Here is a 72,089-nt window from a genome sequence, read left to right on the forward strand (position 1 = left end):
GGAATCGAATGGAATGGAATGGAATAGAATGGAATCAACCCCAGTAGAACGGAAGGGAACGGAACGGAACGGAACGGAACGGAACGGAACGGAATGGAAGGGAATAGAATGGAATCAACCCGATTAGAACGGAATGGAATGGAATGGAATGGAATGGAACGGAATGGAATAGAATGGAATGGAACAGAACGGAACGGAAAGGAATGGAATGGAATGAACCCGAGTAGAACGGAATGGAATGGAATGGAATGGAATGGAATGGAATGGATTCGAATGGAATGGAATGGAATACAATGGAATCAACCCGAGTAGAATGGAATGGAATGGAATGGAATGGAATGGAATGGAATGGAACGGAACGGAACGGAACAGAACGGAACGGAATGGAACGCAATTCAAAGGAATGGAACGGAATTCAATGAAATGGAACGGAAAGGAACGGAATGGAACGGAATGGAACGGAATGGAATGGAATGGAATGGAATTCAATGGAATCGAATGGAATGGAATGGAGTGGAATGGAATTCAATGGAATCGAATTGAATGGAATGGAATGGAATTAAATGGAATGGAATTCAATGGAATTCAATGGAATGGAATGGAATGGAATGGAATGGAATGGAATGGAATGGAATGGAATTCAATGGAATGGAATGGAATGGAATTGAATGGAATCGAATGGAATCGAATGGAATGGAATGGAATGGAATGGAATATAATGGAATCAACCCGAGTAGAACGGAACGGAATGCAACGGAACAGAACGGAACAGAACGGAACGGAATGGAATGGAACGGAATTCAATGGAATGGAATGGAATGGAATGGAATGGAATGGAATGGAATTCAATGGAATGGAATGGAATGGAATCGAATGGAATCGAATGGAATCGAATGGAATCGAATGGAATCGAATGGAATGGAATGGAATAGAATGGAATCAACCCGAGTAGAACGGAACGGAACGCAACGGAAGGGAACGGAACGGAACGGAATGGAATGGAACGGAATTCTATGGAATGGAATGGAATGGAATGGAATGGAATGGAATGGAATGGAATCGAATGGAATGGAATGGAATCGAATGGAATCGAATGGAATCGAACGGAATGGAATGGAATAGAATGGAATCAACCCCAGTAGAACGGAAGGGAACGGAACGGAACGGAACGGAACGGAACGGATCGGAACGGAATGGAATGGAATAGAATGGTATCAACCCGATTAGAACGGAATGGAATGGAATGGAATGGAATGGAACGGAATGGAACAGAATGGAATGGAACGGAACGGAACGGAAAGGAATGGAATGGAATGAACCCGAGTAGAACGGAATGGAATGGAATGGAATGCAATGGAATGGATTCGAATGTAATGGAATGGAATACAATGGAATCAACCCGAGTAGAATGGAATGGAATGGAATGGAATGGAATGGAATGGAATGGAACGGAACGGAACGGAATGGAACGGAACGGAACGGAATGGAACGGAATTCAAAGGAATGGAACGGAATTCAATGGAATGGAAAGGAATGGAACGGAATAGAACGGAATGGAACGGAACGGAATGGAATGGAATGGAACGGATTTCAATGGAATGGAATGGAAAGGAATCGAATGGAATGGAATGGAATGGAATGGAATGGAATGGAATGGAATAGAATGGAATCAACCCGAGTAGAACGGAACGGAATGCAACGGAACGGAACGGAACGGAACGGAACGGAACGGAATGGAATGGAATGGAACGGAATTCAATGGAATGGAATGGAATGAAATGGAATTCAATGGAATGGAATGGAATGGAATGGAATGGAATTCTATGGAATGGAATGGAATGGAATGGAATGGAATGGAATCGAATGGAATCGAATGGAATCGAATGGAATGGAATGGAATGGAATGGAATAGAATGGAATCAACCCGAGTAGAACGGAAAGGAATGCATCGGAACGGAACGGAACGGAACGGAACGGAACGGAATGGAATGGAACGGAAGTCAATGGAATGGAATGGAATGAAATGGAATTCAATGGAATGGAATGGAATGGAATGGAATGGAATGGAATTCAATGGAATGGAAAGGAATGGAATCGAATGGAATCGAATGGAATCGAATGGAATCGATTGGAATGGAATGGAATGGAATGCAATCGAATGGAATGGAATGGAATAGAATGGAATCAACCCGAGTAGAACGGAACGGCACGCAACGGAACGGAACGGAACGGAACGGAATGGAATGGAATGGAATGGAACGGAATTCAATGGAATGGAATGGAATGGAATGGAATTCTATGGAATGGAATGGAATGGAATGGAATGGAATGGAATGGAATTCCATGGAATGGAATGGAATGGAATGGAATTCAATGGAATGGAATGGAATGGAATGGAATAGAATGGAATCGAATGGAATCGAAAGGAATCGAATGGGATCAGTGGAATGGAATGGAATGGAATGGAATGGAATGGAATGGAACGGAATTCTATGGAATGGAATGGAATGGAATTCATTGGAACGGAATGGAACGGAATGGAATGGAATGGAATGGAATTCAATGGAAAGGAATTCAATGGAATTCAATGGAATGGAATGGAATGGAATGGCATGGAATTCAATGGAATTGAATGGAATGGAATGGAATGGAATCGAATGGAATGGAATGGAAACGAATGGAATCGAATGGAATCGAATGGAATCGAATGGAATGGAATGGAATTGAATGGAATCAACCCAAGTGGAACGGAACAGAACGGAACGGAACGGAACGGAACGGAACGGAATGGAGTGGAACAGAATGGAATCAAACCGAGTAGAATGGAATGGAATGGAATGGAATGGAATTGAATGGAACGGAATGGAACAGAACGGAATGGAACGGAACGGAACGGAACGGAATGGAATGGAATGAACCCGAGTAGAACGGAATGGAATGGAAAGGAATGGAATGGAATGGAATGGAATCGAATGGAATGGAATGGAATAGAATGGAGTCAACCTGAGTAGAACGGAATGGAACGGAATGGAACGGAATGGAACGGAATGGAACGGAATTCAATGGAATCGAACGGAATGGAATGGATTTCAATGGAATGGAACGGAATTCAATGGAGTGGAACGGAATGGAATGGAACGGAACGGAACGGAATGGAACGGAACGGAACGGAATGGAATTCAATGGAATGGAATGGAATGGAATGGAATGGAATGGAATGGAATGGAATCGAATGGAATCGAATGGAATCGAATGGAATCGAATGGAATCGAATGTTATCGAATGGAATGGAATGGAATAGAATGGAATCAACCCCAGTAGAACGGAAGGGAACGGAACGGAACGGAACGGAACGGAACGGAATGGAAGGGAATAGAATGGAATCAACCCGATTAGAACGGAATGGAATGGAATGGAATGGAATGGAACGGAATGGAACAGAATGGAATGGAACGGAACGGAACGGAAAGGAATGGAATGGAATGAACCCGAGTAGAACGGAATGGAATGGAATGGATTGGAATGGATTCGAATGGAATGGAATGGAATACAATGGAATCAACCCAAGTAGAATGGAATGGAATGGAATGGAATGGAATGGAATGGAATGGAATGGAATGGAACGGAACGGAACGGAATGGAACGTAACGGAACGGAATGGAATGGAATTCAAAGGAATGGAAAGGAATTCAATGGAATGGAACGGAAAGGAACGGAATGGAACGGAATGGAACGGAATGGAATGGAATGGAATGGAATTCAATGGAATCGAATGGAATGGAATGGAGTGGAATGGAATTCAATGGAATCGAACTGAATGGAATGGAATGGAATTAAATGGAGTGGAATTCAATGGAATTCAATGGAATGGAATGGAATGGAATGGAATGGAATGGAATGGAATTCAATGGAATGGAATCGAATGGAATCGAATGGAATCGAATGGAATCGAATGGAATCGAATGGAATGGAATGGAATAGAATGGAATCAACCCGAGTAGAACGGAACGGAATGCAACGGAACGGAACGGAACGGAACGGAACGGAACGGAATGAAATGGAATGGAACGGAATTCAATGGAATGGAATGGAATGAAATGGAATTCAACGGAACGGAATGGAATGGAATGGAATGGAATGGAATGGAATGGAATGGAATTCAATGGAATGGAATTGAATTCAATGGAATGGAATGGAATGGAATGGAATGGAATGGAATGGAATGCAATGGAATCGAATAGAGTCGAATGGAATCGAATGGAATCGAATGGAATCGAATGGAATGGAATGGAATAGAATGGAATCAACCCCAGTAGAACGGAAGGGAACGGAACGGAACGGAACGGAACGGAACGGAACGGAACGGAATGGAAGGGAATAGAATGGAATCAACCTGATTAGAACGGAATGGAATGGAATGGAATGGAATGGAACGGAATGGAACAGAATGGAATGGAACGGAACGGAACGGAAAGGAATGGAATGGAATGAACCCGAGTAGAACGGAATGGAATGGAATGGAATGGAATGGAATGGAATGGAATGGATTCGAATGGAATGGAATGGAATACAATGGAATCAACCCGAGTAGAATGGAATGGAATGGAATGGAATGGAATGGAATGGAATGGAATGGAACGGAACGGAACGGAACAGAACGGAACGGAATGGAACGCAATTCAAAGGAATGGAACGGAATTCAATGAAATGGAACGGAAACGAACGGAATGGAATGGAATGGAATGGAATTCAATGGAATCGAATGGAATGGAATGGAGTGGAATGGAATTCAATGGAATCGAATTGAATGGAATGGAATGGAATTAAATGGAATGGAATTCAATGGAATTCAATGGAATGGAATGGAATGGAATGGAATGGAATGGAATGGAATGGAATGGAATGGAATTCAATGGAATGGAATGGAATGGAATCGAATGGAATCGAATGGAATCAAATGGAATGGAATGGAATAGAATGGAATCAACCCGAGTAGAATGGAACGGAATGCAACGGAACAGAACGGAACAGAACGGAACGGAATGGAATGGAATGGAACGGAATTCAGTGGAATGGAATGGAATGGAATCGAATGGAATCGAGTGGAATCGAATGGAATCGAATGGAATCGAATGGAATCGAATGGAATGGAATGGAATAGAATGGAATCAACCCGAGTAGAACGGAACGGAACGCAACGGAACGGAACGGAACGGAACGGAACGGAACGGAATGGAACGGAATTCAATGGAATGGAATGGAATGGAATGGAATGGAATCGAATGGAATCGAATGGAATCGAATGGAATCGAATGGAATCAACCCGAGTAGAACGGAACGGAACGCAACGGAACGGAACGGAACGCAATGGAATGGAACGGAATTCAATGGAATGGAATGGAATGGAATGGAATGGAATGGAATGGAATCGAATGGAATCGAATGGAATCGAATGGCATCGAATGGAATGGAATGGAATAGAATGGAATCAACCCCAGTAGAACGCAAGGGAACGGAACGGAACGGAACGGAACGGAATGGAATGGAATAGAATGGAATCAACCTGATTAGAACGGAATGGAATGGAATGGAATGGAATGGAATGGAATAGAACGGAATGGAACAGAATGGAATGGAACGGAACGGAACGGAAAGGAATGGAATGGAATGAACCCGAGTAGAACGGAATGGAATGGAATGGAATGGAATGGAATGGATTCGAATGGAATGGAATGGAATACAATGGAATCAACCCGAGTAGAATGGAATGGAATGGAATGGAATGGAATGGAATGGAATGGAACGGAAAGGAACGGAACAGAACGGAACGGAATGGAACGCAATTCAAAGGAATGGAACGGAATTCAATGAAATGGAACGGAAACGAACGGAATGGAACGGAATGGAACGGAATGGAATGGAATGGAATGGAATTCAATGGAATCGAATGGAATGGAATGGAGTGGAATGGAATTCAATGGAATCGAATTGAATGGAATGGAATGGAATTAAATGGAATGGAATTCAATGGAATTCAATGGAATGGAATGGAATGGAATGGAATGGAATGGAATGGAATGGAATGGAATGGAATTCAATGGAATGGAATGGAATCGAATCGAATGGAATCGACTGGAATCGAATGGAATCGAATGGAATGGAATGGAATAGAATGGAATCAACCCGAGTAGAACGGAACGGAATGCAACGGAACAGAACGGAACAGAACGGAACGGAATGGAATGGAATGGAACGGAATTCAATGGAATGGAATGGAATGGAATCGAATGGAATCGAGTGGAATCGAATGGAATCGAATGGAATCCAATGGAATCGAATGGAATGGAATGGAATAGAATGGAATCAACCCGAGTAGAACGGAACGGAACGCAACGGAACGGAACGGAACGGAACGGAACGGAACGGAACGGAATGGAACGGAATTCAATGGAATGGAATGGAATGGAATGGAATGGAATGGAATCGAATGGAATCGAATGGAATCGAATGGAATCGAATGGAATCAACCCGAGTAGAACGGAACGGAACGCAACGGAACGGAACGAAACGGAATGGAATGGAACGGAATTCAATGGAATGGAATGGAATGGAATGGAATGGAATGGAATCGAATGGAATCGAATGGAATCGAATGGAATCGAATGGAATGGAATGGAATAGAATGGAATCAACCCCAGTAGAACGCAAGGGAACGGACCGGAACGGAACGGAACGGAATGGAATGGAATAGAATGGAATCAACCTGTATAGAACGGAATGGAATGGAATGGAATGGAATGGAATAGAACGGAATGGAACAGAATGGAATGGAACGGAACGGAACGGAAAGGAATGGAATGGAATGAACCCGAGTAGAACGGAATGGAATGGAGTGGAATGGAATGGATTCGAATGGAATGGAATGGAATACAATGGAATCAACCCGAGTAGAATGGAATGGAATGGAATGGAATGGAATGGAATGGAATGGAATGGAATGGAATGGAATGGAACGGAACGGAACGGAATGGAACGGAACGGAACGGAATGGAACGGAATTCAAAGGAATGGAACAGAATTCAATGGAATGGAAAGGAATGGAACGGAATGGAACGGAATGGAACGGAATGGAATGGAATGGAATGGAACGGAATTCAATGGAATGGAATGGAATGGAATGGAATTCAATGGAATCGAATCTATGCAATGGAATGGAACGGAATGGAATTCTATGGAATGGAATGGAATGGAATGGAATTGAATGGAATGGAATTCCATGGAATGGAATGGAATGGAATGGAATGGAATGGAATGGAATGGAATGGAATTCAATGGAATGTAATGGAATGGAATGGAATAGAATGGAATCGAATGGAATCGAAAGGAATCGAATGGGATCTAATGGAATGGAATGGAATGGAATGGAATGGAATGGAACGGAATTCTATGGAATGGAATGGAATGGAATTCAATGGAATGGAATGGAATGGAATGGAATGGAATGGAATGGAATGGAATGGAATTCAATGGAAAGGAATTCAATGGAATTCAGTGGAATGGAATTGAATGGAATGGAATGGCATGGAATTCAATGGAATTGAATGGAATGGAATGGAATGGAATCGAATGGAATGGAATGGAAACGAATGGAATCGAATGGAATCGAATGGAATGGAATGGAATGGAATGGAATTGAATGCAATCAACCCAAGTGGAACGGAACAGAACGGAACGGAACGGAACGGAACGGAACGGAATGGAGTGGAACAGAATGGAATCAAACCGAGTAGAACGGAATGGAATGGAATGGAATTGAATGGAACGGAATGGAACAGAACGGAATGGAACGGAACGGAACGGAACGGAATGGAATGGAATGAACCCGAGTAGAACGGAATGGAATGGAATGGAATGAAATGGAATGGAATGGAATCGAATGGAATGGAATGGAATAGAATGGAGTCAACCTGAGTAGAACGGAATGGAATGGAATGGAATGGAATGGGATGGAATGGAATGGAACGGAATTGAACGGAATGGAACGGAATTCAATGGAATCGAACGGAATGGAATGGATTTCAGTGGAATGGAACGGAATTCAATGGAGTGGAACGGAATGGAATGGAACGGAACGGAACGGAATGGAACGGAACGGAACGGAATGGAATTCAATGGAATGGAATGGAATGGAATGGAATGGAATGGAATGGAATCGAATGGAATCGAATGGAATCGAATGGAATCGAATGGAATCGAATGTTATCGAATGGAATGGAATGGAATAGAATGGAATCAACCCCAGTAGAACGGAAGGGAACGGAACGGAACGGAACGGAACGGAACGGAATGGAAGGGAATAGAATGGAATCAACCTCATTAGAACGGAATGGAATGGAATGGAATGGAATGGAACGGAATGGAACAGAATGGAATGGAACGTAACGGAACGGAAAGGAATGGAATGGAATGAACCCGAGTAGAACGGAATGGAATGGAATGGAATGGAATGGAATGGATTCGAATGGAATGGAATGGAATACAATGGAATCAACCCGAGTAGAATGGAATGGAATGGAATGGAATGGAATGGAATGGAATGGAATGGAATGGAATGGAATGGAACGGAACGGAACGGAATGGAACGGAACGGAATGGAACGGAATTCAAAGGAATGGAAAGGAATGCAATGGAATGGAACGGAAAGGAACGGAATGGAACGGAATGGAACGGAATGGAATGGAATGGAATGTAATTCAATGGAATCGAATGGAATGGAATGGAGTGGAATGGAATTCAATGGAATCGAACTGAATGGAATGGAATGGAATTAAATGGAATGGAATTCAATGGAATGGAATGGAATGGAATGGAATGGAATGGAATGGAATGGAATGGAATGGAATTCAATGGAATGGAATCGAATGGAATCGAATGGAATCGAATGGAATCGAATGGAATCGAATGGAATCGAATGGAATGGAATGGAATAGAATGGAATCAACCCGAGTAGAACGGAACGGAATGCAACGGAACGGAACGGAACGGAACGGAACGGAATGGAATGGAACGGAATTCAATGGAATGGAATGGAATGGAATGGAATGGAATGGAATGGAATCGAATGGAATCGAATGGAATCGAATGGAATCGAATGGAATCAACCCGAGTAGAACGGAACGGAACGCAACGGAACGGAACGGAACGGAATGGAATGGAATGGAATTCAATGGAATGGAATGGAATGGAATGGAATGGAATGGAATGGAATCGAATGGAATCGAATGGAATCGAATGGAATCGAATGGAATGGAATGGAATAGAATGGAATCAACCCCAGTAGAACGCAAGGGAACGGAACGGAACGGAACGGAACGGAATGGAATGGAATAGAATGGAATCAACCTGATTAGAACGGAATGGAATGGAATGGAATGGAATGGAATAGAACGGAATGGAACAGAATGGAATGGAACGGAACGGAACGGAAAGGAATGGAATGGAATGAACCCGAGTAGAACGGAATGGAATGGAATGGAATGGAATGGATTCGAATGGAATGGAATGGAATACAATGGAATCAACCCGAGTAGAATGGAATGGAATGGAATGGAATGGAATGGAATGGAATGGAAGGGAATGGAACGGAACGGAACGGAATGGAACGGAACGGAACGGAATGGAACGGAATTCAAAGGAATGGAACGGAATTCAATGGAATGGAAAGGAATGGAACGCAATGGAACGGAATGGAACGGAATGGAATGGAATGGAATGGAACCGAATTCAATGGTATGGAATGGAATGGAATGGAATTCAATGGAATCGAATGGAATGGAATGGAGTGGAATGGAATTCAATGGAATGGAATGGAATGGAATTGAATGGAATGGAATTCAATGGAATTCAATGGAATGGAATGGAATGGAATTAAATGGAATGGAATGGAATGGAATGGAATGGATTTCAATGGAATGGAATGGAATGGAATCGAATGGAATCGAATGGAATCGAATGGAATCGATTGGAATGGAATGGAATGGAATGGAATCGAATGGAATGGAATGGAATAGAATGGAATCAACCCGAGTAGAACGGAATGGAATGGAATGGAATGGAATGGAATGGAATGGAATGGATTGGAATTCAATGGAATGGAATGGAATGGAATCGAATGGAATCGAATGGAATCGAATGGAATCGAATGGAATGGAATGGAATAGAATGGAATCAACCCGAGTAGAACGGAACGGAATGCAACGGAACAGAACAGAACGGAACGGAACGGAACGGAACGGAATGGAATGGAATGGAACGGAATTCAATGGAATGGAATGGAATGAAATGGAATTCAATGGAATGGAATGGAATGGAGTGGAATGGAATTCTATGGAATCGAATTGAATGGAATGGAATGGAATTAAATGGAATGGAATTCAATGGAATTCAATGGAATGGAATGGAATGGAATGGAATGGAATGGAATTCAATGGAATGGAATGGAATGGAATCGAATGGAATCGAATGGAATCGAATGGAATCGAATGGAATGGAATGGAATAGAATGGAATCAACCCGAGTAGAACGGAACGGAATGCAACGGAACGGAACAGAACGGAACAGAACGGAACGGAACGGAATGGAATGGAATGGAACGGAATTCAATGGAATGGAATGGAATGAAATGGAATTCAATGGAATGGAATGGAATGGAATGGAATGGAATGGAATGGAATGGAATGGAATGGAATTCAATGGAATGGAACGGAATTCAATGGAATGGAACGGAATGGAATGGAACGGAACGGAACGGAATGGAACGGAACGGAACGGAACGGAATGGAATGGAATGAACCCGAGTAGAACGGAATGGAATGGAATGGAATGGAATGGAATGGAATGGAACGGAACGGAACGGAAAGGAATGGAATGGAATGAACCCGAGTAGAACGGAATGGAATGGAGTGGAATGGAATGGATTCGAATGGAATGGAATGGAATACAATGGAATCAACCCGAGTAGAATGGAATGGAATGGAATGGAATGGAATGGAATGGAATGGAATGGAATGGAATGGAACGGAACGGAACGGAATGGAACGGAACGGAACGGAATGGAACGGAATTCAAAGGAATGGAACAGAATTCAGTGGAATGGAAAGGAATGGAACGGAATGGAACGGAATGGAACGGAATGGAATGGAATGGAATGGAATGGAACGGAACGGAACGGAATGGAATGGAATGAACCCGAGTAGAACGGAATGGAATGGAATGGAATGGAATGGAATGGAATGGAACGGAACGGAACGGAAAGGAATGGAATGGAATGAACCCGAGTAGAACGGAATGGAATGGAGTGGAATGGAATGGATTCGAATGGAATGGAATGGAATACAATGGAATCAACCCGAGTAGAATGGAATGGAATGGAATGGAATGGAATGGAATGGAATGGAATGGAATGGAATGGAATGGAACGGAACGGAACGGAATGGAACGGAACGGAACGGAATGGAACGGAATTCAAAGGAATGGAACAGAATTCAGTGGAATGGAAAGGAATGGAACGGAATGGAACGGAATGGAACGGAATGGAATGGAATGGAATGGAACGGAATTCAATGGAATGGAATGGAATGGAATGGAATTCAATGGAATCGAATGGAATGGAAAGGAGTGGAATGGAATTCAATGGAATCGAATGGAATGGAATGGAATGGAATTAAATGGAATGGAATTCAATGGAATTCAATGGAATGGAATGGAATGGAATGGAATGGAATGGAATCGAATGGAATCGAATGGAATCGAATGGAATCGAATGGAATGGAATGGAATAGAATGGAATCAACCCGAGTAGAATGGAATGGAATGGAATGGAATGGAATGGAATGGAATGGAACGGAACGGAACGGAACAGAACGGAACGGAATGGAACGCAATTCAAAGGAATGGAACGGAATTCAATGAAATGGAACGGAAAGGAACGGAATGGAACGGAATGGAACGGAATGGAATGGAATGGAATGGAATTCAATGGAATCGAATGGAATGGAATGGAGTGGAATGGAATTCAATGGAATCGAATTGAATGGAATGGAATGGAATTAAATGGAATGGAATTCAATGGAATTCAATGGAATGGAATGGAATGGAATGGAATGGAATGGAATGGAATGGAATGGAATTCAATGGAATGGAATGGAATGGAATCGAATGGAATCGAATGGAATCGAATGGAATGGAATGGAATGGAATGGAATAGAATGGAATCAACCCGAGTAGAACGGAACGGAATGCAACGGAACAGAACGGAACAGAACGGAACGGAATGGAATGGAATGGAACGGAATTCAGTGGAATGGAATGGAATGGAATCGAATGGAATCGAGTGGAATCGAATGGAATCGAATGGAATCGAATGGAATCGAATGGAATCGAATGGAATGGAATGGAATAGAATGGAATCAACCCGAGTAGAACGGAACGGAACGGAATGGAACGGAACGGAACGGAATGGAATGGAATTCAATGGAATGGAATGGAATGGAATGGAATGGAATCGAATGGAATCAAATGGAATCGAATGGAATCGAATGGAATCAACCCGAGTAGAACGGAACGGAACGCAACGGAACGGAACGGAACGCAATGGAATGGAATGGAATTCAATGGAATGGAATGGAATGGAATGGAATGGAATCGAATGGAATCGAATGGAATCGAATGGAATCGAATGGAATGGAATGGAATAGAATGGAATCAACCCCAGTAGAACGCAAGGGAATGGAACGGAACGGAACGGAACGGAATGGAATGGAATAGAATGGAATGGAATGGAACGGAACGGAACGGAATGGAACGGAACGGAACGGAATGGAACGGAATTCAAAGGAATGGAACAGAATTCAGTGGAATGGAAAGGAATGGAACGGAATGGAACGGAATGGAACGGAATGGAATGGAATGGAATGGAACGGAATTCAATGGAATGGAATGGAATGGAATGGAATTCAATGGAATCGAATGGAATGGAAAGGAGTGGAATGGAATTCAATGGAATCGAATGGAATGGAATGGAATGGAATTAAATGGAATGGAATTCAATGGAATTCAATGGAATGGAATGGAATGGAATGGAATGGAATGGAATCGAATGGAATCGAATGGAATCGAATGGAATCGAATGGAATGGAATGGAATAGAATGGAATCAACCCGAGTAGAATGGAATGGAATGGAATGGAATGGAATGGAATGGAATGGAATGGAACGGAACGGAACGGAACAGAACGGAACGGAATGGAACGCAATTCAAAGGAATGGAACGGAATTCAATGAAATGGAACGGAAAGGAACGGAATGGAACGGAATGGAACGGAATGGAATGGAATGGAATGGAATTCAATGGAATCGAATGGAATGGAATGGAGTGGAATGGAATTCAATGGAATCGAATTGAATGGAATGGAATGGAATTAAATGGAATGGAATTCAATGGAATTCAATGGAATGGAATGGAATGGAATGGAATGGAATGGAATGGAATGGAATGGAATTCAATGGAATGGAATGGAATGGAATCGAATGGAATCGAATGGAATCGAATGGAATGGAATGGAATGGAATGGAATAGAATGGAATCAACCCGAGTAGAACGGAACGGAATGCAACGGAACAGAACGGAACAGAACGGAACGGAATGGAATGGAATGGAACGGAATTCAGTGGAATGGAATGGAATGGAATCGAATGGAATCGAGTGGAATCGAATGGAATCGAATGGAATCGAATGGAATCGAATGGAATGGAATGGAATAGAATGGAATCAACCCGAGTAGAACGGAACGGAACGGAATGGAACGGAACGGAACGGAATGGAATGGAATTCAATGGAATGGAATGGAATGGAATGGAATGGAATCGAATGGAATCAAATGGAATCGAATGGAATCGAATGGAATCAACCCGAGTAGAACGGAACGGAACGCAACGGAACGGAACGGAACGCAATGGAATGGAATGGAATTCAATGGAATGGAATGGAATGGAATGGAATGGAATCGAATGGAATCGAATGGAATCGAATGGAATCGAATGGAATGGAATGGAATAGAATGGAATCAACCCCAGTAGAACGCAAGGGAATGGAACGGAACGGAACGGAACGGAATGGAATGGAATAGAATGGAATGGAATGGAACGGAACGGAACGGAATGGAACGGAACGGAACGGAATGGAACGGAATTCAAAGGAATGGAACAGAATTCAGTGGAATGGAAAGGAATGGAACGGAATGGAACGGAATGGAACGGAATGGAATGGAATGGAATGGAACGGAATTCAATGGAATGGAATGGAATGGAATGGAATTCAATGGAATCGAATGGAATGGAAAGGAGTGGAATGGAATTCAATGGAATCGAATGGAATGGAATGGAATGGAATTAAATGGAATGGAATTCAATGGAATTCAATGGAATGGAATGGAATGGAATGGAATGGAATGGAATCGAATGGAATCGAATGGAATCGAATGGAATCGAATGGAATGGAATGGAATAGAATGGAATCAACCCGAGTAGAATGGAATGGAATGGAATGGAATGGAATGGAATGGAATGGAACGGAACGGAACGGAACAGAACGGAACGGAATGGAACGCAATTCAAAGGAATGGAACGGAATTCAATGAAATGGAACGGAAAGGAACGGAATGGAACGGAATGGAACGGAATGGAATGGAATGGAATGGAATTCAATGGAATCGAATGGAATGGAATGGAGTGGAATGGAATTCAATGGAATCGAATTGAATGGAATGGAATGGAATTAAATGGAATGGAATTCAATGGAATTCAATGGAATGGAATGGAATGGAATGGAATGGAATGGAATGGAATGGAATGGAATGGAATTCAATGGAATGGAATGGAATGGAATCGAATGGAATCGAATGGAATCGAATGGAATGGAATGGAATGGAATGGAATAGAATGGAATCAACCCGAGTAGAACGGAACGGAATGCAACGGAACAGAACGGAACAGAACGGAACGGAATGGAATGGAATGGAACGGAATTCAGTGGAATGGAATGGAATGGAATCGAATGGAATCGAGTGGAATCGAATGGAATCGAATGGAATCGAATGGAATCGAATGGAATGGAATGGAATAGAATGGAATCAACCCGAGTAGAACGGAACGGAACGGAATGGAACGGAACGGAACGGAATGGAATGGAATTCAATGGAATGGAATGGAATGGAATGGAATGGAACCGAATGGAATCAAATGGAATCGAATGGAATCGAATGGAATCAACCCGAGTAGAACGGAACGGAACGCAACGGAACGGAACGGAACGCAATGGAATGGAATGGAATTCAATGGAATGGAATGGAATGGAATGGAATGGAATCGAATGGAATCGAATGGAATCGAATGGAATCGAATGGAATGGAATGGAATAGAATGGAATCAACCCCAGTAGAACGCAAGGGAATGGAACGGAACGGAACGGAACGGAATGGAATGGAATAGAATGGAATCAACCTGATTAGAACGGAATGGAATGGAATGGAATGGAATGGAATAGAACGGAATGGAACAGAATGGAATGGAACGGAACGGAACGGAAAGGAATGGAATGGAATGAACCCGAGTAGAACGGAATGGAATGGAATGGAATGGAATGGAATGGAATGGAATGGAATGGATTCGAATGGAATGGAATGGAATACAATGGAATCAACCCGAGTAGAATGGAATGGAATGGAATGGAATGGAATGGAATGGAATGGAATGGAACGGAACGGAACGGAACAGAACGGAACGGAATGGAACGCAATTCAAAGGAATGGAACGGAATTCAATGAAATGGAACGGAAACGAACGGAATGGAACGGAATGGAACGGAACGGAATGGAACGGAACGGAACGGAACGGAATGGAATGGAATGAACCCGAGTAGAACGGAATGGAATGGAATGGAATGGAATGGAATGGAATGGAATCGAATGGAATGGAATGGAATAGAATGGAGTCAACCTGAGTAGAACGGAATGGAACGGAATGGAACGGAATGGAACGGAATGGAACGGAATTCAATGGAATCGAACGGAATGGAATGGATTTCAATGGAATGGAACGGAATTCAATGGAGTGGAACGGAATGGAATGGAACGGAACGGAACGGAATGGAACGGAACGGAACGGAATGGAATTCAATGGAATGGAATGGAATGGAATGGAATGGAATGGAATCGAATGGAATCGAATGGAATCGAATGGAATCGAATGGAATCGAATGTTATCGAATGGAATGGAATGGAATAGAATGGAATCAACCCCAGTAGAACGGAAGGGAACGGAACGGAACGGAACGGAACGGAACGGAATGGAAGGGAATAGAATGGAATCAACCCGATTAGAACGGAATGGAATGGAATGGAATGGAATGGAATGGAACGGAATGGAACAGAATGGAATGGAACGGAACGGAACGGAAAGGAATGGAATGGAATGAACCCGAGTAGAACGGAATGGAATGGAATGGAATGGATTGGAATGGATTCGAATGGAATGGAATGGAATACAATGGAATCAACCCAAGTAGAATGGAATGGAATGGAATGGAATGGAATGGAATGGAATGGAATGGAACGGAACGGAACGGAATGGAACGTAACGGAACGGAATGGAACGGAATTCAAAGGAATGGAAAGGAATTCAATGGAATGGAACGGAAAGGAACGGAATGGAACGGAATGGAACGGAATGGAATGGAATGGAATGGAATTCAATGGAATCGAATGGAATGGAATGGAGTGGAATGGAATTCAATGGAATCGAACTGAATGGAATGGAATGGAATTAAATGGAATGGAATTCAATGGAATTCAATGGAATGGAATGGAATGGAATGGAATGGAATGGAATGGAATGGAATGGAATGGAATGGAATTCAATGGAATGGAATAGAATGGAATCGAATGGAATCGAATGGAATCGAATGGAATCGAATGGAATGGAATGGAATAGAATGGAATCAACCCGAGTAGAACGGAACGGAATGCAACGGAACGGAACGGAACGGAACGGAACGGAACGGAACGGAATGGAATGGAATGGAACGGAATTCAATGGAATGTAATGGAGTGAAATGGAATTCAATGGAATGGAATGGAAAGGAATGGAATGGAAAGGAATGGAATTCAATGGAATGGAATGGAATGGAATGGAATGGAATGGAATGGAATGGAATGGAATGGAATGGAATTCAATGGAATGGAATGGAAAGGAATCGAATGGAATCGAGTGGAATCGAATGGAATCGAATGGAATCGAATGGAATGGAATGGAATAGAATGGAATCAACCCGAGTAGAACGGAACGGAATGCAACGGAACGGAACGGAACAGAACGGAACGGAATGGAATGGAATGGAACGGAATTCAGTGGAATGGAATGGAATGGAATCGAATGGAATCGAGTGGAATCGAATGGAATCGAATGGAATCTAATGGAATCGAATGGAATGGAATGGAATAGAATGGAATCAACCCGAGTAGAACGGAACGGAACGCAACGGAACGGAACGGAACGGAACGGAACGGAACGGAATGGAACGGAATTCAATGGAATGGAATGGAATGGAATGGAATGGAATCGAATGGAATCGAATGGAATCGAATGGAATCGAATGGAATCAACCCGAGTAGAACGGAACGGAATGCAACGGAACGGAACGGAACGCAATGGAATGGAACGGAATTCAATGGAATGGAATGGAATGGAATGGAATGGAATGGAATGGAATCGAATGGAATCGAAAGGAATCGAATGGAATCGAATGGAATGGAATGGAATAGAATGGAATCAACCACAGTAGAACGCAAGGGAACGGAACGGAACGGAACGGAACGGAATGGAATGGAATAGAATGGAATCAACCTGATTAGAACGGAATGGAATGGAATGGAATGGAATGGAATAGAACGGAATGGAACAGAATGGAATGGAACGGAACGGAACGGAAAGGAATGGAATGGAATGAACCCGAGTAGAACGGAATGGAATGGAATGGAATGGAATGGAATGGAATGGAATGGATTCGAATGGAATGGAATGGAATACAATGGAATCAACCCGAGTAGAATGGAATGGAATGGAATGGAATGGAATGGAATGGAATGGAACGGAACGGAACGGAACAGAACGGAACGGAATGGAACGCAATTCAAAGGAATGGAACGGAATTCAATGAAATGGAACGGAAACGAACGGAATGGAACGGAATGGAACGGAATGGAATGGAATGGAATGGAATTCAATGGAATCGAATGGAATGGAATGGAGTGGAATGGAATTCAATGGAATCGAATTGAATGGAATGGAATGGAATTAAATGGAAAGGAATTCAATGGAATTCAATGGAATGGAATGGAATGGAATGGAATGGAATGGAATGGAATGGAATGGAATGGAATGGAATGGAATTCAATGGAATGGAATGGAATGGAATCGAATGGAATCGAATGGAATCGAATGGAATCGAATGGAATGGAATGGAATAGAATGGAATCAACCCGAGTAGAACGGAACGGAATGCAACGGAACAGAACGGAACAGAACGGAACGGAATGGAATGGAATGGAACGGAATTCAATGGAATGGAATGGAATGGAATCGAATGGAATCGAGTGGAATGGAATGGAATGGAATGGAATAGAATGGAATCGAATGGAATGGAATGGAATAGAATGGAATCAACCCGAGTAGAACGGAACGGAACGCAACGGAACGGAACGGAACGGAACGGAACGGAACGGAATGGAACGGAATTCAATGGAATGGAATGGAATGGAATGGAATGGAATCGAATGGAATCGAATGGAATCGAATGGAATCGAATGGAATCAACCCGAGTAGAACGGAACGGAACGCAACGGAACGGAACGGAACGGAATGGAATGGAACGGAATTCAATGGAATGGAATGGAATGGAATGGAATGGAATGGAATGGAATGGAATCGAATGGAATCGAATGGAATCGAATGGAATGGAATGGAATAGAATGGAATCAACCCCAGTAGAACGCAAGGGAACGGACCGGAACGGAACGGAACGGAATGGAATGGAATAGAATGGAATCAACCTGATTAGAACGGAATGGAATGGAATGGAATGGAATGGAATAGAACGGAATGGAAAAGAATGGAATGGAACGGAACGGAACGGAAAGGAATGGAATGGAATGAACCCGAGTAGAACGGAATGGAATGGAGTGGAATGGAATGGATTCGAATGGAATGGAATGGAATACAATGGAATCAACCCGAGTAGAATGGAATGGAATGGAATGGAATGGAATGGAATGGAATGGAATGGAATGGAACGGAACGGAACGGAATGGAACGGAACGGAACGGAATGGAACGGAATTCAAAGGAATGGAACAGAATTCAATGGAATGGAAAGGAATGGAACGGAATGGAACGGAATGGAACGGAATGGAATGGAATGGAATGGAACGGAATTCAATGGAATGGAATGGAATGGAATGGAATTCAATGGAATCGAATGGAATGGAAAGGAGTGGAATGGAATTCAATGGAATCGAATGGAATGGAATGGAATGGAATTAAATGGAATGGAATTCAATGGAATTCAATGGAATGGAATGGAATGGAATGGAATGGAATGGAATGGAATGGAATGGAATCGAATGGAATCGAATGGAATCGAATGGAATGGAATGGAATGGAATGGAATAGAATGGAATCAACCCGAGTAGAACGGAAAGGAATGCATCGGAACGGAACGGAACAGAACGGAACGGAACGGAATGGAATGGAACGGAATTCAATGGAATGGAATGGAATGAAATGGAATTCAATGGAATGGAATGGAATGGAATGGAATGGAATGGAATTCAATGGAATGGAATGGAATGGAATCGAATGGAATCGAATGGAATCGAATGGAATCGATTGGAATGGAATGGAATGGAATGCAATCGAATGGAATGGAATGGAATAGAATGGAATCAACCCGAGTAGAACGGAATGGAATGGAATGGAATGGAATGGAATGGAATGGAATGGATTCGAATGGAATGGAATGGAATACAATGGAATCAACCCGAGTAGAATGGAATGGAATGGAATGGAATGGAATGGAATGGAATGGAATGGAATGGAATTGAATGGAACGGAACGGAACGGAATGGAACGGAACGGAACGGAAAGGAACGGAATTCAAAGGAATGGAACGGAATTCAATGGAATGGAAAGGAATGGAACGGAATGGAACGGAATGGAACGGAATGGAATGGAATGGAATGGAACGGAATTCAATGGTATGGAATGGAATGGAATGGAATTCAATGGAATCGAATGGAATGGAATGGAGTGGAATGGAATTCAATGGAATCGAATGGAATGGAATGGAATGGAATTGAATGGAATGGAATTCAATGGAATTCAATGGAATTCAATGGAATGGAATGGAATGGAATGGAATGGAATGGAATGGAATGGAATGGATTTCAATGGAATGGAATGGAATGGAATCGAATGGAATCGAATGGAATCGAATGGAATGGAATGGAATGGAACGGAATAGAATGGAATCAACCCGAGTAGAACGGAAAGGAATGCAACGGAACGGAACGGAACGGAACGGAACGGAACGGAATGGAATGGAATGGAACGGAATTCAATGGAATGGAATGGAATGAAATGGAATTCAATGGAATGGAATGGAATGGAATGGAATGGAATGGAATTCAATGGAATGGAATGGAATGGAATCGAATGGAATCGAATGGAATCGAATGGAATCGATTGGAATGGAATGGAATGGAATGGAATCGAATGGAATGGAATGGAATAGAATGGAATCAACCCGAGTAGAACGGAATGGAATGGAATGGAATGGAATGGAATGGAATGGAATGGATTGGAATTCAATGGAATGGAATGGAATGGAATCGAATGGAATCGAATGGAATCGAATGGAATCGAATGGAATGGAATGGAATAGAATGGAATCAACCCGAGTACAACGGAACGGAATGCAACGGAACGGAACAGAACGGAACGGAACGGAACGGAACGGAATGGAATGGAATGGAACGGAATTCAATGGAATGGAATGGAATGGAATGGAATTCAATGGAATGGAATGGAATGGAGTGGAATGGAATTCAATGGAATCGAATTGAATGGAATGGAATGGAATTAAATGGAATGGAATTCAATGGAATTCAATGGAATGGAATGGATTGGAATTCAATGGAATGGAATGGAATGGAATCGAATGGAATCGAATGGAATCGAATGGAATCGAATGGAATGGAATGGAATAGAATGGAATCAACCCGAGTAGAACGGAACGGAATGCAACGGAACGGAACGGAACGGAAAGGAACGGAACGGAACGGAATGGAATGGAATGGAACTGAATTCAATGGAATGGAATGGAATGAAATGGAATTCAATGGAATGGAATGGAATGGAATGGAATGGAATGGAATGGAATGGAATGGAATGGAATTCAATGCAATGGAACGGAATTCAATGGAATGGAACGGAATGGAATGGAACGGAACGGAACGGAAGGGAACGGAACGGAACGGAACGGAATGGAATGGAATGAACCCGAGTAGAACGGAATGGAATGGAATGGAATGGAATGGAATGGAATGGAATGGAATGGAATCGAATGGAATGGAATGGAATAGAATGGAGTCAACCTGAGTAGAACGGAATGGAACGGAATGGAACGGAGTGGAACGGAATGGAACGGAATTCAATGGAATGGAACGGAATGGAATGGATTTCAATGGAATAGAACGGAATTCAATGGAATGGAACGGAACGGAACTGAGTGGAATTCAATGGAATGGAATGGAATGGAATGGAATGGAATGGAATTCAATGGAATGGAATGGAATTCAATGGAATGGAATGGAATGGAATGGAATGGAATGGAATGGAATGGAATGGAATCGAACAGAATCGAATGGAATCGAATGGAATCGAATGGAATCGAATGGAATGGAATGGAATAGAATTGAATCAACCCCAGTAGAACGCAAGGGAACGGAACGGAACGGAACGGAACGGAACGGAACGGAACGGAATGGAAGGGAATAGAATGGAATCAACCCGATTAGAACGGAATGGAATGGAATGGAATGGAATGGAACGGAATGGAACAGAATGGAATGGAACAGAACGGAACGGAAAGGAATGGAATGGAATGAACCCGAGTAGAACGGAATGGAATGGAATGGAATGGAATGGAATGGATTCGAATGGAATGGAATGGAATACAATGGAATCAACCCGAGTAGAATGGAATGGAATGGAATGGAATGGAATGGAATGGAACGGAACGGAACGGAACATAACGGAACGGAATGGAACGCAATTCAAAGGAATGGAACGGAATTCAATGAAATGGAACGGAAAGGAACGGAATGGAACGGAATGGAACGGAATGGAATGGAATGGAATGGAATTCAATGGAATCTAATGGAATGGAATGGAGTGGAATGGAATTCAATGGAATCGAATTGAATGGAATGGAATGGAATTAAATGGAATGGAATTCAATGGAATTCAATGGAATGGAATGGAATGGAATGGAATGGGATGGAATGGAATGGAATGGAATTCCATGGAATGGAATGGAATGGAATCGAATGGAATCGAATGGAATCGAATGGAATCGAATGGAATGGAATGGAATAGAATGGAATCAACCCGAGTAGAACGGAACGGAATGCAACGGAACAGAACGGAACAGAACGGAATGGAATGGAATGGAATGGAACGGAATTCAATGGAATGGAATGGAATGGAATGGAATGGAATGGAATGGAATTCAATGGAATGGAATGGAATGGAATCGAATGGAATCGAATGGAATCGAATGGAATCGAATGGAATGGAATGGAATAGAATGGAATCAACCCGAGTAGAACGGAACGGAACGCAACGGAACGGAACGGAACGGAACGGAATGGAATGGAACGGAATTCTATGGAATGGAATGGAATGGAATGGAATGGAATGGAATGGAATGGAATCGAATGGAATCGAATGGAATCGAATGGAATCGAATGGAATCGAACGGAATGGAATGGAATAGAATGGAATCAACCCCAGTAGAACGGAAGGGAACGGAACGGAACGGAACGGAACGGAACGGATCGGAACGGAATGGAATGGAATAGAATGGTATCAACCCGATTAGAACGGAATGGAATGGAATGGAATGGAATGGAACGGAATGGAATAGAATGGAATGGAACGGAACGGAACGGAAAGGAATGGAATGGAATGAACCCGAGTAGAACGGAATGGAATGGAATGGAATGCATTGGAATGGATTCGAATGTAATGGAATGGAATACAATGGAATCAACCCGAGTAGAATGGAATGGAATGGAATGGAATGGAATGGAATGGAATGGAACGGAACGGAACGGAATGGAACGGAACGGAACGGAATGGAACGGAATTCAAAGGAATGGAACGGAATTCAATGGAATGGAAAGGAATGGAACGGAATAGAACGGAATGGAACGGAACGGAATGGAATGGAATGGGACGGATTTCAATGGAATGGAATGGAATGGAATGGAATGGAATGGAATGGAATGGAATGGAATAGAATGCAATCAACCCGAGTAGAACGGAACGGAATGCAACGGAACGGAACGGAACGGAACGGAACGGAACGCAATGGAATGGAACGGAATTCAATGGAATGGAATGGAATGGAATGGAATGGAATGGAATGGAATGGAATGGAATCGAAGGGAATCGAATGGAATCGAATGGAATCGAATGGAATGCAATGGAATAGAATGGAATCAACCCCAGTAGAACGCAAGGGAACGGAACGGAACGGAACGGAATGGAATGGAATAGAATGGAATCAACCCGATTAGAACGGAATGGAATGGAATGGAATGGAATGGAATGGAACGGAAAGGAACAGAATGGAATGGAACGGAACGGAACGGAAAGGAATGGAATGTAATGAACCCGAGTAGAACGGAATGGAATGGAATGGAATGGAATGGAATGGAATGGAATGGAATGGAATGGAATTCAATGGAATGGAATGGAATGAAATGGAATTCAATGGAATGGAATGGAATGGAATTCAATGGAATGGAATGGAAAGGAATCGAATGGAATCGAATGGAATCGAATGGAATCGATTGGAATGGAATGGAATGGAATGGAATCGAATGGAATGGAATGGAATAGAATGGAATCAACCCGAGTAGAACGGAATGGAATGGAATGGAATGGAATGGAATGGAATGGATTGGAATTCAATGGAATGGAATGGAATGGAATGGAATGGAATGGAATGGAATGGAATCGAATGGAATGGAATGGAATAGAATGGAATCAACCCGAGTAGAACGGAACGGAACGCAACGGAACGGAACGGAACGGAACGGAATGGAATGGAATGGAATGGAACGGAATTCAATGGAATGGAATGGAATGGAATGGAATTCTATGGAATGGAATGGAATGGAATGGAATGGAATGGAATGGAATGGAATGGAATGGAATTCCATGGAATGGAATGGAATGGAATGGAATGGAATGGAATGGAATTCAATGGAATGGAATGGAATGGAATGGAATAGAATGGAATCGAATGGAATCGAAAGGAATCGAATGGGATCTAATGGAATGGAATGGAATGGAATGGAATGGAATGGAACGGAATTCTATGGAATGGAATGGAATGGAATTCATTGGAATGGAATGGAACGGAATGGAATGGAATGGAATGGAATTCAATGGAAAGGAATTCAATGGAATTCAATGGAATTGAATGGAATGGAATGGAATGGAATGGAATGGCATGGAATTCAATGGAATTGAATGGAATGGAATGGAATGGAATCGAATGGAATGGAATGGAAACGAATGGAATCGAATGGAATCGAATGGAATCGAATGGAATGGAATGGAATTGAATGGAATCAACCCAAGTGGAACGGAACAGAACGGAACGGAACGGAACGGAACGGAACGGAATGGAGTGGAACAGAATGGAATCAAACCGAGTAGAACGGAATGGAATGGAATGGAATTGAATGGAACGGAATGGAACAGAACGGAATGGAACGGAACGGAACGGAACGGAATGGAATGGAATGAACCCGAGTAGAACGGAATGGAATGGAATGGAATGGAATGGAATGGAATGGAATGGAATGGAATGGAATGGAATCGAATGGAATGGAATGGAATAGAATGGAGTAAACCTGAGTAGAACGGAATGGAACGGAATGGAACGGAATGGAACGGAATGGAATGGAATGGAATGGAATGGAACGGAATTCAATGGAATGGAATGGAATGGAATGGAATGGAATGGAATGGAATGGAATCGAATGGAATCGAATGGAATCGAATGGAATCGAATGGAATGGAATGGAATAGAATGGAATCAACCCGAGTAGAACGGAACGGAACGCAACGGAACGGAACGGAACGGAACGGAACGGAACGGAATGGAATGGAACGGAATTCAATGGAATGGAATGGAATGGAATGGAATGGAATGGAATGGAATGGAATCGAATGGAATCGAATGGATTCGAATGGAATCGAATGGAATCAACCCGAGTAGAACGGAACGGAACGCAACGGAACGGAACGGAACGGAATGGAATGGAACGGAATTCAATGGAATGGAATGGAATGGAATGGAATGGAATGGAATCGAATGGAGTCGAATGGAATCGAATGGAATCGAATGGAATGGAATGGAATAGAATGGAATCAACCCCAGTAGAACGCAAGGGAACGGAACGGAACGGAACGGAACGGAATGGAATGGAATAGAATGGAATCAACCTGATTAGAACTGAATGGAATGGAATGGAATGGAATAGAATAGAACGGAATGGAACAGAATTGAATGGAATGGAACGGAACGGAAAGGAATGGAATGGAATGAACCCGAGTAGAACGGAATGGAATGGAATGGAATGGAATGGATTCGAATGGAATGGAATGGAATACAATGGAATCAACCCGAGTAGAATGGAATGGAATGGAATGGAATGGAATGGAATGGAATGGAACGGAACGGAACGGAATGGAACGGAACGGAACGGAATGGAACGGAATTCAAAGGAATGGAACGGAATTCAATGGAATGGAAACGAATGGAACGGAATGGAACGGAATGGAACGGAATGGAATGGAATGGAATGGAACGGAATTCAATGGAATGGAATGGAATGGAATGGAATTCAATGGAATCGAATGGAATGGAAAGGAGTGGAATGGAATTCAATGGAATCGAATGGAATGGAAAGGAATGAAATTAAATGGAATGGAATTCAATGGAATTCAATGGAATGGAATGGAATGGAATGGAATGGAATGGAATCGAATGGAATCGAATGGAAACGAATGGAATGGAATGGAATGGAATGGAATAGAATGGAATCAACCCGAGTAGAACGGAAAGGAATGCATCGGAACGGAACGGAACGGAACGGAGCGGAACGGAATGGAATGGAACGGAATTCAATGGAATGGAATGGAATGAAATGGAATTCAATGGAATGGAATGGAATGGAATGGAATGGAATGGATTGGAATTCAATGGAATGGAATGGAATGGAATGGAATGGAATGGAATGGAATCGAATGGAATGGAATGGAATAGAATGGAATGAACCCGAGTAGAACGGAATGGAATGGAATGGAATGGAATGGAATGGAATGGAATGGATTGGAATTCAATGGAATGGAATGGAATCGAATGGAATGGAATGGAATGGAATTAAATGGAATGGAATTCAATGGAATTCAATGGAATGGAATGGAATGGAATGGAATGGAATGGAATGGAATGGAATGGAGTGGAATGTAATTCAATGGAATCGAATGGAATCGAATGGAATCGAATGGAATCGAATGGAATCGAATGGAATGGAATGGAGTAGAATGGAATCAACCCGAGTAGAATGGAACGGAACGCAACGGAACGGAACGGAACGGAACGGAACGGAACGGAATGGAATGGAACGGAATTCAATGGAATGGAATGGAATGGAATGGAATGGAATGGAATGGAATCGAATGGAATCGAATGGAATCGAATGGAATCGAATGGAATCAACCCGAGTAGAACGGAACGGAACGCAACGGAACGGAACGGAACGGAATGGAATGGAACGGAATTCAATGGAATGGAATGGAATGGAATGGAATGGAATGGAATGGAATCGAATGGATCGAATGGAATCGAATGGAATCGAATGGAATGGAATGGAATAGAATGGAATCAACCCCAGTAGAACGCAAGGGAACGGAACGGAACGGAACGGAACGGAATGGAATGGAATATAATGGAATCAACCTGATTAGAACGGAATGGAATGGAATGGAATGGAATAGAATAGAACGGAATGGAACAGAATTGAATGGAACGGAACGGAACGGAAAGGAATGGAATGGAATGAACCCGAGTAGAACGGAATGGAATGGAATGGAATGGAATGGATTCGAATGGAGTGGAATGGAATACAATGGAATCAACCCGAGTAGAATGGAATGGAATGGAATGGAATGGAATGGAATGGAATGGAACGGAACGGAACGGAAAGGAACGGAACGGAACGGAATGGAACGGAATTCAAAGGAATGGAACGGAATTCAATGGAATGGAAAGGAATGGAACGGAATGGAACGGAATGGAACGGAATGGAATGGAATGGAATGGAACGGAATTCAATGGAATGGAATGGAATGGAATGGAATTCAATGGAATCGAATGGAATGGAAAGGAGTGGAATGGAATTCAATGGAATCGAATGGAATGGAAAGGAATGAAATTAAATGGAATGGAATTCAATGGAATTCAATGGAATGGAATGGAATGGAATGGAATGCAATTGAATGGAATGGAATCGAATGGAATCGAATGGAAACGAATGGAAAGGAATGGAATGGAATGGAATAGAATGGAATCAACCCGAGTAGAACGGAACGGAACGGAATGGAACGGAACGGAACGGAATGGAATGGAATTCAATGGAATGGAATGGAATGGAATGGAATGGAATCGAATGGAATCAAATGGAATCGAATGGAATCGAATGGAATCAACCCGAGTAGAACGGAACGGAACGCAACGGAACGGAACGGAACGCAATGGAATGGAATGGAATTCAATGGAATGGAATGGAATGGAATGGAATGGAATCGAATGGAATCGAATGGAATCGAATGGAATCGAATGGAATGGAATGGAATAGAATGGAATCAACCCCAGTAGAACGCAAGGGAATGGAACGGAACGGAACGGAACGGAATGGAATGGAATAGAATGGAATGGAATGGAACGGAACGGAACGGAATGGAACGGAACGGAACGGAATGGAACGGAATTCAAAGGAATGGAACAGAATTCAGTGGAATGGAAAGGAATGGAACGGAATGGAACGGAATGGAACGGAATGGAATGGAATGGAATGGAACGGAATTCAATGGAATGGAATGGAATGGAATGGAATTCAATGGAATCGAATGGAATGGAAAGGAGTGGAATGGAATTCAATGGAATCGAATGGAATGGAATGGAATGGAATTAAATGGAATGGAATTCAATGGAATTCAATGGAATGGAATGGAATGGAATGGAATGGAATGGAATCGAATGGAATCGAATGGAATCGAATGGAATCGAATGGAATGGAATGGAATAGAATGGAATCAACCCGAGTAGAATGGAATGGAATGGAATGGAATGGAATGGAATGGAATGGAACGGAACGGAACGGAACAGAACGGAACGGAATGGAACGCAATTCAAAGGAATGGAACGGAATTCAATGAAATGGAACGGAAAGGAACGGAATGGAACGGAATGGAACGGAATGGAATGGAATGGAATGGAATTCAATGGAATCGAATGGAATGGAATGGAGTGGAATGGAATTCAATGGAATCGAATTGAATGGAATGGAATGGAATTAAATGGAATGGAATTCAATGGAATTCAATGGAATGGAATGGAATGGAATGGAATGGAATGGAATGGAATGGAATGGAATGGAATTCAATGGAATGGAATGGAATGGAATCGAATGGAATCGAATGGAATCGAATGGAATGGAATGGAATGGAATGGAATAGAATGGAATCAACCCGAGTAGAACGGAACGGAATGCAACGGAACAGAACGGAACAGAACGGAACGGAATGGAATGGAATGGAACGGAATTCAGTGGAATGGAATGGAATGGAATCGAATGGAATCGAGTGGAATCGAATGGAATCGAATGGAATCGAATGGAATCGAATGGAATGGAATGGAATAGAATGGAATCAACCCGAGTAGAACGGAACGGAACGGAATGGAACGGAACGGAACGGAATGGAATGGAATTCAATGGAATGGAATGGAATGGAATGGAATGGAATCGAATGGAATCAAATGGAATCGAATGGAATCGAATGGAATCAACCCGAGTAGAACGGAACGGAACGCAACGGAACGGAACGGAACGCAATGGAATGGAATGGAATTCAATGGAATGGAATGGAATGGAATGGAATGGAATCGAATGGAATCGAATGGAATCGAATGGAATCGAATGGAATGGAATGGAATAGAATGGAATCAACCCCAGTAGAACGCAAGGGAATGGAACGGAACGGAACGGAACGGAATGGAATGGAATAGAATGGAATCAACCTGATTAGAACGGAATGGAATGGAATGGAATGGAATGGAATAGAACGGAATGGAACAGAATGGAATGGAACGGAACGGAACGGAAAGGAATGGAATGGAATGAACCCGAGTAGAACGGAATGGAATGGAATGGAATGGAATGGAATGGAATGGAATGGAATGGATTCGAATGGAATGGAATGGAATACAATGGAATCAACCCGAGTAGAATGGAATGGAATGGAATGGAATGGAATGGAATGGAATGGAACGGAACGGAACGGAACAGAACGGAACGGAATGGAACGCAATTCAAAGGAATGGAACGGAATTCAATGAAATGGAACGGAAACGAACGGAATGGAACGGAATGGAACGGAACGGAATGGAACGGAACGGAACGGAACGGAATGGAATGGAATGAACCCGAGTAGAACGGAATGGAATGGAATGGAATGGAATGGAATGGAATGGAATCGAATGGAATGGAATGGAATAGAATGGAGTCAACCTGAGTAGAACGGAATGGAACGGAATGGAACGGAATGGAACGGAATGGAACGGAATTCAATGGAATCGAACGGAATGGAATGGATTTCAATGGAATGGAACGGAATTCAATGGAGTGGAACGGAATGGAATGGAACGGAACGGAACGGAATGGAACGGAACGGAACGGAATGGAATTCAATGGAATGGAATGGAATGGAATGGAATGGAATGGAATCGAATGGAATCGAATGGAATCGAATGGAATCGAATGGAATCGAATGTTATCGAATGGAATGGAATGGAATAGAATGGAATCAACCCCAGTAGAACGGAAGGGAACGGAACGGAACGGAACGGAACGGAACGGAATGGAAGGGAATAGAATGGAATCAACCCGATTAGAACGGAATGGAATGGAATGGAATGGAATGGAATGGAACGGAATGGAACAGAATGGAATGGAACGGAACGGAACGGAAAGGAATGGAATGGAATGAACCCGAGTAGAACGGAATGGAATGGAATGGAATGGATTGGAATGGATTCGAATGGAATGGAATGGAATACAATGGAATCAACCCAAGTAGAATGGAATGGAATGGAATGGAATGGAATGGAATGGAATGGAATGGAACGGAACGGAACGGAATGGAACGTAACGGAACGGAATGGAACGGAATTCAAAGGAATGGAAAGGAATTCAATGGAATGGAACGGAAAGGAACGGAATGGAACGGAATGGAACGGAATGGAATGGAATGGAATGGAATTCAATGGAATCGAATGGAATGGAATGGAGTGGAATGGAATTCAATGGAATCGAACTGAATGGAATGGAATGGAATTAAATGGAATGGAATTCAATGGAATTCAATGGAATGGAATGGAATGGAATGGAATGGAATGGAATGGAATGGAATGGAATGGAATGGAATTCAATGGAATGGAATCGAATGGAATCGAATGGAATCGAATGGAATCGAATGGAATCGAATGGAATGGAATGGAATAGAATGGAATCAACCCGAGTAGAACGGAACGGAATGCAACGGAACGGAACGGAACGGAACGGAACGGAACGGAACGGAATGGAATGGAATGGAACGGAATTCAATGGAATGTAATGGAGTGAAATGGAATTCAATGGAATGGAATGGAAAGGAATGGAATGGAAAGGAATGGAATTCAATGGAATGGAATGGAATGGAATGGAATGGAATGGAATGGAATGGAATGGAATGGAATGGAATTCAATGGAATGGAATGGAAAGGAATCGAATGGAATCGAGTGGAATCGAATGGAATCGAATGGAATCGAATGGAATGGAATGGAATAGAATGGAATCAACCCGAGTAGAACGGAACGGAATGCAACGGAACGGAACGGAACAGAACGGAACGGAATGGAATGGAATGGAACGGAATTCAGTGGAATGGAATGGAATGGAATCGAATGGAATCGAGTGGAATCGAATGGAATCGAATGGAATCTAATGGAATCGAATGGAATGGAATGGAATAGAATGGAATCAACCCGAGTAGAACGGAACGGAACGCAACGGAACGGAACGGAACGGAACGGAACGGAACGGAATGGAACGGAATTCAATGGAATGGAATGGAATGGAATGGAATGGAATCGAATGGAATCGAATGGAATCGAATGGAATCGAATGGAATCAACCCGAGTAGAACGGAACGGAATGCAACGGAACGGAACGGAACGCAATGGAATGGAACGGAATTCAATGGAATGGAATGGAATGGAATGGAATGGAATGGAATGGAATGGAATCGAATGGAATCGAAAGGAATCGAATGGAATCGAATGGAATGGAATGGAATAGAATGGAATCAACCACAGTAGAACGCAAGGGAACGGAACGGAACGGAACGGAACGGAATGGAATGGAATAGAATGGAATCAACCTGATTAGAACGGAATGGAATGGAATGGAATGGAATGGAATAGAACGGAATGGAACAGAATGGAATGGAACGGAACGGAACGGAAAGGAATGGAATGGAATGAACCCGAGTAGAACGGAATGGAATGGAATGGAATGGAATGGAATGGAATGGAATGGATTCGAATGGAATGGAATGGAATACAATGGAATCAACCCGAGTAGAATGGAATGGAATGGAATGGAATGGAATGGAATGGAATGGAACGGAACGGAACGGAACAGAACGGAACGGAATGGAACGCAATTCAAAGGAATGGAACGGAATTCAATGAAATGGAACGGAAACGAACGGAATGGAACGGAATGGAACGGAATGGAATGGAATGGAATGGAATTCAATGGAATCGAATGGAATGGAATGGAGTGGAATGGAATTCAATGGAATCGAATTGAATGGAATGGAATGGAATTAAATGGAAAGGAATTCAATGGAATTCAATGGAATGGAATGGAATGGAATGGAATGGAATGGAATGGAATGGAATGGAATGGAATGGAATTCAATGGAATGGAATGGAATGGAATCGAATGGAATCGAATGGAATCGAATGGAATCGAATGGAATGGAATGGAATAGAATGGAATCAACCCGAGTAGAACGGAACGGAATGCAACGGAACAGAACGGAACAGAACGGAACGGAATGGAATGGAATGGAACGGAATTCAATGGAATGGAATGGAATGGAATCGAATGGAATCGAGTGGAATGGAATGGAATGGAATGGAATAGAATGGAATCGAATGGAATGGAATGGAATAGAATGGAATCAACCCGAGTAGAACGGAACGGAACGCAACGGAACGGAACGGAACGGAACGGAACGGAACGGAATGGAACGGAATTCAATGGAATGGAATGGAATGGAATGGAATGGAATCGAATGGAATCGAATGGAATCGAATGGAATCGAATGGAATCAACCCGAGTAGAACGGAACGGAACGCAACGGAACGGAACGGAACGGAATGGAATGGAACGGAATTCAATGGAATGGAATGGAATGGAATGGAATGGAATGGAATGGAATGGAATCGAATGGAATCGAATGGAATCGAATGGAATGGAATGGAATAGAATGGAATCAACCCCAGTAGAACGCAAGGGAACGGACCGGAACGGAACGGAACGGAATGGAATGGAATAGAATGGAATCAACCTGATTAGAACGGAATGGAATGGAATGGAATGGAATGGAATAGAACGGAATGGAAAAGAATGGAATGGAACGGAACGGAACGGAAAGGAATGGAATGGAATGAACCCGAGTAGAACGGAATGGAATGGAGTGGAATGGAATGGATTCGAATGGAATGGAATGGAATACAATGGAATCAACCCGAGTAGAATGGAATGGAATGGAATGGAATGGAATGGAATGGAATGGAATGGAATGGAACGGAACGGAACGGAATGGAACGGAACGGAACGGAATGGAACGGAATTCAAAGGAATGGAACAGAATTCAATGGAATGGAAAGGAATGGAACGGAATGGAACGGAATGGAACGGAATGGAATGGAATGGAATGGAACGGAATTCAATGGAATGGAATGGAATGGAATGGAATTCAATGGAATCGAATGGAATGGAAAGGAGTGGAATGGAATTCAATGGAATCGAATGGAATGGAATGGAATGGAATTAAATGGAATGGAATTCAATGGAATTCAATGGAATGGAATGGAATGGAATGGAATGGAATGGAATGGAATGGAATGGAATCGAATGGAATCGAATGGAATCGAATGGAATGGAATGGAATGGAATGGAATAGAATGGAATCAACCCGAGTAGAACGGAAAGGAATGCATCGGAACGGAACGGAACGGAACGGAACGGAACGGAATGGAATGGAACGGAATTCAATGGAATGGAATGGAATGAAATGGAATTCAATGGAATGGAATGGAATGGAATGGAATGGAATGGAATTCAATGGAATGGAATGGAATGGAATCGAATGGAATCGAATGGAATCGAATGGAATCGATTGGAATGGAATGGAATGGAATGCAATCGAATGGAATGGAATGGAATAGAATGGAATCAACCCGAGTAGAACGGAATGGAATGGAATGGAATGGAATGGAATGGAATGGAATGGATTCGAATGGAATGGAATGGAATACAATGGAATCAACCCGAGTAGAATGGAATGGAATGGAATGGAATGGAATGGAATGGAATGGAATGGAATGGAATTGAATGGAACGGAACGGAACGGAATGGAACGGAACGGAACGGAAAGGAACGGAATTCAAAGGAATGGAACGGAATTCAATGGAATGGAAAGGAATGGAACGGAATGGAACGGAATGGAACGGAATGGAATGGAATGGAATGGAACGGAATTCAATGGTATGGAATGGAATGGAATGGAATTCAATGGAATCGAATGGAATGGAATGGAGTGGAATGGAATTCAATGGAATCGAATGGAATGGAATGGAATGGAATTGAATGGAATGGAATTCAATGGAATTCAATGGAATTCAATGGAATGGAATGGAATGGAATGGAATGGAATGGAATGGAATGGATTTCAATGGAATGGAATGGAATGGAATCGAATGGAATCGAATGGAATCGAATGGAATGGAATGGAATGGAACGGAATAGAATGGAATCAACCCGAGTAGAACGGAAAGGAATGCAACGGAACGGAACGGAACGGAACGGAACGGAACGGAATGGAATGGAATGGAACGGAATTCAATGGAATGGAATGGAATGAAATGGAATTCAATGGAATGGAATGGAATGGAATGGAATGGAATGGAATTCAATGGAATGGAATGGAATGGAATCGAATGGAATCGAATGGAATCGAATGGAATCGATTGGAATGGAATGGAATGGAATGGAATCGAATGGAATGGAATGGAATAGAATGGAATCAACCCGAGTAGAACGGAATGGAATGGAATGGAATGGAATGGAATGGAATGGAATGGATTGGAATTCAATGGAATGGAATGGAATGGAATCGAATGGAATCGAATGGAATCGAATGGAATCGAATGGAATGGAATGGAATAGAATGGAATCAACCCGAGTACAACGGAACGGAATGCAACGGAACGGAACAGAACGGAACGGAACGGAACGGAACGGAATGGAATGGAATGGAACGGAATTCAATGGAATGGAATGGAATGGAATGGAATTCAATGGAATGGAATGGAATGGAGTGGAATGGAATTCAATGGAATCGAATTGAATGGAATGGAATGGAATTAAATGGAATGGAATTCAATGGAATTCAATGGAATGGAATGGAATGGAATGGAATGGAATGGAATTCAATGGAATGGAATGGAATGGAATCGAATGGAATCGAATGGAATCGAATGGAATCGAATGGAATGGAATGGAATAGAATGGAATCAACCCGAGTAGAACGGAACGGAATGCAACGGAACGGAACGGAACGGAAAGGAACGGAACGGAACGGAATGGAATGGAATGGAACTGAATTCAATGGAATGGAATGGAATGAAATGGAATTCAATGGAATGGAATGGAATGGAATGGAATGGAATGGAATGGAATGGAATGGAATGGAATGGAATTCAATGCAATGGAACGGAATTCAATGGAATGGAACGGAATGGAATGGAACGGAACGGAACGGAAGGGAACGGAACGGAACGGAACGGAATGGAATGGAATGAACCCGAGTAGAACGGAATGGAATGGAATGGAATGGAATGGAATGGAATGGAATGGAATGGAATGGAATCGAATGGAATGGAATGGAATAGAATGGAGTCAACCTGAGTAGAACGGAATGGAACGGAATGGAACGGAGTGGAACGGAATGGAACGGAATTCAATGGAATGGAACGGAATGGAATGGATTTCAATGGAATAGAACGGAATTCAATGGAATGGAACGGAACGGAACTGAGTGGAATTCAATGGAATGGAATGGAATGGAATGGAATGGAATGGAATTCAATGGAATGGAATGGAATTCAATGGAATGGAATGGAATGGAATGGAATGGAATGGAATGGAATGGAATGGAATCGAACAGAATCGAATGGAATCGAATGGAATCGAATGGAATCGAATGGAATGGAATGGAATAGAATTGAATCAACCCCAGTAGAACGCAAGGGAACGGAACGGAACGGAACGGAACGGAACGGAACGGAACGGAATGGAAGGGAATAGAATGGAATCAACCCGATTAGAACGGAATGGAATGGAATGGAATGGAATGGAACGGAATGGAACAGAATGGAATGGAACAGAACGGAACGGAAAGGAATGGAATGGAATGAACCCGAGTAGAACGGAATGGAATGGAATGGAATGGAATGGAATGGATTCGAATGGAATGGAATGGAATACAATGGAATCAACCCGAGTAGAATGGAATGGAATGGAATGGAATGGAATGGAATGGAACGGAACGGAACGGAACATAACGGAACGGAATGGAACGCAATTCAAAGGAATGGAACGGAATTCAATGAAATGGAACGGAAAGGAACGGAATGGAACGGAATGGAACGGAATGGAATGGAATGGAATGGAATTCAATGGAATCTAATGGAATGGAATGGAGTGGAATGGAATTCAATGGAATCGAATTGAATGGAATGGAATGGAATTAAATGGAATGGAATTCAATGGAATTCAATGGAATGGAATGGAATGGAATGGAATGGAATGGGATGGAATGGAATGGAATGGAATTCCATGGAATGGAATGGAATGGAATCGAATGGAATCGAATGGAATCGAATGGAATCGAATGGAATGGAATGGAATAGAATGGAATCAACCCGAGTAGAACGGAACGGAATGCAACGGAACAGAACGGAACAGAACGGAATGGAATGGAATGGAATGGAACGGAATTCAATGGAATGGAATGGAATGGAATGGAATGGAATGGAATGGAATTCAATGGAATGGAATGGAATGGAATCGAATGGAATCGAATGGAATCGAATGGAATCGAATGGAATGGAATGGAATAGAATGGAATCAACCCGAGTAGAACGGAACGGAACGCAACGGAACGGAACGGAACGGAACGGAATGGAATGGAACGGAATTCTATGGAATGGAATGGAATGGAATGGAATGGAATGGAATGGAATGGAATCGAATGGAATCGAATGGAATCGAATGGAATCGAATGGAATCGAACGGAATGGAATGGAATAGAATGGAATCAACCCCAGTAGAACGGAAGGGAACGGAACGGAACGGAACGGAACGGAACGGATCGGAACGGAATGGAATGGAATAGAATGGTATCAACCCGATTAGAACGGAATGGAATGGAATGGAATGGAATGGAACGGAATGGAATAGAATGGAATGGAACGGAACGGAACGGAAAGGAATGGAATGGAATGAACCCGAGTAGAACGGAATGGAATGGAATGGAATGCATTGGAATGGATTCGAATGTAATGGAATGGAATACAATGGAATCAACCCGAGTAGAATGGAATGGAATGGAATGGAATGGAATGGAATGGAATGGAACGGAACGGAACGGAATGGAACGGAACGGAACGGAATGGAACGGAATTCAAAGGAATGGAACGGAATTCAATGGAATGGAAAGGAATGGAACGGAATAGAACGGAATGGAACGGAACGGAATGGAATGGAATGGAACGGATTTCAATGGAATGGAATGGAATGGAATGGAATGGAATGGAATGGAATGGAATGGAATGGAATAGAATGCAATCAACCCGAGTAGAACGGAACGGAATGCAACGGAACGGAACGGAACGGAACGGAACGGAACGGAATGGAATGGAATGGAACGGAATTCAATGGAATGGAATGGAATGAAATGGAATTCAATGGAATGGAATGGAATGGAATGGAATGGAATTCTATGGAATGGAATGGAATGGAATGGAATGGAATGGAATGGAATTCAATGGAATGGAATGGAATGGAATCGAATGGAATCGAGTGGAATCGAATGGAATCGAATGGAATCGAATGGAATGGAATGGAATAGAATGGAATCAACCCGACTAGAACGGAACGGAACGCAACGGAACGGAACGGAACGGAACGGAACGGAACGCAATGGAATGGAACGGAATTCAATGGAATGGAATGGAATGGAATGGAATGGAATGGAATGGAATGGAATGGAATCGAAGGGAATCGAATGGAATCGAATGGAATCGAATGGAATGCAATGGAATAGAATGGAATCAACCCCAGTAGAACGCAAGGGAACGGAACGGAACGGAACGGAATGGAATGGAATAGAATGGAATCAACCCGATTAGAACGGAATGGAATGGAATGGAATGGAATGGAATGGAACGGAAAGGAACAGAATGGAATGGAACGGAACGGAACGGAAAGGAATGGAATGTAATGAACCCGAGTAGAACGGAATGGAATGGAATGGAATGGAATGGAATGGAATGGAATGGAATGGAATGGAATTCAATGGAATGGAATGGAATGAAATGGAATTCAATGGAATGGAATGGAATGGAATTCAATGGAATGGAATGGAAAGGAATCGAATGGAATCGAATGGAATCGAATGGAATCGATTGGAATGGAATGGAATGGAATGGAATCGAATGGAATGGAATGGAATAGAATGGAATCAACCCGAGTAGAACGGAATGGAATGGAATGGAATGGAATGGAATGGAATGGATTGGAATTCAATGGAATGGAATGGAATGGAATGGAATGGAATGGAATGGAATGGAATCGAATGGAATGGAATGGAATAGAATGGAATCAACCCGAGTAGAACGGAACGGAACGCAACGGAACGGAACGGAACGGAACGGAATGGAATGGAATGGAATGGAACGGAATTCAATGGAATGGAATGGAATGGAATGGAATTCTATGGAATGGAATGGAATGGAATGGAATGGAATGGAATGGAATGGAATTCCATGGAATGGAATGGAATGGAATGGAATGGAATGGAATGGAATTCAATGGAATGGAATGGAATGGAATGGAATAGAATGGAATCGAATGGAATCGAAAGGAATCGAATGGGATCTAATGGAATGGAATGGAATGGAATGGAATGGAATGGAACGGAATTCTATGGAATGGAATGGAATGGAATTCATTGGAATGGAATGGAACGGAATGGAATGGAATGGAATGGAATTCAATGGAAAGGAATTCAATGGAATTCAATGGAATTGAATGGAATGGAATGGAATGGAATGGAATGGCATGGAATTCAATGGAATTGAATGGAATGGAATGGAATGGAATCGAATGGAATGGAATGGAAACGAATGGAATCGAATGGAATCGAATGGAATCGAATGGAATGGAATGGAATTGAATGGAATCAACCCAAGTGGAACGGAACAGAACGGAACGGAACGGAACGGAACGGAACGGAATGGAGTGGAACAGAATGGAATCAAACCGAGTAGAACGGAATGGAATGGAATGGAATTGAATGGAACGGAATGGAACAGAACGGAATGGAACGGAACGGAACGGAACGGAATGGAATGGAATGAACCCGAGTAGAACGGAATGGAATGGAATGGAATGGAATGGAATGGAATGGAATGGAATGGAATGGAATGGAATCGAATGGAATGGAATGGAATAGAATGGAGTAAACCTGAGTAGAACGGAATGGAACGGAATGGAACGGAATGGAACGGAATGGAATGGAATGGAATGGAATGGAACGGAATTCAATGGAATGGAATGGAATGGAATGGAATGGAATGGAATGGAATGGAATCGAATGGAATCGAATGGAATCGAATGGAATCGAATGGAATGGAATGGAATAGAATGGAATCAACCCGAGTAGAACGGAACGGAACGCAACGGAACGGAACGGAACGGAACGGAACGGAACGGAATGGAATGGAACGGAATTCAATGGAATGGAATGGAATGGAATGGAATGGAATGGAATGGAATGGAATCGAATGGAATCGAATGGATTCGAATGGAATCGAATGGAATCAACCCGAGTAGAACGGAACGGAACGCAACGGAACGGAACGGAACGGAATGGAATGGAACGGAATTCAATGGAATGGAATGGAATGGAATGGAATGGAATGGAATCGAATGGAGTCGAATGGAATCGAATGGAATCGAATGGAATGGAATGGAATAGAATGGAATCAACCCCAGTAGAACGCAAGGGAACGGAACGGAACGGAACGGAACGGAATGGAATGGAATAGAATGGAATCAACCTGATTAGAACTGAATGGAATGGAATGGAATGGAATAGAATAGAACGGAATGGAACAGAATTGAATGGAATGGAACGGAACGGAAAGGAATGGAATGGAATGAACCCGAGTAGAACGGAATGGAATGGAATGGAATGGAATGGATTCGAATGGAATGGAATGGAATACAATGGAATCAACCCGAGTAGAATGGAATGGAATGGAATGGAATGGAATGGAATGGAATGGAATGGAACGGAACGGAACGGAATGGAACGGAACGGAACGGAATGGAACGGAATTCAAAGGAATGGAATGGAATTCAATGGAATGGAAAGGAATGGAACGGAATGGAACGGAATGGAACGGAATGGAATGGAATGGAATGGAACGGAATTCAATGGAATGGAATGGAATGGAATGGAATTCAATGGAATCGAATGGAATGGAAAGGAGTGGAATGGAATTCAATGGAATCGAATGGAATGGAAAGGAATGAAATTAAATGGAATGGAATTCAATGGAATTCAATGGAATGGAATGGAATGGAATGGAATGCAATTGAATGGAATGGAATCGAATGGAATCGAATGGAAACGAATGGAAAGGAATGGAATGGAATGGAATAGAATGGAATCAACCCGAGTAGAACGGAAAGGAATGCATCGGAACCGAACGGAACGGAACGGAACGGAACGGAATGGAATGGAACGGAATTCAACGGAATGGAATGGAATGGAATGGAATTCAATGGAATGGAATGGAATGGAATGGAATGGATTGGAATTCAATGGAATGGAATGGAATGGAATGGAATGGAATCGAATGGAATGGAATGGAATAGAATGGAATCAACCCGAGTAGAACGGAATGGAATGGAATGGAATGGAATGGATTGGAATTCAATGGAATGGAATAGAATCGAATGGAATGGAATGGAATGGAATTAAATGGAATGGAATTCAATGGAATTCAATGGAATGGAATGGAATGGAATGGAATGGAATGGAATGGAATGGAGTGGAATGAAATTCAATGGAATCGAATGGAATCGAATGGAATCGAATGGAATCGAATGGAATCGAATGGAATCGAATGGAATGGAATGGAATAGAATGGAATCAACCCGAGTAGAACGGAACGGAACGCAACGGAACGGAACGGAACGGAACGGAACGGAACGGAATGGAATGGAATGGAACGGAATTCAATGGAATGGAATGGAATGGAATGGAATTCAATGGAATCGAATGGAATGGAAAGGAGTGGAATGGAATTCAATGGAATCGAATGGAATGGAAAGGAATGAAATTAAATGGAATGGAATTCAATGGAATTCAATGGAATGGAATGGAATGGAATGGAATGGAATGGAATCGAATGGAATCGAATGGAAACGAATGGAATGGAATGGAATGGAATGGAATAGAATGGAATCAACCCGAGTAGAACGGAAAGGAATGCATCGGAACGGAACGGAACGGAACGGAGCGGAACGGAATGGAATGGAACGGAATTCAATGGAATGGAATGGAATGAAATGGAATTCAATGGAATGGAATGGAATGGAATGGAATGGAATGGATTGGAATTCAATGGAATGGAATGGAATGGAATGGAATGGAATGGAATGGAATCGAATGGAATGGAATGGAATAGAATGGAATGAACCCGAGTAGAACGGAATGGAATGGAATGGAATGGAATGGAATGGAATGGAATGGATTGGAATTCAATGGAATGGAATGGAATCGAATGGAATGGAATGGAATGGAATTAAATGGAATGGAATTCAATGGAATTCAATGGAATGGAATGGAATGGAATGGAATGGAATGGAATGGAATGGAATGGAGTGGAATGTAATTCAATGGAATCGAATGGAATCGAATGGAATCGAATGGAATCGAATGGAATCGAATGGAATGGAATGGAGTAGAATGGAATCAACCCGAGTAGAACGGAACGGAACGCAACGGAACGGAACGGAACGGAACGGAACGGAACGGAACGGAATGGAATGGAACGGAATTCAATGGAATGGAATGGAATGGAATGGAATGGAATGGAATCGAATGGAATCGAATGGAATCGAATGGAATCGAATGGAATCAACCCGAGTAGAACGGAACGGAACGCAACGGAACGGAACGGAACGGAATGGAATGGAACGGAATTCAATGGAATGGAATGGAATGGAATGGAATGGAATGGAATGGAATCGAATGGATCGAATGGAATCGAATGGAATCGAATGGAATGGAATGGAATAGAATGGAATCAACCCCAGTAGAACGCAAGGGAACGGAACGGAACGGAACGGAACGGAATGGAATGGAATAGAATGGAATCAACCTGATTAGAACGGAATGGAATGGAATGGAATGGAATAGAATAGAACGGAATGGAACAGAATTGAATGGAACGGAACGGAACGGAAAGGAATGGAATGGAATGAACCCGAGTAGAACGGAATGGAATGGAATGGAATGGAATGGATTCGAATGGAATGGAATGGAATACAATGGAATCAACCCGAGTAGAATGGAATGGAATGGAATGGAATGGAATGGAATGGAATGGAACGGAACGGAACGGAAAGGAACGGAACGGAACGGAATGGAACGGAATTCAAAGGAATGGAACGGAATTCAATGGAATGGAAAGGAATGGAACGGAATGGAACGGAATGGAACGGAATGGAATGGAATGGAATGGAACGGAATTCAATGGAATGGAATGGAATGGAATGGAATTCAATGGAATCGAATGGAATGGAAAGGAGTGGAATGGAATTCAATGGAATCGAATGGAATGGAAAGGAATGAAATTAAATGGAATGGAATTCAATGGAATTCAATGGAATGGAATGGAATGGAATGGAATGGAATGGAATCGAATGGAATCGAATGGAAACGAATGGAATGGAATGGAATGGAATGGAATAGAATGGAATCAACCCGAGTAGAACGGAAAGGAATGCATCGGAACGGAACGGAACGGAACGGAGCGGAACGGAATGGAATGGAACGGAATTCAATGGAATGGAATGGAATGAAATGGAATTCAATGGAATGGAATGGAATGGAATGGAATGGAATGGATTGGAATTCAATGGAATGGAATGGAATGGAATGGAATGGAATGGAATGGAATCGAATGGAATGGAATGGAATAGAATGGAATGAACCCGAGTAGAACGGAATGGAATGGAATGGAATGGAATGGAATGGAATGGAATGGAATGGATTGGAATTCAATGGAATGGAATGGAATCGAATGGAATGGAATGGAATGGAATTAAATGGAATGGAATTCAATGGAATTCAATGGAATGGAATGGAATGGAATGGAATGGAATGGAATGGAATGGAATGGAGTGGAATGTAATTCAATGGAATCGAATGGAATCGAATGGAATCGAATGGAATCGAATGGAATCGAATGGAATGGAATGGAGTAGAATGGAATCAACCCGAGTAGAACGGAACGGAACGCAACGGAACGGAACGGAACGGAACGGAACGGAACGGAACGGAATGGAATGGAACGGAATTCAATGGAATGGAATGGAATGGAATGGAATGGAATGGAATCGAATGGAATCGAATGGAATCGAATGGAATCGAATGGAATCAACCCGAGTAGAACGGAACGGAACGCAACGGAACGGAACGGAACGGAATGGAATGGAACGGAATTCAATGGAATGGAATGGAATGGAATGGAATGGAATGGAATGGAATCGAATGGATCGAATGGAATCGAATGGAATCGAATGGAATGGAATGGAATAGAATGGAATCAACCCCAGTAGAACGCAAGGGAACGGAACGGAACGGAACGGAACGGAATGGAATGGAATAGAATGGAATCAACCTGATTAGAACGGAATGGAATGGAATGGAATGGAATAGAATAGAACGGAATGGAACAGAATTGAATGGAACGGAACGGAACGGAAAGGAATGGAATGGAATGAACCCGAGTAGAACGGAATGGAATGGAATGGAATGGAATGGATTCGAATGGAGTGGAATGGAATACAATGGAATCAACCCGAGTAGAATGGAATGGAATGGAATGGAATGGAATGGAATGGAATGGAACGGAACGGAACGGAAAGGAACGGAACGGAACGGAATGGAACGGAATTCAAAGGAATGGAACGGAATTCAATGGAATGGAAAGGAATGGAACGGAATGGAACGGAATGGAACGGAATGGAATGGAATGGAATGGAACGGAATTCAATGGAATGGAATGGAATGGAATGGAATTCAATGGAATCGAATGGAATGGAAAGGAGTGGAATGGAATTCAATGGAATCGAATGGAATGGAAAGGAATGAAATTAAATGGAATGGAATTCAATGGAATTCAATGGAATGGAATGGAATGGAATGGAATGCAATTGAATGGAATGGAATCGAATGGAATCGAATGGAAACGAATGGAAAGGAATGGAATGGAATGGAATAGAATGGAATCAACCCGAGTAGAACGGAAAGGAATGCATCGGAACGGAACGGAACGGAACGGAACGGAACGGAATGGAATGGAACGGAATTCAACGGAATGGAATGGAATGGAATGGAATTCAATGGAATGGAATGGAATGGAATGGAATTCAATGGAATCGAATGGAATGGAATGGAGTGGAATGGAATTCAATGGAATCGAACTGAATGGAATGGAATGGAATTAAATGGAATGGAATTCAATGGAATTCAATGGAATGGAATGGAATGGAATGGAATGGAATGGAATGGAATGGAATGGAATGGAATGGAATTCAATGGAATGGAATCGAATGGAATCGAATGGAATCGAATGGAATCGAATGGAATCGAATGGAATGGAATGGAATAGAATGGAATCAACCCGAGTAGAACGGAACGGAATGCAACGGAACGGAACGGAACGGAACGGAACGGAACGGAACGGAATGGAATGGAATGGAACGGAATTCAATGGAATGTAATGGAGTGAAATGGAATTCAATGGAATGGAATGGAAAGGAATGGAATGGAAAGGAATGGAATTCAATGGAATGGAATGGAATGGAATGGAATGGAATGGAATGGAATGGAATGGAATGGAATGGAATTCAATGGAATGGAATGGAAAGGAATCGAATGGAATCGAGTGGAATCGAATGGAATCGAATGGAATCGAATGGAATGGAATGGAATAGAATGGAATCAACCCGAGTAGAACGGAACGGAATGCAACGGAACGGAACGGAACAGAACGGAACGGAATGGAATGGAATGGAACGGAATTCAGTGGAATGGAATGGAATGGAATCGAATGGAATCGAGTGGAATCGAATGGAATCGAATGGAATCTAATGGAATCGAATGGAATGGAATGGAATAGAATGGAATCAACCCGAGTAGAACGGAACGGAACGCAACGGAACGGAACGGAACGGAACGGAACGGAACGGAATGGAACGGAATTCAATGGAATGGAATGGAATGGAATGGAATGGAATCGAATGGAATCGAATGGAATCGAATGGAATCGAATGGAATCAACCCGAGTAGAACGGAACGGAATGCAACGGAACGGAACGGAACGCAATGGAATGGAACGGAATTCAATGGAATGGAATGGAATGGAATGGAATGGAATGGAATGGAATCGAATGGAATCGAAAGGAATCGAATGGAATCGAATGGAATGGAATGGAATAGAATGGAATCAACCACAGTAGAACGCAAGGGAACGGAACGGAACGGAACGGAACGGAATGGAATGGAATAGAATGGAATCAACCTGATTAGAACGGAATGGAATGGAATGGAATGGAATGGAATAGAACGGAATGGAACAGAATGGAATGGAACGGAACGGAACGGAAAGGAATGGAATGGAATGAACCCGAGTAGAACGGAATGGAATGGAATGGAATGGAATGGAATGGAATGGAATGGATTCGAATGGAATGGAATGGAATACAATGGAATCAACCCGAGTAGAATGGAATGGAATGGAATGGAATGGAATGGAATGGAATGGAACGGAACGGAACGGAACAGAACGGAACGGAATGGAACGCAATTCAAAGGAATGGAACGGAATTCAATGAAATGGAACGGAAACGAACGGAATGGAACGGAATGGAACGGAATGGAATGGAATGGAATGGAATTCAATGGAATCGAATGGAATGGAATGGAGTGGAATGGAATTCAATGGAATCGAATTGAATGGAATGGAATGGAATTAAATGGAAAGGAATTCAATGGAATTCAATGGAATGGAATGGAATGGAATGGAATGGAATGGAATGGAATGGAATGGAATGGAATTCAATGGAATGGAATGGAATGGAATCGAATGGAATCGAATGGAATCGAATGGAATCGAATGGAATGGAATGGAATAGAATGGAATCAACCCGAGTAGAACGGAACGGAATGCAACGGAACAGAACGGAACAGAACGGAACGGAATGGAATGGAATGGAACGGAATTCAATGGAATGGAATGGAATGGAATCGAATGGAATCGAGTGGAATGGAATGGAATGGAATGGAATAGAATGGAATCGAATGGAATGGAATGGAATAGAATGGAATCAACCCGAGTAGAACGGAACGGAACGCAACGGAACGGAACGGAACGGAACGGAACGGAACGGAATGGAACGGAATTCAATGGAATGGAATGGAATGGAATGGAATGGAATCGAATGGAATCGAATGGAATCGAATGGAATCGAATGGAATCAACCCGAGTAGAACGGAACGGAACGCAACGGAACGGAACGGAACGGAATGGAATGGAACGGAATTCAATGGAATGGAATGGAATGGAATGGAATGGAATGGAATGGAATGGAATCGAATGGAATCGAATGGAATCGAATGGAATGGAATGGAATAGAATGGAATCAACCCCAGTAGAACGCAAGGGAACGGACCGGAACGGAACGGAACGGAATGGAATGGAATAGAATGGAATCAACCTGATTAGAACGGAATGGAATGGAATGGAATGGAATGGAATAGAACGGAATGGAAAAGAATGGAATGGAACGGAACGGAACGGAAAGGAATGGAATGGAATGAACCCGAGTAGAACGGAATGGAATGGAGTGGAATGGAATGGATTCGAATGGAATGGAATGGAATACAATGGAATCAACCCGAGTAGAATGGAATGGAATGGAATGGAATGGAATGGAATGGAATGGAATGGAATGGAACGGAACGGAACGGAATGGAACGGAACGGAACGGAATGGAACGGAATTCAAAGGAATGGAACAGAATTCAATGGAATGGAAAGGAATGGAACGGAATGGAACGGAATGGAACGGAATGGAATGGAATGGAATGGAACGGAATTCAATGGAATGGAATGGAATGGAATGGAATTCAATGGAATCGAATGGAATGGAAAGGAGTGGAATGGAATTCAATGGAATCGAATGGAATGGAATGGAATGGAATTAAATGGAATGGAATTCAATGGAATTCAATGGAATGGAATGGAATGGAATGGAATGGAATGGAATGGAATGGAATGGAATCGAATGGAATCGAATGGAATCGAATGGAATGGAATGGAATGGAATGGAATAGAATGGAATCAACCCGAGTAGAACGGAAAGGAATGCATCGGAACGGAACGGAACGGAACGGAACGGAACGGAATGGAATGGAACGGAATTCAATGGAATGGAATGGAATGAAATGGAATTCAATGGAATGGAATGGAATGGAATGGAATGGAATGGAATTCAATGGAATGGAATGGAATGGAATCGAATGGAATCGAATGGAATCGAATGGAATCGATTGGAATGGAATGGAATGGAATGCAATCGAATGGAATGGAATGGAATAGAATGGAATCAACCCGAGTAGAACGGAATGGAATGGAATGGAATGGAATGGAATGGAATGGAATGGATTCGAATGGAATGGAATGGAATACAATGGAATCAACCCGAGTAGAATGGAATGGAATGGAATGGAATGGAATGGAATGGAATGGAATGGAATGGAATTGAATGGAACGGAACGGAACGGAATGGAACGGAACGGAACGGAAAGGAACGGAATTCAAAGGAATGGAATGGAATTCAATGGAATGGAAAGGAATGGAACGGAATGGAACGGAATGGAACGGAATGGAATGGAATGGAATTCAATGGAATCGAATGGAATGGAATGGAGTGGAATGGAATTCAATGGAATCGAATGGAATGGAATGGAATGGAATTGAATGGAATGGAATTCAATGGAATTCAATGGAATTCAATGGAATGGAATGGAATGGAATGGAATGGAATGGAATGGAATGGATTTCAATGGAATGGAATGGAATGGAATCGAATGGAATCGAATGGAATCGAATGGAATGGAATGGAATGGAACGGAATAGAATGGAATCAACCCGAGTAGAACGGAAAGGAATGCAACGGAACGGAACGGAACGGAACGGAACGGAACGGAATGGAATGGAATGGAACGGAATTCAATGGAATGGAATGGAATGAAATGGAATTCAATGGAATGGAATGGAATGGAATGGAATGGAATGGAATTCAATGGAATGGAATGGAATGGAATCGAATGGAATCGAATGGAATCGAATGGAATCGATTGGAATGGAATGGAATGGAATGGAATCGAATGGAATGGAATGGAATAGAATGGAATCAACCCGAGTAGAACGGAATGGAATGGAATGGAATGGAATGGAATGGAATGGAATGGATTGGAATTCAATGGAATGGAATGGAATGGAATCGAATGGAATCGAATGGAATCGAATGGAATCGAATGGAATGGAATGGAATAGAATGGAATCAACCCGAGTACAACGGAACGGAATGCAACGGAACGGAACAGAACGGAACGGAACGGAACGGAACGGAATGGAATGGAATGGAACGGAATTCAATGGAATGGAATGGAATGGAATGGAATTCAATGGAATGGAATGGAATGGAGTGGAATGGAATTCAATGGAATCGAATTGAATGGAATGGAATGGAATTAAATGGAATGGAATTCAATGGAATTCAATGGAATGGAATGGAATGGAATGGAATGGAATGGAATTCAATGGAATGGAATGGAATGGAATCGAATGGAATCGAATGGAATCGAATGGAATCGAATGGAATGGAATGGAATAGAATGGAATCAACCCGAGTAGAACGGAACGGAATGCAACGGAACGGAACGGAACGGAAAGGAACGGAACGGAACGGAATGGAATGGAATGGAACTGAATTCAATGGAATGGAATGGAATGAAATGGAATTCAATGGAATGGAATGGAATGGAATGGAATGGAATGGAATGGAATGGAATGGAATGGAATGGAATTCAATGCAATGGAACGGAATTCAATGGAATGGAACGGAATGGAATGGAACGGAACGGAACGGAAGGGAACGGAACGGAACGGAACGGAATGGAATGGAATGAACCCGAGTAGAACGGAATGGAATGGAATGGAATGGAATGGAATGGAATGGAATGGAATGGAATGGAATCGAATGGAATGGAATGGAATAGAATGGAGTCAACCTGAGTAGAACGGAATGGAACGGAATGGAACGGAGTGGAACGGAATGGAACGGAATTCAATGGAATGGAACGGAATGGAATGGATTTCAATGGAATAGAACGGAATTCAATGGAATGGAACGGAACGGAACTGAGTGGAATTCAATGGAATGGAATGGAATGGAATGGAATGGAATGGAATTCAATGGAATGGAATGGAATTCAATGGAATGGAATGGAATGGAATGGAATGGAATGGAATGGAATGGAATGGAATCGAACAGAATCGAATGGAATCGAATGGAATCGAATGGAATCGAATGGAATGGAATGGAATAGAATTGAATCAACCCCAGTAGAACGCAAGGGAACGGAACGGAACGGAACGGAACGGAACGGAACGGAACGGAATGGAAGGGAATAGAATGGAATCAACCCGATTAGAACGGAATGGAATGGAATGGAATGGAATGGAACGGAATGGAACAGAATGGAATGGAACAGAACGGAACGGAAAGGAATGGAATGGAATGAACCCGAGTAGAACGGAATGGAATGGAATGGAATGGAATGGAATGGATTCGAATGGAATGGAATGGAATACAATGGAATCAACCCGAGTAGAATGGAATGGAATGGAATGGAATGGAATGGAATGGAACGGAACGGAACGGAACATAACGGAACGGAATGGAACGCAATTCAAAGGAATGGAACGGAATTCAATGAAATGGAACGGAAAGGAACGGAATGGAACGGAATGGAACGGAATGGAATGGAATGGAATGGAATTCAATGGAATCTAATGGAATGGAATGGAGTGGAATGGAATTCAATGGAATCGAATTGAATGGAATGGAATGGAATTAAATGGAATGGAATTCAATGGAATTCAATGGAATGGAATGGAATGGAATGGAATGGAATGGGATGGAATGGAATGGAATGGAATTCCATGGAATGGAATGGAATGGAATCGAATGGAATCGAATGGAATCGAATGGAATCGAATGGAATGGAATGGAATAGAATGGAATCAACCCGAGTAGAACGGAACGGAATGCAACGGAACAGAACGGAACAGAACGGAATGGAATGGAATGGAATGGAACGGAATTCAATGGAATGGAATGGAATGGAATGGAATGGAATGGAATGGAATTCAATGGAATGGAATGGAATGGAATCGAATGGAATCGAATGGAATCGAATGGAATCGAATGGAATGGAATGGAATAGAATGGAATCAACCCGAGTAGAACGGAACGGAACGCAACGGAACGGAACGGAACGGAACGGAATGGAATGGAACGGAATTCTATGGAATGGAATGGAATGGAATGGAATGGAATGGAATGGAATGGAATCGAATGGAATCGAATGGAATCGAATGGAATCGAATGGAATCGAACGGAATGGAATGGAATAGAATGGAATCAACCCCAGTAGAACGGAAGGGAACGGAACGGAACGGAACGGAACGGAACGGATCGGAACGGAATGGAATGGAATAGAATGGTATCAACCCGATTAGAACGGAATGGAATGGAATGGAATGGAATGGAACGGAATGGAATAGAATGGAATGGAACGGAACGGAACGGAAAGGAATGGAATGGAATGAACCCGAGTAGAACGGAATGGAATGGAATGGAATGCATTGGAATGGATTCGAATGTAATGGAATGGAATACAATGGAATCAACCCGAGTAGAATGGAATGGAATGGAATGGAATGGAATGGAATGGAATGGAACGGAACGGAACGGAATGGAACGGAACGGAACGGAATGGAACGGAATTCAAAGGAATGGAACGGAATTCAATGGAATGGAAAGGAATGGAACGGAATAGAACGGAATGGAACGGAACGGAATGGAATGGAATGGAACGGATTTCAATGGAATGGAATGGAATGGAATGGAATGGAATGGAATGGAATGGAATGGAATGGAATAGAATGCAATCAACCCGAGTAGAACGGAACGGAATGCAACGGAACGGAACGGAACGGAACGGAACGGAATGGAATGGAATGGAACGGAATTCAATGGAATGGAATGGAATGAAATGGAATTCAATGGAATGGAATGGAATGGAATGGAATGGAATTCTATGGAATGGAATGGAATGGAATGGAATGGAATGGAATGGAATTCAATGGAATGGAATGGAATGGAATCGAATGGAATCGAGTGGAATCGAATGGAATCGAATGGAATCGAATGGAATGGAATGGAATAGAATGGAATCAACCCGACTAGAACGGAACGGAACGCAACGGAACGGAACGGAACGGAACGGAACGGAACGCAATGGAATGGAACGGAATTCAATGGAATGGAATGGAATGGAATGGAATGGAATGGAATGGAATGGAATGGAATCGAAGGGAATCGAATGGAATCGAATGGAATCGAATGGAATGCAATGGAATAGAATGGAATCAACCCCAGTAGAACGCAAGGGAACGGAACGGAACGGAACGGAATGGAATGGAATAGAATGGAATCAACCCGATTAGAACGGAATGGAATGGAATGGAATGGAATGGAATGGAACGGAAAGGAACAGAATGGAATGGAACGGAACGGAACGGAAAGGAATGGAATGTAATGAACCCGAGTAGAACGGAATGGAATGGAATGGAATGGAATGGAATGGAATGGAATGGAATGGAATGGAATTCAATGGAATGGAATGGAATGAAATGGAATTCAATGGAATGGAATGGAATGGAATTCAATGGAATGGAATGGAAAGGAATCGAATGGAATCGAATGGAATCGAATGGAATCGATTGGAATGGAATGGAATGGAATGGAATCGAATGGAATGGAATGGAATAGAATGGAATCAACCCGAGTAGAACGGAATGGAATGGAATGGAATGGAATGGAATGGAATGGATTGGAATTCAATGGAATGGAATGGAATGGAATGGAATGGAATGGAATGGAATGGAATCGAATGGAATGGAATGGAATAGAATGGAATCAACCCGAGTAGAACGGAACGGAACGCAACGGAACGGAACGGAACGGAACGGAATGGAATGGAATGGAATGGAACGGAATTCAATGGAATGGAATGGAATGGAATGGAATTCTATGGAATGGAATGGAATGGAATGGAATGGAATGGAATGGAATGGAATTCCATGGAATGGAATGGAATGGAATGGAATGGAATGGAATGGAATTCAATGGAATGGAATGGAATGGAATGGAATAGAATGGAATCGAATGGAATCGAAAGGAATCGAATGGGATCTAATGGAATGGAATGGAATGGAATGGAATGGAATGGAACGGAATTCTATGGAATGGAATGGAATGGAATTCATTGGAATGGAATGGAACGGAATGGAATGGAATGGAATGGAATTCAATGGAAAGGAATTCAATGGAATTCAATGGAATTGAATGGAATGGAATGGAATGGAATGGAATGGCATGGAATTCAATGGAATTGAATGGAATGGAATGGAATGGAATCGAATGGAATGGAATGGAAACGAATGGAATCGAATGGAATCGAATGGAATCGAATGGAATGGAATGGAATTGAATGGAATCAACCCAAGTGGAACGGAACAGAACGGAACGGAACGGAACGGAACGGAACGGAATGGAGTGGAACAGAATGGAATCAAACCGAGTAGAACGGAATGGAATGGAATGGAATTGAATGGAACGGAATGGAACAGAACGGAATGGAACGGAACGGAACGGAACGGAATGGAATGGAATGAACCCGAGTAGAACGGAATGGAATGGAATGGAATGGAATGGAATGGAATGGAATGGAATGGAATGGAATGGAATCGAATGGAATGGAATGGAATAGAATGGAGTAAACCTGAGTAGAACGGAATGGAACGGAATGGAACGGAATGGAACGGAATGGAATGGAATGGAATGGAATGGAACGGAATTCAATGGAATGGAATGGAATGGAATGGAATGGAATGGAATGGAATGGAATCGAATGGAATCGAATGGAATCGAATGGAATCGAATGGAATGGAATGGAATAGAATGGAATCAACCCGAGTAGAACGGAACGGAACGCAACGGAACGGAACGGAACGGAACGGAACGGAACGGAATGGAATGGAACGGAATTCAATGGAATGGAATGGAATGGAATGGAATGGAATGGAATGGAATGGAATCGAATGGAATCGAATGGATTCGAATGGAATCGAATGGAATCAACCCGAGTAGAACGGAACGGAACGCAACGGAACGGAACGGAACGGAATGGAATGGAACGGAATTCAATGGAATGGAATGGAATGGAATGGAATGGAATGGAATCGAATGGAGTCGAATGGAATCGAATGGAATCGAATGGAATGGAATGGAATAGAATGGAATCAACCCCAGTAGAACGCAAGGGAACGGAACGGAACGGAACGGAACGGAATGGAATGGAATAGAATGGAATCAACCTGATTAGAACTGAATGGAATGGAATGGAATGGAATAGAATAGAACGGAATGGAACAGAATTGAATGGAATGGAACGGAACGGAAAGGAATGGAATGGAATGAACCCGAGTAGAACGGAATGGAATGGAATGGAATGGAATGGATTCGAATGGAATGGAATGGAATACAATGGAATCAACCCGAGTAGAATGGAATGGAATGGAATGGAATGGAATGGAATGGAATGGAATGGAACGGAACGGAACGGAATGGAACGGAACGGAACGGAATGGAACGGAATTCAAAGGAATGGAACGGAATTCAATGGAATGGAAAGGAATGGAACGGAATGGAACGGAATGGAACGGAATGGAATGGAATGGAATGGAACGGAATTCAATGGAATGGAATGGAATGGAATGGAATTCAATGGAATCGAATGGAATGGAAAGGAGTGGAATGGAATTCAATGGAATCGAATGGAATGGAAAGGAATGAAATTAAATGGAATGGAATTCAATGGAATTCAATGGAATGGAATGGAATGGAATGGAATGCAATTGAATGGAATGGAATCGAATGGAATCGAATGGAAACGAATGGAAAGGAATGGAATGGAATGGAATAGAATGGAATCAACCCGAGTAGAACGGAAAGGAATGCATCGGAACCGAACGGAACGGAACGGAACGGAACGGAATGGAATGGAACGGAATTCAACGGAATGGAATGGAATGGAATGGAATTCAATGGAATGGAATGGAATGGAATGGAATGGATTGGAATTCAATGGAATGGAATGGAATGGAATGGAATGGAATCGAATGGAATGGAATGGAATAGAATGGAATCAACCCGAGTAGAACGGAATGGAATGGAATGGAATGGAATGGATTGGAATTCAATGGAATGGAATAGAATCGAATGGAATGGAATGGAATGGAATTAAATGGAATGGAATTCAATGGAATTCAATGGAATGGAATGGAATGGAATGGAATGGAATGGAATGGAATGGAGTGGAATGAAATTCAATGGAATCGAATGGAATCGAATGGAATCGAATGGAATCGAATGGAATCGAATGGAATCGAATGGAATGGAATGGAATAGAATGGAATCAACCCGAGTAGAACGGAACGGAACGCAACGGAACGGAACGGAACGGAACGGAACGGAACGGAATGGAATGGAATGGAACGGAATTCAATGGAATGGAATGGAATGGAATGGAATTCAATGGAATCGAATGGAATGGAAAGGAGTGGAATGGAATTCAATGGAATCGAATGGAATGGAAAGGAATGAAATTAAATGGAATGGAATTCAATGGAATTCAATGGAATGGAATGGAATGGAATGGAATGGAATGGAATCGAATGGAATCGAATGGAAACGAATGGAATGGAATGGAATGGAATGGAATAGAATGGAATCAACCCGAGTAGAACGGAAAGGAATGCATCGGAACGGAACGGAACGGAACGGAGCGGAACGGAATGGAATGGAACGGAATTCAATGGAATGGAATGGAATGAAATGGAATTCAATGGAATGGAATGGAATGGAATGGAATGGAATGGATTGGAATTCAATGGAATGGAATGGAATGGAATGGAATGGAATGGAATGGAATCGAATGGAATGGAATGGAATAGAATGGAATGAACCCGAGTAGAACGGAATGGAATGGAATGGAATGGAATGGAATGGAATGGAATGGATTGGAATTCAATGGAATGGAATGGAATCGAATGGAATGGAATGGAATGGAATTAAATGGAATGGAATTCAATGGAATTCAATGGAATGGAATGGAATGGAATGGAATGGAATGGAATGGAATGGAATGGAGTGGAATGTAATTCAATGGAATCGAATGGAATCGAATGGAATCGAATGGAATCGAATGGAATCGAATGGAATGGAATGGAGTAGAATGGAATCAACCCGAGTAGAACGGAACGGAACGCAACGGAACGGAACGGAACGGAACGGAACGGAACGGAACGGAATGGAATGGAACGGAATTCAATGGAATGGAATGGAATGGAATGGAATGGAATGGAATCGAATGGAATCGAATGGAATCGAATGGAATCGAATGGAATCAACCCGAGTAGAACGGAACGGAACGCAACGGAACGGAACGGAACGGAATGGAATGGAACGGAATTCAATGGAATGGAATGGAATGGAATGGAATGGAATGGAATGGAATCGAATGGATCGAATGGAATCGAATGGAATCGAATGGAATGGAATGGAATAGAATGGAATCAACCCCAGTAGAACGCAAGGGAACGGAACGGAACGGAACGGAACGGAATGGAATGGAATAGAATGGAATCAACCTGATTAGAACGGAATGGAATGGAATGGAATGGAATAGAATAGAACGGAATGGAACAGAATTGAATGGAACGGAACGGAACGGAAAGGAATGGAATGGAATGAACCCGAGTAGAACGGAATGGAATGGAATGGAATGGAATGGATTCGAATGGAATGGAATGGAATACAATGGAATCAACCCGAGTAGAATGGAATGGAATGGAATGGAATGGAATGGAATGGAATGGAACGGAACGGAACGGAAAGGAACGGAACGGAACGGAATGGAACGGAATTCAAAGGAATGGAACGGAATTCAATGGAATGGAAAGGAATGGAACGGAATGGAACGGAATGGAACGGAATGGAATGGAATGGAATGGAACGGAATTCAATGGAATGGAATGGAATGGAATGGAATTCAATGGAATCGAATGGAATGGAAAGGAGTGGAATGGAATTCAATGGAATCGAATGGAATGGAAAGGAATGAAATTAAATGGAATGGAATTCAATGGAATTCAATGGAATGGAATGGAATGGAATGGAATGGAATGGAATCGAATGGAATCGAATGGAAACGAATGGAATGGAATGGAATGGAATGGAATAGAATGGAATCAACCCGAGTAGAACGGAAAGGAATGCATCGGAACGGAACGGAACGGAACGGAGCGGAACGGAATGGAATGGAACGGAATTCAATGGAATGGAATGGAATGAAATGGAATTCAATGGAATGGAATGGAATGGAATGGAATGGAATGGATTGGAATTCAATGGAATGGAATGGAATGGAATGGAATGGAATGGAATGGAATCGAATGGAATGGAATGGAATAGAATGGAATGAACCCGAGTAGAACGGAATGGAATGGAATGGAATGGAATGGAATGGAATGGAATGGAATGGATTGGAATTCAATGGAATGGAATGGAATCGAATGGAATGGAATGGAATGGAATTAAATGGAATGGAATTCAATGGAATTCAATGGAATGGAATGGAATGGAATGGAATGGAATGGAATGGAATGGAATGGAGTGGAATGTAATTCAATGGAATCGAATGGAATCGAATGGAATCGAATGGAATCGAATGGAATCGAATGGAATGGAATGGAGTAGAATGGATTCAACCCGAGTAGAACGGAACGGAACGCAACGGAACGGAACGGAACGGAACGGAACGGAACGGAACGGAATGGAATGGAACGGAATTCAATGGAATGGAATGGAATGGAATGGAATGGAATGGAATCGAATGGAATTGAATGGAATCGAATGGAATCGAATGGAATCAACCCGAGTAGAACGGAACGGAACGCAACGGAACGGAACGGAACGGAATGGAATGGAACGGAATTCAATGGAATGGAATGGAATGGAATGGAATGGAATGGAATGGAATCGAATGGATCGAATGGAATCGAATGGAATCGAATGGAATGGAATGGAATAGAATGGAATCAACCCCAGTAGAACGCAAGGGAACGGAACGGAACGGAACGGAACGGAATGGAATGGAATAGAATGGAATCAACCTGATTAGAACGGAATGGAATGGAATGGAATGGAATAGAATAGAACGGAATGGAACAGAATTGAATGGAACGGAACGGAACGGAAAGGAATGGAATGGAATGAACCCGAGTAGAACGGAATGGAATGGAATGGAATGGAATGGATTCGAATGGAGTGGAATGGAATACAATGGAATCAACCCGAGTAGAATGGAATGGAATGGAATGGAATGGAATGGAATGGAATGGAACGGAACGGAACGGAAAGGAACGGAACGGAACGGAATGGAACGGAATTCAAAGGAATGGAACGGAATTCAATGGAATGGAAAGGAATGGAACGGAATGGAACGGAATGGAACGGAATGGAATGGAATGGAATGGAACGGAATTCAATGGAATGGAATGGAATGGAATGGAATTCAATGGAATCGAATGGAATGGAAAGGAGTGGAATGGAATTCAATGGAATCGAATGGAATGGAAAGGAATGAAATTAAATGGAATGGAATTCAATGGAATTCAATGGAATGGAATGGAATGGAATGGAATGCAATTGAATGGAATGGAATCGAATGGAATCGAATGGAAACGAATGGAAAGGAATGGAATGGAATGGAATAGAATGGAATCAACCCGAGTAGAACGGAAAGGAATGCATCGGAACGGAACGGAACGGAACGGAACGGAACGGAATGGAATGGAACGGAATTCAACGGAATGGAATGGAATGGAATGGAATTCAATGGAATGGAATGGAATGGAATGGAATGGATTGGAATTCAATGGAATGGAATGGAATGGAATGGAATGGAATGGAATGGAATCGAATGGAATGGAATGGAATAGAATGGAATCAACCCGAGTAGAACGGAATGGAATGGAATGGAATGGAATGGATTGGAATTCAATGGAATGGAATAGAATCGAATGGAATGGAATGGAATGGAATTAAATGGAATGGAATTCAATGGAATTCAATGGAATGGAATGGAATGGAATGGAATGGAATGGAATGGAATGGAGTGGAATGAAATTCAATGGAATCGAATGGAATCGAATGGAATCGAATGGAATCGAATGGAATCGAATGGAATCGAATGGAATGGAATGGAATAGAATGGAATCAACCCGAGTAGAACGGAACGGAACGCAACGGAACGGAACGGAACGGAACGGAACGGAACGGAATGGAATGGAATGGAACGGAATTCAATGGAATGGAATGGAATGGAATGGAATTCAATGGAATCGAATGGAATGGAAAGGAGTGGAATGGAATTCAATGGAATCGAATGGAATGGAAAGGAATGAAATTAAATGGAATGGAATTCAATGGAATTCAATGGAATGGAATGGAATGGAATGGAATGGAATGGAATCGAATGGAATCGAATGGAAACGAATGGAATGGAATGGAATGGAATGGAATAGAATGGAATCAACCCGAGTAGAACGGAAAGGAATGCATCGGAACGGAACGGAACGGAACGGAGCGGAACGGAATGGAATGGAACGGAATTCAATGGAATGGAATGGAATGAAATGGAATTCAATGGAATGGAATGGAATGGAATGGAATGGAATGGATTGGAATTCAATGGAATGGAATGGAATGGAATGGAATGGAATGGAATGGAATCGAATGGAATGGAATGGAATAGAATGGAATGAACCCGAGTAGAACGGAATGGAATGGAATGGAATGGAATGGAATGGAATGGAATGGATTGGAATTCAATGGAATGGAATGGAATCGAATGGAATGGAATGGAATGGAATTAAATGGAATGGAATTCAATGGAATTCAATGGAATGGAATGGAATGGAATGGAATGGAATGGAATGGAATGGAGTGGAATGTAATTCAATGGAATCGAATGGAATCGAATGGAATCGAATGGAATCGAATGGAATCGAATGGAATGGAATGGAGTAGAATGGAATCAACCCGAGTAGAACGGAACGGAACGCAACGGAACGGAACGGAACGGAACGGAACGGAACGGAACGGAATGGAATGGAACGGAATTCAATGGAATGGAATGGAATGGAATGGAATGGAATGGAATCGAATGGAATCGAATGGAATCGAATGGAATCGAATGGAATCAACCCGAGTAGAACGGAACGGAACGCAACGGAACGGAACGGAACGGAATGGAATGGAACGGAATTCAATGGAATGGAATGGAATGGAATGGAATGGAATGGAATGGAATCGAATGGATCGAATGGAATCGAATGGAATCGAATGGAATGGAATGGAATAGAATGGAATCAACCCCAGTAGAACGCAAGGGAACGGAACGGAACGGAACGGAACGGAATGGAATGGAATAGAATGGAATCAACCTGATTAGAACGGAATGGAATGGAATGGAATGGAATAGAATAGAACGGAATGGAACAGAATTGAATGGAACGGAACGGAACGGAAAGGAATGGAATGGAATGAACCCGAGTAGAACGGAATGGAATGGAATGGAATGGAATGGATTCGAATGGAATGGAATGGAATACAATGGAATCAACCCGAGTAGAATGGAATGGAATGGAATGGAATGGAATGGAATGGAATGGAACGGAACGGAACGGAAAGGAACGGAACGGAACGGAATGGAACGGAATTCAAAGGAATGGAACGGAATTCAATGGAATGGAAAGGAATGGAACGGAATGGAACGGAATGGAACGGAATGGAATGGAATGGAATGGAACGGAATTCAATGGAATGGAATGGAATGGAATGGAATTCAATGGAATCGAATGGAATGGAAAGGAGTGGAATGGAATTCAATGGAATCGAATGGAATGGAAAGGAATGAAATTAAATGGAATGGAATTCAATGGAATTCAATGGAATGGAATGGAATGGAATGGAATGGAATGGAATGGAATGGAATCGAATGGAATCGAATGGAAACGAATGGAAAGGAATGGAATGGAATGGAATAGAATGGAATCAACCCGAGTAGAACGGAAAGGAATGCATCGGAACGGAACGGAACGGAACGGAACGGAACGGAATGGAATGGAACGGAATTCAACGGAATGGAATGGAATGGAATGGAATTCAATGGAATGGAATGGAATGGAATGGAATGGATTGGAATTCAATGGAATGGAATGGAATGGAATGGAATGGAATGGAATGGAATGGAATCGAATGGAATGGAATGGAATAGAATGGAATCAACCCGAGTAGAACGGAATGGAATGGAATGGAATGGAATGGAATGGAATGGAATGGATTGGAATTCAATGGAATGGAATGGAATGGAATGGAATTAAATGGAATGGAATTCAATGGAATTCAATGGAATGGAATGGAATGGAATGGAATGGAATGGAATGGAATGGAGTGGAATGAAATTCAATGGAATCGAATGGAATCGAATGGAATCGAATGGAATCGAATGGAATCGAATGGAATCGAATGGAATGGAATGGAATAGAATGGAATCAACCCGAGTAGAACGGAACGGAACGCAACGGAACGGAACGGAACGGAACGGAACGGAACGGAATGGAATGGAATGGAACGGAATTCAATGGAATGGAATGGAATGGAATGGAATTCAATGGAATCGAATGGAATGGAAAGGAGTGGAATGGAATTCAATGGAATCGAATGGAATGGAAAGGAATGAAATTAAATGGAATGGAATTCAATGGAATTCAATGGAATGGAATGGAATGGAATGGAATGGAATGGAATCGAATGGAATCGAATGGAAACGAATGGAATGGAATGGAATGGAATGGAATAGAATGGAATCAACCCGAGTAGAACGGAAAGGAATGCATCGGAACGGAACGGAACGGAACGGAGCGGAACGGAATGGAATGGAACGGAATTCAATGGAATGGAATGGAATGAAATGGAATTCCATGGAATGGAATGGAATGGAATGGAATGGAATGGATTGGAATTCAATGGAATGGAATGGAATGGAATGGAATGGAATGGAATGGAATCGAATGGAATGGAATGGAATAGAATGGAATGAACCCGAGTAGAACGGAATGGAATGGAATGGAATGGAATGGAATGGAATGGAATGGATTGGAATTCAATGGAATGGAATGGAATCGAATGGAATGGAATGGAATGGAATTAAATGGAATGGAATTCAATGGAATTCAATGGAATGGAATGGAATGGAATGGAATGGAATGGAATGGAATGGAGTGGAATGTAATTCAATGGAATCGAATGGAATCGAATGGAATCGAATGGAATCGAATGGAATCGAATGGAATCGAATGGAGTAGAATGGAATCAACCCGAGTAGAACGGAACGGAACGCAACGGAACGGAACGGAACGGAACGGAACGGAACGGAACGGAATGGAATGGAACGGAATTCAATGGAATGGAATGGAATGGAATGGAATGGAATGGAATCGAATGGAATCGAATGGAATCGAATGGAATCGAATGGAATCAACCCGAGTAGAACGGAACGGAACGCAACGGAACGGAACGGAACGGAATGGAATGGAACGGAATTCAATGGAATGGAATGGAATGGAATGGAATGGAATGGAATGGAATCGAATGGATCGAATGGAATCGAATGGAATCGAATGGAATGGAATGGAATAGAATGGAATCAACCCCAGTAGAACGCAAGGGAACGGAACGGAACGGAACGGAACGGAATGGAATGGAATAGAATGGAATCAACCTGATTAGAACGGAATGGAATGGAATGGAATGGAATAGAATAGAACGGAATGGAACAGAATTGAATGGAACGGAACGGAACGGAAAGGAATGGAATGGAATGAACCCGAGTAGAACGGAATGGAATGGAATGGAATGGAATGGATTCGAATGGAATGGAATGGAATACAATGGAATCAACCCGAGTAGAATGGAATGGAATGGAATGGAATGGAATGGAATGGAATGGAACGGAACGGAACGGAAAGGAACGGAACGGAACGGAATGGAACGGAATTCAAAGGAATGGAACGGAATTCAATGGAATGGAAAGGAATGGAACGGAATGGAACGGAATGGAACGGAATGGAATGGAATGGAATGGAACGGAATTCAATGGAATGGAATGGAATGGAATGGAATTCAATGGAATCGAATGGAATGGAAAGGAGTGGAATGGAATTCAATGGAATCGAATGGAATGGAAAGGAATGAAATTAAATGGAATGGAATTCAATGGAATTCAATGGAATGGAATGGAATGGAATGGAATGGAATGGAATGGAATGGAATCGAATGGAATCGAATGGAAACGAATGGAAAGGAATGGAATGGAATGGAATAGAATGGAATCAACCCGAGTAGAACGGAAAGGAATGCATCGGAACGGAACGGAACGGAACGGAACGGAATGGAATGGAACGGAATTCAACGGAATGGAATGGAATGGAATGGAATTCAATGGAATGGAATGGAATGGAATGGAATGGATTGGAATTCAATGGAATGGAATGGAATGGAATGGAATGGAATCGAATGGAATGGAATGGAATAGAATGGAATCAACCCGAGTAGAACGGAATGGAATGGAATGGAATGGAATGGAATGGAATGGAATGGATTGGAATTCAATGGAATGGAATAGAATCGAATGGAATGGAATGGAATGGAATTAAATGGAATGGAATTCAATGGAATTCAATGGAATGGAATGGAATGGAATGGAATGGAATGGAATGGAATGGAATGGAGTGGAATGAAATTCAATGGAATCGAATGGAATCGAATGGAATCGAATGGAATCGAATGGAATCGAATGGAATCGAATGGAATGGAATGGAATAGAATGGAATCAACCCGAGTAGAACGGAACGGAACGCAACGGAACGGAACGGAACGGAACGGAACGGAACGGAATGGAATGGAATGGAATGGAACGGAATTCAATGGAATGGAATGGAATGGAATGGAATTCTATGCAATGGAATGGAATGGAATGGAATTCTATGGAATGGAATGGAATGGAATGGAATTGAATGGAATGGAATTCCATGGAATGGAATGGAATGGAATGGAATGGAATGGAATGGAATTCAATGGAATGTAATGGAATGGAATGGAATAGAATGGAATCGAATGGAATCGAAAGGAATCGAATGGGATCTAATGGAATGGAATGGAATGGAATGGAATGGAATGGAACGGAATTCTATGGAATGGAATGGAATGGAATTCAATGGAATGGAATGGAATGGAATGGAATGGAATGGAATGGAATGGAATGGAATTCAATGGAAAGGAATTCAATGGAATTCAATGGAATGGAATTGAATGGAATGGAATGGCATGGAATCGAATGGAATGGAATGGAAACGAATGGAATCGAATGGAATCGAATGGAATCGAATGGAATGGAATGGAATTGAATGGAATCAACCCAAGTGGAACGGAACAGAACGGAACGGAACGGAACGGAACGGAACGGAATGGAGTGGAACAGAATGGAATCAAACCGAGTAGAACGGAATGGAATGGAATGGAATTGAATGGAACGGAATGGAACAGAACGGAATGGAACGGAACGGAACGGAACGGAATGGAATGGAATGAACCCGAGTAGAACGGAATGGAATGGAATGGAATGAAATGGAATGGAATGGAATCGAATGGAATGGAATGGAATAGAATGGAGTCAACCTGAGTAGAACGGAATGGAATGGAATGGAATGGAATGGGATGGAATGGAATGGAACGGAATGGAACGGAATGGAACGGAATTCAATGGAATCGAACGGAATGGAATGGATTTCAGTGGAATGGAACGGAATTCAATGGAGTGGAACGGAATGGAATGGAACGGAACGGAACGGAATGGAACGGAACGGAACGGAATGGAATTCAATGGAATGGAATGGAATGGAATGGAATGGAATGGAATGGAATCGAATGGAATCGAATGGAATCGAATGGAATCGAATGGAATCGAATGTTATCGAATGGAATGGAATGGAATAGAATGGAATCAACCCCAGTAGAACGGAAGGGAACGGAACGGAACGGAACGGAACGGAATGGAAGGGAATAGAATGGAATCAACCTCATTAGAACGGAATGGAATGGAATGGAATGGAATGGAACGGAATGGAACAGAATGGAATGGAACGGAACGGAACGGAAAGGAATGGAATGGAATGAACCCGAGTAGAACGGAATGGAATGGAATGGAATGGAATGGAATGGATTCGAATGGAATGGAATGGAATACAATGGAATCAACCCGAGTAGAATGGAATGGAATGGAATGGAATGGAATGGAATGGAATGGAATGGAATGGAACGGAACGGAACGGAATGGAACGGAACGGAATGGAACGGAATTCAAAGGAATGGAAAGGAATTCAATGGAATGGAACGGAAAGGAACGGAATGGAACGGAATGGAACGGAATGGAATGGAATGGAATGGAATTCAATGGAATCCAATGGAATGGAATGGAGTGGAATGGAATTCAATGGAATCGAACTGAATGGAATGGAATGGAATTAAATGGAATGGAATTCAAAGGAATTCAATGGAATGGAATGGAATGGAATGGAATGGAATGGAATGGAATGGAATTCAATGGAATGGAATCGAATGGAATCGAATGGAATCGAATGGAATCGAATGGAATCGAATGGAATGGAATGGAATAGAATGGAATCAACCCGAGTAGAACGGAACGGAATGCAACGGAACGGAACGGAACGGAACGGAACGGAATGAAATGGAATGGAACGGAATTCAATGGAATGGAATGGAATGAAATGGAATTCAACGGAACGGAATGGAATGGAATGGAATGGAATGGAATGGAATGGAATGGAATTCAATGGAATGGAATGGAATGGAATCGAATGGAATCGAGTGGAATCGAATGGAATCGAATGGAATCGAATGGAATCGAATGGAATCAACCCGAGTAGAACGGAACGGAACGCAACGGAACGGAACGGAACGGAATGGAATGGAACGGAATTCAATGGAATGGAATGGAATGGAATGGAATGGAATGGAATCGAATGGAGTCGAATGGAATCGAATGGAATCGAATGGAATGGAATGGAATAGAATGGAATCAACCCCAGTAGAACGCAAGGGAACGGAACGGAACGGAACGGAACGGAATGGAATGGAATAGAATGGAATCAACCTGATTAGAACTGAATGGAATGGAATGGAATGGAATAGAATAGAACGGAATGGAACAGAATTGAATGGAACGGAACGGAACGGAAAGGAATGGAATGGAATGAACCCGAGTAGAACGGAATGGAATGGAATGGAATGGAATGGATTCGAATGGAATGGAATGGAATACAATGGAATCAACCCGAGTAGAATGGAATGGAATGGAATGGAATGGAATGGAATGGAATGGAACGGAACGGAACGGAATGGAACGGAACGGAACGGAATGGAACGGAATTCAAAGGAATGGAACGGAATTCAATGGAATGGAAAGGAATGGAACGGAATGGAACGGAATGGAACGGAATGGAATGGAATGGAATGGAACGGAATTCAATGGAATGGAATGGAATGGAATGGAATTCAATGGAATCGAATGGAATGGAAAGGAGTGGAATGGAATTCAATGGAATCGAATGGAATGGAAAGGAATGAAATTAAATGAAATGGAATTCAATGGAATTCAATGGAATGGAATGGAATGGAATGGAATGGAATGGAATCGAATGGAATCGAATGGAAACGAATGGAATGGAATGGAATGGAATGGAATAGAATGGAATCAACCCGAGTAGAACGGAAAGGAATGCATCGGAACGGAACGGAACGGAACGGAGCGGAACGGAATGGAGTGGAACGGAATTCAATGGAATGGAATGGAATGAAATGGAATTCAATGGAATGGAATGGAATGGAATGGAATGGAATGGAATGGATTGGAATTCAATGGAATGGAATGGAATGGAATGGAATGGAATGGAATGGAATGGAATGGAATGGAATGGAATCGAATGGAATGGAATGGAATAGAATGGAATCAACCCGAGTAGAACGGAATGGAATGGAAAGGAATGGAATGGAATGGAATGGAATGGAATGGAATGGAATGGAATGGAATCGAATGGAATGGAATGGAATAGAATGGAATCAACCCGAGTAGAACGGAATGGAATGGAATGGAATGGAATGGAATGGAATGGAATGGATTGGAATTCAATGGAATGGAATGGAATCGAATGGAATGGAATGGAATGGAATTAAATGGAATGGAATTCAATGGAATTCAATGGAATGGAATGGAATGGAATGGAATGGTATGGAATGGAATGGAATGGAGTGGAATGTAATTCAATGGAATCGAATGGAATCGAATGGAATCGAATGGAATCGAATGGAATCGAATGGAATGGAATGGAGTAGAATGGAATCAACCCGAGTAGAACGGAATCGAATGGAATGAAATGGAATGGAATGGAATGGAATGGAATGGAATGGGATGGAATGGAATGGAATGGAATGGAATGGAATGGAATTCAATGGAATCGAATGGAATGGAAAGGAATGAAATTAAATGGAATGGAATTCAATGGAATTCAATGGAATGGAATGGAATGGAATGGAATGGAATGGAATGGAATGGAATCGAATGGAATCGAATGGAAACGAATGGAAAGGAATGGAATGGAATGGAATAGAATGGAATCAACCCGAGTAGAACGGAAAGGAATGCATCGGAACGGAACGGAACGGAACGGAACGGAACGGAATGGAATGGAACGGAATTCAACGGAATGGAATGGAATGGAATGGAATTCAATGGAATGGAATGGAATGGAATGGAATGGATTGGAATTCAATGGAATGGAATGGAATGGAATGGAATGGAATGGAATGGAATCGAATGGAATGGAATGGAATAGAATGGAATCAACCCGAGTAGAACGGAATGGAATGGAATGGAATGGAATGGAATGGAATGGAGTGGATTGGAATTCAATGGAATGGAATAGAATCGAATGGAATGGAATGGAATGGAATTAAATGGAATGGAATTCAATGGAATTCAATGGAATTCAATGGAATGGAATGGAATGGAATGGAATGGAATGGAATGGAATGGAGTGGAATGAAATTCAATGGAATCGAATGGAATCGAATGGAATCGAATGGAATCGAATGGAATCGAATGCAATCGAATGGAATGGAATGGAATAGAATGGAATCAACCCGAGTAGAACGGAACGGAACGCAACGGAACGGAACGGAACGGAACGGAACGGAACGGAATGGAATGGAATGGAATGGAACGGAATTCAATGGAATGGAATGGAATGGAATGGAATTCTATGCAATGGAATGGAACGGAATGGAATTCTATGGAATGGAATGGAATGGAATGGAATTGAATGGAATGGAATTCCATGGAATGGAATGGAATGGAATGGAATGGAATGGAATGGAATGGAATTCAATGGAATGGAATGGAATGGAATGGAATAGAATGGAATCGAATGGAATCGAAAGGAATCGAATGGGATCTAATGGAATGGAATGGAATGGAATGGAATGGAATGGAACGGAATTCTATGGAATGGAATGGAATGGAATTCAATGGAATGGAATGGAATGGAATGGAATGGAATGGAATGGAATGGAATGGAATTCAATGGAAAGGAATTCAATGGAATTCAGTGGAATGGAATTGAATGGAATGGAATGGCATGGAATTCAATGGAATTGAATGGAATGGAATGGAATGGAATCGAATGGAATGGAATGGAAACGAATGGAATCGAATGGAATCGAATGGAATCGAAGGGAATGGAATGGAATTGAATGCAATCAACCCAAGTGGAACGGAACAGAACGGAACGGAACGGAACGGAACGGAACGGAATGGAGTGGAACAGAATGGAATCAAACCGAGTAGAACGGAATGGAATGGAATGGAATTGAATGGAACGGAATGGAACAGAACGGAATGGAACGGAACGGAACGGAACGGAATGGAATGGAATGAACCCGAGTAGAACGGAATGGAATGGAATGGAATGAAATGGAATGGAATGGAATCGAATGGAATGGAATGGAATAGAATGGAGTCAACCTGAGTAGAACGGAATGGAATGGAATGGAATGGAATGGGATGGAATGGAATGGAACGGAATGGAACGGAATGGAACGGAATTCAATGGAATCGAACGGAATGGAATGGATTTCAGTGGAATGGAACGGAATTCAATGGAGTGGAACGGAATGGAATGGAACGGAACGGAACGGAATGGAACGGAACGGAACGGAATGGAATTCAATGGAATGGAATGGAATGGAATGGAATGGAATGGAATGGAATCGAATGGAATCGAATGGAATCGAATGGAATCGAATGGAATCGAATGTTATCGAATGGAATGGAATGGAATAGAATGGAATCAACCCCAGTAGAACGGAAGGGAACGGAACGGAACGGAACGGAACGGAACGGAATGGAAGGGAATAGAATGGAATCAACCTCATTAGAACGGAATGGAATGGAATGGAATGGAATAGAATAGAACGGAATGGAACAGAATTGAATGGAACGGAACGGAACGGAAAGGAATGGAATGGAATGAACCCGAGTAGAACGGAATGGAATGGAATGGAATGGAATGGATTCGAATGGAATGGAATGGAATACAATGGAATCAACCCGAGTAGAATGGAATGGAATGGAATGGAATGGAATGGAATGGAATGGAACGGAACGGAACGGAATGGAACGGAACGGAACGGAATGGAACGGAATTCAAAGGAATGGAACGGAATTCAATGGAATGGAAAGGAATGGAACGGAATGGAACGGAATGGAACGGAATGGAATGGAATGGAATGGAACGGAATTCAATGGAATGGAATGGAATGGAATGGAATTCAATGGAATCGAATGGAATGGAAAGGAGTGGAATGGAATTCAATGGAATCGAATGGAATGGAAAGGAATGAAATTAAATGAAATGGAATTCAATGGAATTCAATGGAATGGAATGGAATGGAATGGAATGGAATGGAATCGAATGGAATCGAATGGAAACGAATGGAATGGAATGGAATGGAATGGAATAGAATGGAATCAACCCGAGTAGAACGGAAAGGAATGCATCGGAACGGAACGGAACGGAACGGAGCGGAACGGAATGGAGTGGAACGGAATTCAATGGAATGGAATGGAATGAAATGGAATTCAATGGAATGGAATGGAATGGAATGGAATGGAATGGAATGGATTGGAATTCAATGGAATGGAATGGAATGGAATGGAATGGAATGGAATGGAATGGAATGGAATGGAATGGAATCGAATGGAATGGAATGGAATAGAATGGAATCAACCCGAGTAGAACGGAATGGAATGGAAAGGAATGGAATGGAATGGAATGGAATGGAATGGAATGGAATGGAATGGAATCGAATGGAATGGAATGGAATAGAATGGAATCAACCCGAGTAGAACGGAATGGAATGGAATGGAATGGAATGGAATGGAATGGAATGGATTGGAATTCAATGGAATGGAATGGAATCGAATGGAATGGAATGGAATGGAATTAAATGGAATGGAATTCAATGGAATTCAATGGAATGGAATGGAATGGAATGGAATGGTATGGAATGGAATGGAATGGAGTGGAATGTAATTCAATGGAATCGAATGGAATCGAATGGAATCGAATGGAATCGAATGGAATCGAATGGAATGGAATGGAGTAGAATGGAATCAACCCGAGTAGAACGGAATCGAATGGAATGAAATGGAATGGAATGGAATGGAATGGAATGGAATGGGATGGAATGGAATGGAATGGAATGGAATGGAATGGAATTCAATGGAATCGAATGGAATGGAAAGGAATGAAATTAAATGGAATGGAATTCAATGGAATTCAATGGAATGGAATGGAATGGAATGGAATGGAATGGAATGGAATGGAATCGAATGGAATCGAATGGAAACGAATGGAAAGGAATGGAATGGAATGGAATAGAATGGAATCAACCCGAGTAGAACGGAAAGGAATGCATCGGAACGGAACGGAACGGAACGGAACGGAACGGAATGGAATGGAACGGAATTCAACGGAATGGAATGGAATGGAATGGAATTCAATGGAATGGAATGGAATGGAATGGAATGGATTGGAATTCAATGGAATGGAATGGAATGGAATGGAATGGAATGGAATGGAATCGAATGGAATGGAATGGAATAGAATGGAATCAACCCGAGTAGAACGGAATGGAATGGAATGGAATGGAATGGAATGGAATGGAGTGGATTGGAATTCAATGGAATGGAATAGAATCGAATGGAATGGAATGGAATGGAATTAAATGGAATGGAATTCAATGGAATTCAATGGAATTCAATGGAATGGAATGGAATGGAATGGAATGGAATGGAATGGAATGGAGTGGAATGAAATTCAATGGAATCGAATGGAATCGAATGGAATCGAATGGAATCGAATGGAATCGAATGCAATCGAATGGAATGGAATGGAATAGAATGGAATCAACCCGAGTAGAACGGAACGGAACGCAACGGAACGGAACGGAACGGAACGGAACGGAACGGAATGGAATGGAATGGAATGGAACGGAATTCAATGGAATGGAATGGAATGGAATGGAATTCTATGCAATGGAATGGAACGGAATGGAATTCTATGGAATGGAATGGAATGGAATGGAATTGAATGGAATGGAATTCCATGGAATGGAATGGAATGGAATGGAATGGAATGGAATGGAATGGAATTCAATGGAATGGAATGGAATGGAATGGAATAGAATGGAATCGAATGGAATCGAAAGGAATCGAATGGGATCTAATGGAATGGAATGGA

The sequence above is a fragment of the Gorilla gorilla genome, chromosome 14 (genome assembly GCF_029281585.2).
Source record: "Gorilla gorilla gorilla isolate KB3781 chromosome 14, NHGRI_mGorGor1-v2.1_pri, whole genome shotgun sequence".
Taxonomy (NCBI): domain Eukaryota; kingdom Metazoa; phylum Chordata; class Mammalia; order Primates; family Hominidae; genus Gorilla; species Gorilla gorilla.